Source organism: Protopterus annectens, chromosome 16.part0 (assembly GCF_019279795.1).
Source record: "Protopterus annectens isolate FY-2018-M chromosome 16.part0, PAN1.0, whole genome shotgun sequence".
Classification (NCBI taxonomy): Eukaryota; Metazoa; Chordata; order Ceratodontiformes; family Protopteridae; genus Protopterus; species Protopterus annectens.
This window is the reverse complement of record NC_056750.1, coordinates 141,317,595-141,389,683: the sequence shown is the minus strand read 5'-3', so window position 1 is coordinate 141,389,683 and position 72,089 is coordinate 141,317,595. Positions and strand designations below refer to the sequence as shown.

Genomic DNA, 72,089 nt, shown 5'->3' with positions numbered 1-72,089 from the left:
AACCAAGCTCCTCAGTGTTGCCTTTGCAGCACCTCATCTCTGTTATGGACAGCCCACTACCACCTTTCCTTCACTGGGCACTTGTCAATGTAGACTGCAAAAACTTCTGCAGTGACAGCGGCCCAGCTTCTTGAAATGTCCTCTTTGTTTCATGAACCCATTACAAATTTATATATAAAAAAAAAAATGAAGGATGGCAAAAGTATTGCAATGGCTGGTACTGTAGCTGCATTGGACTTGGTTCTGTGCTATGATTTGCTACAAATGGGGTCACTGCGAATAGGCAACTGCACGACTCCAAAACAAGTGAATCAAGAAAAAATGAGCCAGCAAACTGCGTGCTGTAAATATATAGCAAAGTACATTTAATAAATCTCACATAGTATCAAGAGAACAAGAAACAGACCGGTTTCGGCCAGAATAATTACATAGCCTTCATCAGTGTTAAAAAAACAAATTCCATTATTTGTTCCTTTTATACAGTACATCAAGTACAATACAAGTTGTGATTGGATACCTCATAAATATTCATTTAATCCTAGTGAAAAAAGACCACCTAACTTAATAATCCATTTTTTCTCCTTGGTGTTAAGAATAGAATGCCAACCTGCTTTGTTGAATTTATTCCCCATGATTTTATCAATAATCATAAATCTAAAAGAGGCTGTAGGGTGATTTAGCGAATGTTTATAAAGTGCAATACTAATAATCTTGTTTCATATCACTAAGATGCTCAAAAATCCGCAATCTAAGTGGTCTAGAAGTCTGGCCCACATAAAATGCAGAGCAGCTACACAAGGCCAAATAACCCAGTCACTACTGCAGTTTGCAAATAAGCCAATATCAAAAACTGCACCACATTTCCTGCTTGTGAATTGTTTAGACTTCATGATTCTATTGCAGTGGCTGCAGTGACCACAAGGCATACAACCAACCAATCTATCCCCCAAAAGTGTAGTTTGTGTTTGTCCAGTCAAAACTGTACCTGATCCCCATTTGTATTGATTTGAATAAGAACCCATATTTTTTTTCCTTTTTGGAAAGAAAACGACAAGTCTGTTTCTTGTTCTTTTGATACTATGTGAGATTTATTAAATATACTTTGCTATATATTTATAGCACACAGTTTGCTGGCTCATATTTTCTTGATGCACTTGTTTTGGAGCCATGCAGTTGCCTATGCGCAGGGACCCCATTTGTAGCAACACATGTTTTTTCCTTGCTGTGGGTCTGTGGCTTGCTGTATGCTCTGGTCATGTTTGCCTGAAGCATTGTGATTGGACTGGAAATATCATTCTGTGCGGTTTTGAACTTTGTTTTGCCTTTTTTTCTGGGTATGGAATGACCTGCAGTTTACTGGATTACCTTAAAGAGGATCTATGGGTGATTTATTTGCATTATTTACTCCACTACTGCATGTTAGAGGTATTTCATTCTACACTGCGGCTGTTGGCCTAGTCTACTATTGACTTTCATGTACTCATTGCTCCTGCTATATCATCCTTTCGGGTTTTCTCGTACGCTAAAAGTTATAGCAGGTGTTCCTGCTTATATCATCCTTTCGGGTTTTCTCGTACGCTAAAAGTTTTATAGCAGGGTGTGTTGTAAGCACTACAAGGTATTTCCACCATTTTACATGGATTATACGGTTTGGGAGTGGACTACTGCATTCAGGACTGGAGGCCTTTGATGGATTTACTACATGAACATGATTACCATGGAGGATGTTCTAATCAACTGGCTGACAGTTTCCTTGGGATTTATTCTCTTTCATTAACTGGGTCTTATAAATCGACAAGTTTATCAGGCATCTACAATTGTCAGTATTTAATGCAGAGTTTGTGGTTTGCCTTTTGGTTTTTCATGATTGGATGCCTTTGAAGGACTCATTAATGTGAAAGAGCTCATTATGGAGGGTGTTTTTTTGTTTATCTAAGTGACGAACCTCATCCAGGACATATCCATTTACAACAACTGGCTGATATTATTTTGATATGTTTTTTGGGTTGATTGGGACATGCTTCATTAATAACTTTTAAAACATTCTGGGCTGCTTATGTTGGTATTTTCTGGGCATGCTTTATATATTTTTGTATATGCAAGCTGGCTTTTGGTCATATTTATTTGCAACTTCATAACCAGTAATTGTATATGCTTAACCATTTTTGTTTGGTTTATATTTTTGTTTGCATTTTTGGAGACTCTTGTTTGGCAGCCCATCTACTTCTTTTTGAGGGCAACCTCTTATAGGAAGACCTAGGGCTCTGTGTATACAAAGGACTAGTACCTACCTATGAACCTATATGATTGGATGGGAGATAGGAAATTCACCCCGGGGATCACCTCTGTGGCTCTGCTCGACAGTGGCACAGGAAAATAATTTTCTTGGGTGGCGAAAGCCAGGGTACATTTGGCTAGGTTTATATAGGCCCTAGGGCCAATAGCCTAGTACCTACCTATGAACAACTTTATTATTTTCCAGTTGGGTTTGACTCATTGTTTGGGTTTCAAATTCCAATGTTGTATGCATATATGTCTATTACTGCATGGTACACATTTTTTATTGGGCTTAGAATTGTTTACCTTTAATGCCAGTCACTTCACAACCAGTTTGCTAGTCATATGTACTAAGGGTCTATGTATTTAAGGATACCCTTTTTGGGAATATTGAGTACGTAAGTTTTGGGAGATTTTTTTGGCATACTATCAGGTGTACTAGTGTTGATTTTTGGTACCCATTTTTGGTTTCTCTATTTATGGGTTCCATTTATTTTGTTTCCATCCATTTTGGATATAAAGTAACTGCCTTAAGGTGGTACTTGTGATCATCTGTTATAGCAAGGCGAATAAATACCTATCAGCTAGATAATCCTCCTATACTGATTGGGTTTTGTGACCGTGGCATTGCCCGATTTACAAGTACTATATTTGGTTAGGTACACCCTTTATTTTTATGGTTTTATAAGCCTTCACTATTATCATTTGCAGCGAGTATTCCAAACAGGTGAAATTTAATAACGGTTTGATATATGAGCAAGGGCTATTATTGTCCGACATATTTTTACATTCTCATATATAAACCCAGTTTGAGGGTCATTTAATATACAAATTACTTGGATTTTGATGGACATGGCATTGCTTGTTTTATTCCATTTTGCCAGTGGGCATTTTTGGCCTAATATGATCACTGCTTGGACATGGTCACGGCATGACTTTGGCCACCTATAGATGAATTGTATATAGGGGCAAGGGCCATTATTGTCCACCCCTTTTTTGATTCTATTTGTGCCTGCATTTTTGGTGAATAATTATAAGTATCAGTTTGTGGACGTAACATTGCCAAATCATTTGGACTATTATTGGGTTGATATTAAGGAGAACATATAGGACTTTTTTGGCAAGGGATAATATTGTCTGCATCGTATATTGAGCCCAATTGGGGCTGATATAAATACTACAATATATAGATTGGAATGTTTAAAACAATATACTGCATCAGCATTCTTTTTAATGGTATTCATTTGCTAATTTTTGGATTCAGGTGACTTGCAACAAGTACTCATTTTGAAGCTTTAATTTAACAAGTTTTCCATCTTGTGGTATACCATATCATTATGGATTTAACCACAATTCTAGTGGGGCTCTCTGCTGATAGGGAGGATTTGGGAATATTTGGATTAGGAAACAGCAATAATGTTCACAATGCTGCAATTACCACGAGTCATGAAAACAGCTGTGAGGCCCTTTTTCAGAAACTAAACAAGAGTATGAGATCTTTGAGATAGAATATGTGGTGCTGCAAGCTCTTTAAAGCTTATTTGGCGAAGGGTATATCCCCCAGAGGTCTCAGAGTCAGGACACAACCTTTGGTCAATGACATTGATGCTGAACTGGCCACACAATGGGCCAGTGTCCAACAGCAAGCATCTATGGGGTTTGTGGATGCACTGGCCAGTTATTATGAAAGAATAATAGATAAAGAGATCATAGACCTCACAAAGCTATGTGAGGAGACCAAAACCTATGAGGGTCAGCCATTTTACACTGCATGTTTTAATTGAGTACAGACCTTTTAAGTTTGGAACGGCAGCTACGGGACAGAAAGATCTGCAAATTTCAGCGTGACCAGACAGACTATGAGAGGGGCAACCCATTTAGTCATAGTAGACATGTCAGGTTTGAAGGGAACACTAGTAACGCAACTAAACATAAGCATCCTAGATCTATACTTAAAAAACGAGGGACCATTACAGATAACATCTGGGGCAGACTCATCTTCAGGTACAGACCTGGACATGCAGCAAGCCGCCGACTCATCCACCCCCAAAAGGAGTAATACTTCAGCCCCTTTAGGCCCTACGAAAGAGCAGGGCACAAGCACTCAAAAAATAAACAGCATGGAAGGGCTTTTGGAACTACTAACCAGGAAATGAATGCATGCAATAATACTAATGCGTTAAACATTTCCAGTGTTGTTCTGTCAAACACAAACAAATTTATTGAATAAAGGTCTCAATTTTATCCCTGTTTTTTTGTTTTGGAAGATATTTTAGCACAGGATGTTATGGCTTTTTGTAGATTACTGAATCTTAAAATGCATTTTCATGACACTACTGCCCATTCTGATTCTGACATAGCGTTAACATACCATAAATCTAAATTTGTGCCATCAATGCATCATAATGTTCAACTTCTCCAATCTAGTGTTCTCAAAGATTTACATTTCAACTTTAGGGGTTTTTACCAGCAAGCAAACTATCTCTCAAAGATCGACATGGATGCCTAATAGCAACTACTCACTAACAAGGAACTGGTGATCATTTCTGCTGATAAGGGTGGGGCTGTTGTAGTTATGAGCTGGCAGCAATACGATGCTGAAGCATCCAGACAACTTATGGATGGTACACACTATACTAAAATGCCTTTGGACCTCACATTCATGTTCAAGAAACAGATTGATGATTTCTTGGGGTTAGCTGGGGTTAGCTGTACAGGAGGGCATTATTACTGATAAAATGAAACACCATCTTACGGTGTTAGACCCTAACAGCAAATACATATACTTTTTACCCACGATCCACAAAGATCTTTACAATCCACCGGGGAGACCAATTGTTGCGGGTAATGGATCAATCACTGAACCCCTTTCCCAATTCCTAACCAAATATTTACAACCCTTGTTGAAATGGGTCAGATCTAGAATCCAAGATACAACAGAGTTTTTGGACATTATCTCTAACATGCAACTGGAACAGAATTTGCTACTATGCACACTTGATGTATGTGCACTCTACACTAACATCCCACACTGGGCTGGCCTGGATGCAATAGAATATTGGCTATACCAATCCAACCTGTATGAACCCAGCTTTAACACCTTTTCAATATGTCAAACAGAACACATGCTAACCACAGATGTCTTTTCCTACCAGGATCAATGTTACTGGCAAGTGCAGGGAACAGGTATGGGGCATCCTTTGCCCCCATTTATGCAGACCTCTCTATGGCATACGTGGAGGTACATATTATATATGATGTAACACACAACATCTACCTGGATGAAATAGACATATGGAGGAGGTACTTGGATGATTGCTGGATGGTGTGGAGGTCAGATGTGGAGTACTTAATGGAATTTGTGGGATATTTGAATGAAAATAAATGGGGTCTTTAGTTTACGGTGAATTGGCATTCGGAACACGTAACCTATCTTGATGTCTTCGTCACCAGGAATGATGACAACACACTACGTACTGAGGTGTTTCACAAATACCCACAATATAACTCCCTCCTACGTGCATCCAGCTTTCATCCACCTCATATTACTAAAAACATCCCCAAATCTCAGCTTATCAGAATGAGGTATATTTGTTCACATGACTCTACCTCTCGGGTTTTCCGAAAGGATCTCACTAACAGATTTCGAGAAAGACGTTACAAAATGGGGTATATTTTAGAGGCTAGCAACCAGATTGCAACACTCAATAGGGAAGATTTATTGAAATACAACATGAGACAGCAAGGACCAAGCCCTGTTACACGACTAACTACGACATATGGAAGAAACACCGATTTACTGATACAGTGTACAGAGGCATTGGAACATTTTGTTAGCAGATAATAATCTATCACAATTTCTCCAGGACAGATGTCATTTTTCTTTCCAAAAAGGAAGAAATCTGGGTTCTTATTTAAATAATTACAAATGGGGATCAGGTACAGTTTCGTTTGGACTAACACAAACTACACTTTTGGGGGATAGATTGATTGGTTGTATGCCTTGTGGTCACTGCAGCCACTGCAACAGAATCATTAAGTCTAAACAATTTACAAGCAGGAACTGTGGTGCAGTTTTTGATATTGCTTCTTTGCAAACTGCAGTAGTGACTGGGTTATTTATTTGGCCTCGTGTAGCTGCTCTGCATTTTATGTGGGCCAAACCTATAGACCACTTAGATTGCGGATTTCTGAGCATCTTAGTGACATGAAATACAAGAAGATTAGTAGTGCACTTTATAAACATTCATTAAATCACCCTATAGCCTCTTTTAGATTTATGATTATTAATAAAATCATGGGTAATAAATCCAACAAAGCAGGATGGCATTCTATCCTTAACACCAAGGAGAAAAAAATGGATCATTTAGTTAGGTGGTCTTTTTCCACCAGCATTAAATGAATATTTATGAGGTATCCAATCACAACTTGCATTGCACTTGATGTACTGCATAAAAGGAACAAATAATGGAATTTGTTTTTTTGACACTGATGAAGGCTATATAATTCTGGCCAAAACCGGTCTGTTTCTTGTTCTTTTGATACTATGTAAGATTTATTAAATGTACTTTGCTATATATTTACAGCACGCAGTTTGCTGGCTCATTTTTTCGGTGCTATGATTCCCAGCTACAGTGCCATATATGTGGAGTCTACATGGCATCTTTGTGTCTCCATAGCTTTCCTGTAGTGTCCTCCATACATATCCCAATGTCTTCCCTTTTCTATATGCAAACTTACAATTGTCTGGAACTATTCCAGAAAAACCATTTATATGATGTTAATTCATGCCGTACATCACATATAATATTCTTAATAAAGAGACATTAGTTCCATATGTCAAATGATATCTTAAATCCTGTGGTTTCTTGGTATTCCTCTGTCTATAATATAAGACCTTGCCTCTGTGGATAATTTTATTGTGTGTTCTAGCCAAAGTGGGCCTATCTTAGGTGACAGGTTGGTGTAATGGTTATGTTATTTATCTTTTAGACACAAAGTGCAGGGTTTGATTCTCACATGGGGTAATTGGCTAGGCTTAAAAAGGCCACAAGAGCAGTTAGCCTAGTACTAATCTATGAATCTTCACTATATGCACTGGTTTCCTGGTTAATAGTTGAACTGTTCTTTAAAATCATTTTCATCAATACAAATTCTATGCCGCCTAAGTTATTGGGAAGTAGGATAGCTTGTCATAAAACCGGGATGGCAGCTCATGGCAGACAAAAGTACATTTCTTGCAAAGGGCTTCTGACAAAAAGTAAATGTAAAAGTGTCATCAAGTAGTATTGCTGCATTAATAGCCAGAAAATCTATACTAAATAAATTAGTTTGCCATGAAAGAAATCTCCATATGATTTTTGTTCAAATGTTGTCTTTTCGGCTTATCCCGGTTAGGGGTTGCCACAGCGGAACTCCGGTCCGCTAATGTTTGGTAGTGGATTTTTACGTGCAGAGTTACCAGTCCTGACGCACAACCGTCAAGGAAGGTATGCCCATTCACGTATCTCCACACAGAAGACGCTCTAGCTGAGAAGCGAATAGGACACCGTCTTGCTGTGAGGCGACAACGCTACCGCAGGTTATATTTTAATAAATCTGAAAGTTCATTCAAATCCCCATTGCATAAAAGCCAGTCATCAAGAAAAGAAAGCCGCATTGCTATCCTTGGCAAAAATATATTTAAAGCATTGTCATAAATATAACAACATTCAAAAAACACTATAAAGAGGTTTACATAAATCAGTGTCGAACATCACACCCATAGTGATACCCCTTAATTCTAGGTAACGTAGTTTCAAAATAAATACATTTTTGTTCAAGACCAGTTTTAATGCTCAACAAGAATCCCTAAAATCATTTGACTAGAAGTCCCTCAAAGTTAGCCAAAAGTCTGTTGCCTACAGTCCAACGTCATGTAACGTTGTACATCTCGAGTACAAAGATAAGTGGTTTGTTCCACCCATAATAGTGTTCCATCAACACTAATACCTGAGATTAGAAGTTACATTACTCAAAGGTGGTTTCAGATAAAATTCAAGCATTTCTAAAAGGGGTTTCATTAGTGAGCCCCTTCCAGGTACTATTATCCTACCCTTGGCAGGTATAGCGTTCTTGTGTATTTTTGGGTACAGATGAAATCTTTGGTTGGTGGGTTCAGAAACCACTGGTTCTTATTGTAAAAGTGCATCAATTATTTTACTAGTGACACTTAATGTGAAACTAGCCAATTTCCATCTTAAACTCAGGTGTAGGGTCCAGTAACAGTTTATGATAAAATTTTTGCATCATTCAGTTGGCCCATCATTTCTATCATGTAATCCTTTTAATCCCACAGCACCGCTGTACTATTTATCTGCTATTGTAATAACCACTTAAGAATCCTCGCTCAAAGAGTTTAATGTTCTTTGTTGGGAATGAGGTAAATTAAAAACAGTTTTTCACCTCTCTGGTTTTGTAAATCCTTTAACATGAGTTGTTCAAAAATATTGACAGTGGGGTGATATGGTAGATGCTGCAAATGCCTCGATTATTGTGATACTGTGCATTTTAAACTCAGCAAATGGCTAAACCTTTTTAATTCCATAACTAACTGATAGTGGGAAAGAAAGCAAAGAATGTAAGAAATTGAAACCATGGTTAAGTAAACCTTAGAACTAACTACCTTTTCAATTAAATTAACCACCAAAGATTCATTAATGTCCACAAATTGAACTTGTTTGTTCCATCAGCTGTTTGAACTTGTCCCATACTTGAGAGACCACAATGAGATTTCCTTCAGGTGCTAGTCTCCTGACTCCTCCTGTTGATTCAATGATTATTGAAATATCTCTCTCTATATTTATGATATATATATATATATATATATATATATATATATATATATAAAAAACAAACAAAAGGGTAAAAAAGGTCACAAAACAAACTGTTTAGTAAAAATTATAGGACAGACACCGCAAAGCTAGCGTCTTTACTGTATAATACCTTAAACCTCCTGCAGTGGCGGTTCTTAGTATATATGCAAATAACCCCTTAAGGCCATATTACTGTTTCAGCTGCATGGCTACTGAATGCCCATCACTCTTTCCTTTAATTTTTTAAGTCTTTAATGGTGCACTCTGTCTGGTGAATAAAGAAAGATAGATAGAAACTGATATATTGATGACATATATAAATATATGATTACACATGCTTTGTCACATTGCAGACCATCAGCTTAGAGTGCATGCTAGTGAGTGCTAGTTAAACTCACTGCAGTGAACTTTAGGTTTTGGCTTTACCATGGGCCCTGCAAGGGGGGAACAAGTTCATCTCACTCATTACCAGCAGATTATGAAGCAGATTTGCATGTTGTGTGACTGACAACCTTGGACTTCAGCAAAAAAACACTTGACTATCTGAAGTGCTACTGTATGCATATAAACACACACACACATGCACTCACATACACACATAATATACACGCCTGCACATTTACAAATGTGCACACATGTGGACACAATCCCCCATGCATACACAGCCATGCATATCAACAGTGAGACAGTGATGCACACACACCCAACTACATATAGATTTGCATACCTATCAAGTTCAAAAGGTTTTTGACAGTCTGACTTATGGACACACATTCCTTGGTGTACACCACAAAAGGCAGATTATAGCAATGTTTAATCATATTTTCTCTCTTTCCTCTAATGGCTTCTCTCACTTTTCTTTGACCTTGTATTCCTGGTCAACTGCAGCATATATCTTGTTCTGTTAAATGGTAGTACACAGGGGAACTGGTTTGAAACCCTCCATGAGATGCTCTCAAGAAGATGTCTGCTGAACATGGGATGGAGGGAGAGTTATCCTTGACAACAGCGTGATTATTTCTCATCCCCCACACCCTCAACAATTAACCCTAAAATGGTTGAAGCTCAATAGATGCCATATGGGGACTTGCATATGTTTCAGTAATGATCCTAAACAGCAAATGCCTCATCCATGACTACAGAGTATGGGGGTGAGGGCCACCATACTGACCTTCATCTTTCTGCTAGTAACCAACTAAAACCAGTTGCTTTACCCACTGCTGTTCAGAAGAAGTCATCAGTCTGCACACATTTTCCTTGTGTGGCAACCCCGCCCACCAACTACAAGTTTGCTCCTGATCTCTGGGTATTGACATCAGAAATAACATAATTGCTCTGAAGGAAGACCAGGTAATGCAACCCCATCTGAACTTTTTTAATAGTTATAAACTGGGCACCATCTCAAATGGGCCAGAGAAATGTTTGTGATACTGCACCAGGTGATGAAAGTCTGGACAAAATAATGTACTTTCCAGTAAAGAGTGCTGTTTAGTTCTCATTGCTGAGAAAAGTGGGTTAAAATACAAGTGTATTAGAATCCTGGAGACATCAGTCTGCTACTGGTCCACTCTCACCATCCAGCATAACAAGGAGGTAAGTCATAAGTCACTGCTAATCAACGAACACTAAACATCCAGCATAACAAGGAGGTAAGTCACTGCTAATTGACTAACACTAAACATCCACCATAGCAGAGGTAGGTCACTGCTAATCAATGAGCACTAAACATCCAGCATAACAAGGAGCTAAACATCCAGCACAACAAGGAGCTAAGTCACTGCTAGTCAACGAACACTAAATATCCAGCATTACAAGGAGGTAAGTCACTGCTAATCAATGAACACTAAACATCCAGCATAACAAGCAGGTAAGTCACTGCTAAGCAACGAACAGCAAACATCCAGCATAACAAGGAGGTAAGTCACTGCTAATCAACTAACACTAAACATCCAGCATAACAGAGGTAGGTCACTGCTAATCAATGAACACTAAACATCCAGCATAACAAGGAGGTAGGTCACTGCTAATAAACGAACACTAAGCATCCACCATAACAAGGAGGTAAGTCACTATTAATCAACAAGCACTTAACATCCAGGATAACAAGGAGCTAAGTCACTGCTAGCCAACGAACACTAAAATATCCAGCATAACAAGGAGCCAAGTCACTGCTAGTCAACGAATACTAAACATCCAGCATAACAAGGAGGTAAGTCACTGCTAATCAATGAACACTAAACATCCAGCACAACAAGGAGCTAAGTCACTGCTAGTCAACGAACACTAAACATCCAGCGTAACTTAGGAGGTAAGTCACTGCTAGTCAACGAACACTAAACTTCCAGCATAACTAGGAGGTAAGAAACTGCTAGTCAATGAACACTAAACATCCAGCATAACTAGGAGGTAAGTCACTGTTAATAAACACTAAAATGAGTAACATTACAGAATGATTTCTTAACTGTGCATGAAAATGGAGCTGTGGCTATGAAACTGAATAAGGGCAGGTCTGAAAAACAAAACGATTGTAAGGAGAAAGTTGTGAGATCGTCACAAGTTTTTTTTTTTTTTTTATATACAGTTTATTCACTGAGGTCGGGATACTGCGGTGGTGGTGCTGCGGTAGCGTTGTCGCCTCACAGTTAGACGTTGCCCGTTCGATCTCAAGAGCGTCTTCTGTGTGGCGACATGCATGAATGGGCGTTCCTTCATTGAAGGTTGTGCATTAGGCCCGGCAAGCCAGCACATAAAACTCTACTGCCAGTCATTAGCGGACCGGAGTTCCGCTGTGGTGACCCCTAACCGGGAAAAGCCAAAAGACACAAATTCACTGAAGTCAGGAATCTTGAGCTGAAGGCAGAGTTTGTTGAGACAAGAATTAAGTAAATCCTGTTTCTAGTGCTACTCTAATGTGCTCCTCATCAGCTGATATTGTCATTCAGTCTTAAGAACAATTGAGGATGGTCATTAAGCCCAAGCACAGGTCTGCTAAATTAGCACAAAAGGTAAATTAGCTGGCCACACCTCCTCACCTGGCTTTCTGCCACTTACCTTTCCTTAGGTCTTCTGTGAATTGTCCTTATTGAAACCTGCCGGTATTTGTAATGAAAGGATTGCCATTCTCCCACTAAGGTTAGATTAGTGACCATCAACAACTACATGACATAGTCAGTCTTCTCATCTCCATGTGATGACCATCACCATCAAACAAGACCACCTAATGTTCTCCACATGAAAATGCCTGTGACCACAAACTTATTTTGATTTTTGCACTATTCTTGAAATAAATAGAGGCTATGGTGCAGACATACTTTGACAGTGTAAAGTTTGTTGTATAAAGACTGCACATGGGATATGGTGCCTAACTCTTCCCTGGATTAGATTTAATGCAAGTGTGAGAATTACATATGCATTCGAGAAGCATTAATTATCAGTTCATAATGTTTTACATATAAAAATAGGTCAAAGTTAGAAGAAAACAAATACAGGTGTATGCAATTCAGGTGTACAAGTCCATGACAAACTGAAAAAGCACAACAAATCAATATGCATGTTTTTACTATTTTGCACGTAATGCTGAGATTTTCTATGCACACAGCATGTATAGACCTTGGAAATATACACGTTAGACCACTTTTGGTCTATAATCTTTGGGGAGCATGATGCGTTCATTGTAAAATCTCTGTCCCACTTCTGTAGGGTTCAGTCCTGACCTACAGTCACTGTATATGTGGAGCTTTGTATGTTCTCCCTGAGTCTGTATGGGATTCCTCTAGGTATTCTGTTTTCTTTTTTACTTCGCAGAAACATGCTGCTTGATTGGCTATATTAAGTTGTCCATAAAAGTGTTGTAGTTACTGTTGCCAATGTGGCCTGAACCGCAGCTGAAAAAGAAAAGAGAAAAACAATTAATTACTTTACAGATTAACAAATAAATAGACAAAGAAACAAATAAACCTGAATCAAAGAAACAACTAAATAAAAACCTAAAACAAAGAAACGAGTAAATAAAAACCTAAGTAGCCTGGTGGTGCTAAGGGCTTAGTGGTTTGGAGAATGATTAATGGGCATGATAAAGGGGAAAAGGAAGGTCTTGTCTTGGGTTTACAATGATAAAGTAAATGGGATAATAAAGTGGCAAAATTGATTAAATGGAACAATATTAAATGGAACAATAGATGGATATCTGTTGCTTTAAATTGTGTGTGTGTGTGCACTCGTCTTTGAGTGTGAATGAATGTGTCTTTCTGCAGAGCCGGTGTTAGCATTTTGGGGACCCCCAGCAAATATCAAGCTGGGGCCCCCTAGGCACTTCCAGTCTATATATAACCCTGTCACTTCCACAGTTCCTAAGGAACCTTTTAGTTCATGCTGCAAACATTTAGGAGTAGTATGCACTGACTGACATTTAGCTACAATATTCTAACATTACAAGACATGTATACTACACTGTGTTAGCCCATCTCACAAAAAGGGACATTTACAGTTACTGACATTTAGTTGGAGCAATGATATATTGCAGCAACTCTATGTACACGTCTGGACTTAGGTGAAATGGTGCCCTAGGCCTACACATTACTTTTTTTCTTCCTTTTCTCACATTTTGCCTTACTTTTCAGCATTTTCAAAAAGCTATAACTTTCTACATGAAGTGCATTTTATTTTTTTTCTTTTTACACACCTTTACATCCAATAATGGCTTTAACAGAAATTATGATTAAGTAAAGAAACTGTGTTGCTGTTCAGCTTTAGTTTTCATTGCATCCTTTCAATATACATTTCCTGATGAAAGACAGTGCCGTAATAAATATTTAGGAAATAAAAAAAGAATTTCAGTTTTATGGGTTCTTTTCTTTCAAGGAAGACAAGTTGTACCCAAGGCTTAATGTTCAAAGTTGACAAAACAGTATCTCAGAATAAAATAACAACCCTTTGTTGTCTGGCTACACAGGTCCTATCTGGTAACTGCTTACCTCCCAATCCACCCCCAAAAGACTGCTTATGCATGCCTCTGGTGTTAGACTGGGATGAAGGCATAGGTTCAAATTGCCACAGTTGTGTATTCAAGGAACTGCTGATATACATATACATCGTAGATCTCCTCACTCCTCAAACCAAACTGTCAAAGGCAGCCACCTGTATATGCAGTGTGATTGCGAGAGTGAAAAAATAATGATGATAGTAATGTATTCTACTTTGTTGTTCCTACACAAGCTGCAGTAATATTCTTTGTACACCTCTGAGGTATGTGAGAAAAGTAAAAGAAACCGTTACCACACTGTCCTCATCCCAAACACAAGTTTTAATGACCTCATGTGCACACCTCTGAGATTTGACTGTGAGGAATAACACCACAATCCTGCCCCCACCTCATATAACCTACAACAGCTTTCTGTACACCCACATCTGAACGGGGCTGGGTTTAGAATGGGTGAACTTGAGAGCAGAGGCCATTATTAGCTTTGTCCTAACAGGGTCATATCACAGCCCTGCTCAGGTTAAAAAGCATAATCAAAAAAATATATATATTTTTTTTCACCTCCTCCTTCCTCAAAAACCGTGTTTGTGGGGCCCCAACACAGTCAAGGATGATTAAGAGAGCCCTCTGTATCCATTTATATAGTCTGGGGAGGAGGTGGACACTCCATTGAGCTATCAAACCATCGCCCTATTGCCCTACTCTCTCCTTTAGCTAAGATTATGGAGAAATGTATCCACAGGCAATTACTCCACCACTTAATTGAAAACAATTTACTTTCCAACTGTTAACATGGTTTTAGACCCCCACACAGCACTACCACTGCCCTCCTTTCCTTTACTGATTACATTAACAAACAATGAAACCCAAATAATCTTTCATCTGCTCTATTTATCAACTTGTCTAAAACATTTGACATGGTAAACCACCAGATTCTCATAAGCATACTAAAATCTCTGTCATTAGACCCACTTTCCATAAAATGGTTCTAATCCCACCTTGACAAATGACAGCAAGCAGTACTATGGCATAACACTCTATCCACCCATCTACCCATTACCTTAGGTGTCCCTCAGGGGTCCATACTAGGACCTCTCCTCTTCTCCATATTTATAAATGACCTTCATCTAGCTATTCCCCAAGCCACTTGCATACAATATGCTGATGACTCCACACTACTATGCTCAGCTACATCCTCCCAAGACCTTCACTCTCACCCAAAAGGTGAACAATGGTTCACTCAGCATTGCCTTCTTTTGAACCCAAAGAAAACCAAACTCCTCCTCTTCACTCCTACTCAAAAGTCCTCTCCTCTTCATTTCTCTGTGACATCCACCAATGGTAGTATAATATCTCCAGACTCTACCACCAAACTTCTAGGTGTCACCATCGACAACAATCTGAACTTCGACATCCATATCAACAATACTATAAAGACTGTCAACAACAAAAAAATGGCACTTTGTCTAAGATTAAAGCCTTCCTTTCTCCTACTGCCAAAACTACTATAGCTCACACTCATTTGATCTCTACACTCCTTTATGCTTCTCCAATTTTTACTAATCTATCCAAGACTATCTTAAGCAAATTGGACTTGTCCTATAATAACACTGCAAGATTTGCAACAGGAAACCCATTTAGAACCCACCATTGTATAAATCTAAATCAGCTAGGATGGTTAGAACTACAACACCTGATTAAATTTCACCAACTAACCATTGCCCACAACATTCTTTACAAGCCTTCTAATACTCCTAGTTTATCTAGCCTTATCACCCCCTATAATAATCTGAAGTCTTTACACTCATCACACAAACTTCTTGTGCACATCTCTAAATCTAATAACAGGGCTGGGGATTCTCTCTTCTCTCATACTGTAGGTAAATCCTGGAATCTTCTCCCTAATGACCTCTCCTCACTTACTTCCTTATCACTCTTCAAAAACAGACTTAAACTTTACCTCAAATCATGCTGGCTATGCCCCTGTACCAAACCAGACTAGTCCTCTCTCTGTTTAAACTTGACCTTGCCTATCCTGTGCTTACTATCCACTGTTACATCCTGTGCTTACTATCCACTGTTACATCTTCCTTCTTATTATATTTTTTTCATGTCTCTCTATTTTACACCATTTCACTCCTCTTTGCATACCTTTTTTTTTTTCAAGTTAATTCTTAGTAACATCACTACACAACTAACTTCCTTTCTCTATTATTGACTTTACCTGTACGATGTCCCTGTACCTTTCAATTTGCACTGTTTGACTCTTGTCCTCTTTACACACCCTGTGCTAACCTTTATGCTTTACAACACATGCTACCATTGCTTGATTATTTTTATTATATTTGCTATTTTTTATTACAAATTTTGCTTTTTGTTGTTTGTAATTGTATTTGTATTTTATCGTGTCTTGGAGCTTAACTCCCTGGGCCTCTACTGAAAATGGACATGTATCCAGTTAGACTAGCCCAGTCAACAAATGTAAAATAAATAAAAATCCCCCAGACTCTTAGAAGATCTAAATGTCTGAATGTTCTGGGATACATTTTATGACTTACTTTTGAAATATAATTTCTTGTTAGCTACAGTTTTTACTGACACTCAGAAAAATAATGTATGTGTCCTGGCATTATTGCGTGTGTGCACAGATAAAACTCACCAACATTTTCACAAACACAGTCACATATATTTTAGCAATACGTTGTGTAACACTGGTACCAGCACACCAGATCAGTGACTGCTGTTAAGCAGTCGTAAAACAGCAGCAAGGATGGGTTACTTTTATTTACCTCAGTGAGGAGAAACGCAAACCTGTCACTGTCCCTGATTTCACAGACCTTCCCTGATTTTGCACATAATTTTGTTGTAACAAGTTTGATTTGCTTGTAAAAATAAATCCAGACATTAGAATTTTTCACAATGTCCAGAAAAAACATGTTGCTACAAAAGGTGTTATTCTATTACCTTGTTCATTGAATCAGAGTAATATTTAAAATGTGTTCCTGATTTTGAGCCTTTATTCTGCTATTATTGGTATTGCACTGAATTCTTCAGTGAAGAAGTTGAGAGTTACAGTATCTGATATTCTGCAAGTATTTATAAAACTCCCTAAAAGAGAAAACCATCCCTGATAAGTATTAGCTCTTCTTAAAATCCAAGGTAAGCATGGACACTGGTCACAATGGGCTGCTGATCTCTCTAGTGCTTACCTTGCTTATGTTCATTATTAGCTTTATCCTAACAGGGTCATAGCACAGCCTGTTCAGGTTAAACAGAATAATCATGAAATGAATACAGTTTCTCCTCATTTTCCCTAACCAGCAGCAGCTTTTGTGGGGCCATCACACAGTGAAGAATGATTGGGGGGCCCCCTTGCAGTCACATGTATTGCAGGTACCTAAAGCGGGCTATGCTAGTTTTAGTGTAGAGAATATCCACCAGCAGGGATTAACTAAGCCATGGACACTATGTTAGTGGTAAAATATTTAATGGAATTGTGAAGGCTCTTGCTTGATAAAACACTGTTACTATAAGCAAAGATATTTTTGAATTTTAAAGGCAATATAAATAAGCATTATTACCCACCTGGTTTATTCAGTATACAAGATTGATGTACTAGCTTTTGTGGTTTGCCATACGTTACAAACTATCAAGGTAAGATAACTTGCTGTGGTTGGGTGCCCCCCACCAGGAACAGGGGGCCCCCAGCGACTGCAGGGTTTGCTGGTGCCTAAAGCTGTCTGTCTATCTGTATGCACATGTACATAAGCATGGGTACATGCACAGTATGTGTTTGTGTTTTTGTGTGCATGCTTGTGTGCATGAGCAGAATGCATTTTGTGTGTGTGTGTGTGTGTGTGTGTGTGTGTGTGTGTGCACAGATTGTCTTGCTATTCAAGACTGATTGCTATATTTTGCTTGCTGCTACAAGGGATAGCTGTTCTAGATCTCCATGACCCAGAACTAGATATAGGAGGTATTAAAACTGACAGAAGGAAGGATAAGTGTTGTTAATGGATAGGTGATTAAAAATAACTCATAAAATCAGATGGAGGGAGTTAATCTTTATCAGATTATGCCACTAACCATGTCATAGAACTTGGGCTTTTAAAGATTAGATTTTTGCTTTTTGTAAGAATGCAGGCCAACTATTTTGGAAAAAAAAATCTGGCTTACCTGATGGGAAATGTTTCATCAACTCACTGCTCAAAGAAATGGCTTATAAAATTTGCATACTCGTGAAGGTCTGAAGTCTAAACTTTGACATTGGATTCATAAACTTCCAGGATTTATGAGTGCAAAAGCTATATTACATCTGTCACAATTAGATTACTGAGATTAATTGCCTTGTAATTAAAATGCAATAGAGTAGCATTTCCACAAAATATTTGTATTAAGGAGAGTAGGGTTAAAATAAGCAAAATGTTATTAGTGCACAAAATCCTGATGTGATATCTTTTATTGGACCAGCGTGAGGTTTATGACTCCATTTCTGAAGGCATTTGAAGGCTAATGAATAAGGGGTTTCACCAAATAATCTTTAAATGTCAATGGGATTTGTAAAGTTGAGTCACTAGAGGTTTGTGCCTAGACTGCAATAATGATGTTTAAACTTGAAGCTTAAAAAAAAAAAAAAAAAAAAAAAAAAAAATGAAAGATAATTTTTGTTTTATTTTTACATTTGTTAACTGGGCTAGTCTAGCTGGATATGTGTCCATTTTCAGTGGAGGCCCGGGGAGAAAAGCTCCAAGCAAAAAACAATGACAAAGTTAATAAAGCATAAAAAAAACATATAGAAGAATCACAATACATGGTTACATTGGTCTAAAATCAGTTAGCATAATAAATGTATAATCTATTAAAGTTTTTAGTACAACATTATTTTAAACAGTTATACATAAAATGCACTAATAGGTATGAGGAAGTCTCAGATAAGGGAAAAGAATATTTATGTTAATCTCATATTACAAAGAAAGAGTAGTTTCTAGATTTGGAGGCATAGGTTACAGGAGTAAGAATAGGGGTAAGAGCAAGGAGTAGAAAGATGTCAGTCTGGGTTAGCACACGGACAGAGCCAATGAGTTTTCAGATGTTCTTTAAGATGTTTTTTAAAGAGAGAAATAGAAGCAAGGGTACATAGTTCAGAAGGAAGCTAATTCCAGATTTTTCCTGCAGTGTTTGAGAAAAGTGAATCGCCGGCTTTATTAGCTTTATTTGAGGAAACTAGAAGCTTAGTAGCAGAGCGTAGTGTATGTAGATTAGTATATGGTGTAATTAGGTTAGTGAAGATAGGGGTGGTGTTAGGATAATATAGGATCTTTTGAGTCATAAGTAATTGTTGACATATGATATGGTTTTGCAATTCTAGCCAATTCTAAACAATTCTATTTGTTTGAGGTTAAGGCAGTGGTGAGTTTTAAAGGGGGAGCTGGTGGTGAATCTAGCTATACTATTGTAGCATGTGGAGAGTTTAGAGAGGTTGTTCTTGGATAGGTTAGTATATATAATAGAGGCATAGGAAAGGGTGGAAATACGGTGGGTTTGGGCAATAGTTTTCCTAGCAGAAGGGGTAAGGAAGGGTTTGATTCTATAGAGGGTGCCCAGTTTTTTGTTAACAGATTTTATGGTGGAGTTTGTGTTCATCATAGCTGAGACGATTATCAATTGTTACACCTAGTAGGCGGGTTGAAGTATCAGGGGTAATGATGGTGCCATTGTTAGAGGTTATAGAGAAGAAAGGATTGTCTGATTTATGAGTTGGGGTAAATAGCAGCAGTTTTGTTTTTTTTTTTGGGATTAAGGAGGAGGCAGTGTTACAGAAACCAGTTTTCAACATTTTGAAAACCAGTTTGGGTAATGGAATGGAGGGAGGCTATATTCTAGGCTGTACTGATTAAGGTGGAGTCATCAGCATATTGAATGCAGGTGGCTTGAGCTATGTTTGTGTGTAAATTGTTAATAAATAAGGAAAAGAGTAGGGGACCTAAGATGGAGCCTTGGGGTACACCAGTATTAACTGGTAGTAGTGAAGACAGATTATTATGCCAGAGTACTGCTTGCTGTCTATTTTCTAGATAGGATTTAAACCATTTTAAAGCTTGAGGATCAGGAGAAAGGGCCTTTAGTTTATTGAGAAGTAAGTTATGGTTAACCATATCAAAGGCTTTTGACAGGTCAATAAATATTGCAGAGGAAAAAGAGTTATTGTTACGATTTTTATATAAAGAGTCAATGAAGGATAAGAGGGCAGTCGAGGTGCTATGGAATGGCCTAAAGCCATGTTGGCAGTTTGTTAGAAGGTTATTTTGTAGTAGGTGGTTAAGTAGTTTGTGAATACATTTTTCCATTATCTTAGCTAATGGGGAGAGTAAAGCAATAGGGTGGAAGTTAGAAAGTTCTGTAGAAGGTCCACCTTTGTGTAAAGGGATGATGTGGGATATCTTCCATAAAGCAGGGATTTTGTCTTCTGAGATAGTTCTGTTAATAAGGATAGAGATGGGAAAGTCTATGGCTTTTGCGGCTATTTGTAGGTATTCAGATGGGAGAAGGTCAGCAGAAGGGGTGCAAGGTTTCAATTTTTGAAGTAGTTTACAGATGAGGGATGTAGATACAGGTTGTATTCTAAAGGTAGGTAATGAAGTATTGCAGGTATTTGGTTGGAATGTATTGATGGATGGTAAAGAATTAGCCAGAGTTTGAATGGCTTCTGTGAAGAAGATAGTAAAGGAATCAGCGATTTGGTTGGAGTTGTTATGGTTGACACCAGTTGGGTCTGGAGTGGTAGTGTGGCCTGGTCGAAGAAGTTTGTTTATGCCAGACCAGAATTTTTGTGGGTTTGGTTGGTTGGTTTGTTGAAGGTGAAGGTACAAGTCTTTTTTATCTCTAAGAATATCCTTCTTGGTGGCATTTAAGTGGAGGTGGATTGTTGGACATTTGGTAGCTCTCCATTTAGCCCAGATTTTATTTCTAAGGAGTATTGTTTGCCTAGTTTGTTTTGTGAGCCATGGGGCAGGTTTGGTTCTTAATCTAACAGAGTGATAAGGTGCATGGCAGTCAAGGATTTGAAGAAAGTTAGTGTTAAAGTAGGCAACTGCTTCGTCAAGTTCTAGATGGGTTAGAGGAGACCAGTCACATGCTTGCAGTTCGGTTAGGAAGCTGTCTGGATTAAAGAAATTTTTTGAGCGAGAGGTTTTGAGATTGAGTAGTTGAAATGCGGACTTTATGTCTAATGTAGGTAAGCATATGGTCGCTGATATCGTCGGGAAGGGTTCCTGGAGTATAGGCTTCAGGTTGGCTATTAATAAGGATAGAGTCCAGAGTAGCTTCTTTGTTGTTAGGTTTGTGGATTCTTGTAGGAGTTGTAATTAATTGTGAGAATCCAAAGAGGTTTACGTGGTTGGTAGGGTTCAGAGAAATACAAGTGGACCAGTCTATGTTAAAGTGACCTAGTACAATGGTCTCTTGGGGTAGTTGGGTAGAGAGGAGACTGAGAAGGTTCTCAAGAGTATTGGTATTATTACCTGAGGGTAGATACATGCAAATTTGATACAAAGATTTGGAGTTATTGATTTGGATTTTGGTAGTTAGGATTTCAGATGTGGTAGTTAGGATTTCAGATGTGGTATCTGATGAAGGAAGCACTTTAATGGTGGAAACGTGGAGGTTAGATTTATAAAGGATTGCTATTCCTCCACCTTTTTTGCTTTTACGGTCATTTCTAAGGATGTTATAGCCAGGAGGAGTAATTTCCTGGTCTAGGGTAGATGGTTTTAGCCAAGTTTTAGTAAGACATAGAATTTCAAATGAGTGTACATCAAGGAGTGCATGCAGGTGGGGAATTTTATTGTTAATACTTCTAATGTTAAGGTGAGCTATGAAGAGGGAGTTAGATGGTATAGTTAATGTAGAAGTTATAGGTACTGTTAAATTGGAATGGTTAATCGTATGGTTAGCATTGGTGCCAGGGTTAGGATGAATAGCACCACCTAGGAGGAGGTGTTGCTGGGGATATTGTAGAGTTTTAAGTAGTTTGTAGAGGTTGTTATGGTTTTTGGTAGGTAAGTAAGTGATGTGGGTAGTTCTATGAAATTTTGGTAGTGTAAAGTTTGAATTATAGGTTATGTTACTGGGTTAAGGGAGAAGATAAATGAAAATGGTAGCGTTTGTTTGAACTAATGGTTAATTTCAGATAGAGGATGATCTTCAAAGGAAGTGAGTAAGTAAGGTATGGTCAGACAAGATATTGTGGTAGTGAAGAGTAGTATGCTTGTGAATATATTTTCCTTTGTTTGGGCCATGGTAAAAGGTAAATTTATGTAGGGAGTATTTAAAGTTAGTAGGTGCTGTAGAAAAAAAGAAGAAAGTGTTAGAGAAGAATAAGCAGGGTATAACAAAAGCAGGTAGGAAATTAGAGGAGGGTTAGATTAGAGGTTGACTTGGGAAGTGTGTTAATGATGTGGATGGTAAGGTAGGAGAGGGATGGTTAGAAAGAGTTAAGTAGTACTAATTAGGAGAGAGGTAAGGGAGTGGCCTGGTGATGTTAAGGTATGTGATAGGATGAGATAGTAGGGGGGAGTGGTCAGTGAAGTATAAGTGTAAGATTAGTAGGGGTGGGTGGGAATTGGGGGTATGGTAGGGGAGCTGAGTGAGCCCACAGGGCAAATGGAGCAGGTAGAAACAGACACTGGAGCAGCTAGAAGAGAAACAATCAGTCAGCAGAGCTGATTACAGAAGGTAAGTTGAGTAAGTCTAAAGTGGGTAGGAGTAGAGATAAGTAAGGGGTCTATTAGAAAGCAGGAGAGTGTAGCAATTTAGAATGAAGGGTACAGTGTGAAGTTTAAGAGTAGTTCAAGGTCATAGAAGTAAAGAGTATTAAAATCAGAAAGCCAAATAGATAAGCAGGAGAAATATTGGAGAGGGTAGAGATACCACTTACTGGACAAAGCTAGTATTATAAGCAAGTACAGTAAGGAGGGTAGGTAATTTCCAGATAGGGAAGGGGGATAAGTTAGTAAGAGAGATACTGAGAGGTGGAGTAAAGTATTGTTAACAAGGTGGCTAGTTGGGGGGGGTAAGAGGCTGCTGGCTGACTGGGCTCAGAGCGTGCTTTAGAACCCCTGAATCAATAGTGGACGGTAGTATGTTTTACAGGCAGGACATAGATAACATACTTTTCTTGTTTCCTTGAGAGGGGGTGCAGGGAGTAGAGGCTGAGGGAAGAAGCCATAGTTTTTGTCAGATGGGTCCTTTGTCACCCGGTAGGTAGGTTCACATAAAGTTATAGACTGGAACAGCACAGTGAAGTGCAGGGTACTTGTGGGATAGAGAGAGAGAGAGAGAAACAATAGTGGTAGTGAGTAGCAAGAAGCAAGCATTAACACAGTTAGATAGAACAATAGTTTTAAAAATACAGTTAGAAAATATACATTCACTTCTATGTTAAAAGCTACCAATATCATAAGAGAGCTTGTAATCAGTTTAAAAATACAGTTAGAAAATGCACATTCACTTCTATGTTAAAAGCTACCAATATAAGAGAGCTTGTAATCAGTTATGTCAAATATTTAGCAGGTTATGTTGTGTAGGCTCAGTAGAACACATAACTCTATTAGAATAAAGACATATTCAGACATAAATGCATGAGGAGTCAAGCCAGAATTAGGAACTATGCATAGAAATTAACAGGATTTAATATATTATTACTTAATGTGAGTATGAACTGGTAGCAGGCCTATAATGTATCACTGAGGATGCTGGAATGGGGTGGAAGGAAAATATGATGGGGAAAATGGATGGTATGAAATTCAAGACTGAGATAAGATGGACTTACTTTGCTAATAGAGTGGTGGAACCTTAGAATGTGCTCCCACAGCAGGTGATGGCTTGCTGTATGACTGATGTGTTAAACAATTACTTGGACAAGACAAATGCAACCTTGTCACCCATTGTCTGCCTCCAGCTAGACAACAGAGCTTTAAAGAAAGCTAAGTGTGGATGCATATGAGGGGACATATTGTGTTTACTTTGTGTAAACTGTAGTTGTTACTTTTTCCTTCTTGGTAATGCAGGGTTTCTGTGACAATTTTTAAACCATGAGTCCTTTTAAAGGCTGTGTTTCTTTATTTTATTTTAAATTAGAAAAGCAGTTCTTGTAAGTGTGTGTGTGTGGGCATGTTATTATTGGCCAGTAATGTTCCCTTTCTGAATTTAAGGAAAGGAGTAGAAGCAGGAGTGGCCTTAGGTCAACTGGTGCCCTAGGCAAAAGGGCTCAATGGCACCCCCCACAAAACCTCCTGGTGCACCCATCATGGTCTAGCTACAACAAATAAATACTGGAAAAATGCCCCTGCTACAGCGGCGCCCTAGGCGGCTGCCTAGTTGGTCTATGCCTAAGGCTGGCTATGAGTACAAGTGGATGTGAGTGAACAGACATACTATGTGTACATTGTGTAAACTAGAGTAGTTACGTTTTCCTTAGTGCAGGGTTTCTGTGACAATATTTAAACCTTGAGTCCTTTTAAGGGCTAGGTTTCCTGATTTTTATTTTATTTTAAATCAGGAAAGCAGTTTTTGTAAAGGGTGGTTGGAGGAAGTGATTGTCTTCATCTTCCATACACAAGGTACAAGGTTCTATCCTGACCTCCGGCCAATGCCTCTTGGAAGTTTGTGTGTTCTTCCTCTGTCTTTGTGGGGTTCTCCCCACATCCAAAAAAACATGCTGAGTGTTTCCTTCTCGAATTTATCCAAGAATGGAGTTGTGAGCTGCAGAATAGATTCTACATGCTGCCCTATGTGATGCACAATATCCTCAAGGCAGGATAACTCAGATCACAGACTGCATGCCATGGCAGGGCTAGCCGCCACTCAATGGTGTAAAATATAGCTCCAGGTGATTCAGTCGTGTTGACTGCTGTTGTTAAATGGGCATGGATATTTGTCAGTATAAGTGGGTTGAGGACCTGGCCTACATTGACCTAAGGCCGACTTACCCCATGGTAATGGAGGGAGAATCCCTGGCTCAATAAGTTACTGGCCAGATGGGATCCAATTGCCCAGCTAGCTCTGTTGAGTGAAAGCTGGATGTAAAATTAATCAACTTGCCAAACATGAACACTCAATGTAGGTGCAATGACAGGATGGAGCTTGGATGTGGATGACAAGGAGGAGGCTGGACATCTTATGTATCCAGAAGACAAGATGTAAGGCACCGCAGCAAAGCCACTTGGCTTAAGATCCAGAGTCTACTACTCAGGATAAGGACAGGCTAAAAATGATATGGGGATTGTGGTGAAGGAGAGGCTTCAGAAAGCAGTGAGGGAGACGCATAGCAATCAGACCTAAGTCTTATGACAGGGCAATAGTTATAATCTCAGCCTATGCTCCATAGCAGGATTGCACTTGTGAGGAAAAGAGTGCATTCAGACAGCAGTTTCAGGACCTACTAGATAAAGCAGGACAACATGAATTATTGTTGATAATAGGTGACTTGAATGCACATATCGGGATAGAAAGAATAGGATATGCAGAGTGCCTTGGTCCACATTGGTGGGGCAACATGAATAAACAAGGACAAGCCATTCTAGACATATGTCTGGAAAATGGCTTGATAGTAGCCAACACATGGTTCAGAAAGGGACACAGCCACAAAACTACATAAGAGTGGCCAACATGCAACTCAGGTCGACATCATCCTAGTAAGAAAAGGGCAGTGAAGTCAAATCAGCAATTGCAAAGTCATCCCCAATGAAACTGTTGGCCAACAGCGTAAACTACTGATTGCCACAATCAGCTGCAATCAGTTGTCAGAGAAGGCACTAAGGTCAACATAGACCAGGGTGAAGACCTGGAAGTTGACTGGAGAGAAAGCACAACAGTTCAAGGAATTACTCAGGTTTCTAGCACCTCAAGAAGAAGAGGAAATAGGTGGAGTTGAAGAAAAATGGCAGCACTTCAAAACAGCATGTGTGAGGACTACAGAACAGATGTGCAGAAGAATCAGATATGAAAGTAGGGTACATAGGGAAAGTTAGTTATGGAATGTGTAAGTCCAGGAAGTCATCAAAAGAAAGGAGTGCAGAAAAAAGTGGAAGATAATAAAGACTGACCAGGTTAGGAAGGAATGCCGGTTGGCTAACAAAGAGGCTAAGAAAAGAGTTTCAATAGTAAAGAACAAGGCATCAGAGGCACTATAGGAGCTTCTGGAAAATGACTCAGTAGACGGCACTAAGAAACTATATCAGGTTGCAAGACAAAGACAGAAAGATAAAAAAGATAGACACCATTCATAATGGTTGCCAGAACAACCTGCTCATGAGTCCACAGGAAAAGGCAGATGGAAGGAGTGCTTCCAGAAACTTCTGAATGAAGTCAACCCCACAGAAGCTGTACTGCCCCAGACACAGCCTACAATGAGAGAGAAGGCAGAGCTTCCCACAGAAGAAGTAAGAACCATATTAAGGAAAATGAAGTCAGGAAAAGCAGCAGGCTCAAATGAGGTCATAGCAGATATAAGGATGCTGGAGAGAAATGGCTCCCGAGGGTACTTATAACAGCATGGAGACAAAGGTGTATTCCAGATGACTGGAGAAAAGCATACTAGTCATACCACTCAACCTGGAAACATCAGAAATCTGGACAAAGGCACATGAAAAATAGATACAAAATCGGTGTGCTGATTAACATAAAATTTGCATGCATAATTATGTAACACCACCCACTCTAGAGGAATTGTGGGATACCAACTTTCAAATGCAAACTGAAGAACAGACAACCAAAATATGTCCCCAAGTGGTGGTAGAATAGGTAGAGACTTTAGGCTCTTGCTCCTTGTATGCAAGGTACAGGGTTTGAGTTTGTGTAATTCTAACTAGCAGTTATACCTAAATGAGGCATTTACACAAACACAAATGCAGAGCAGTACACACAAATCCAGCTTGCTTGTAAAATAAAATGCTGAGCAATACACACATCCACCTTGCTTGTAAAATGAAAATGCAGAGCAATACACACAAATTCAGCTTGCTTATAAAATAAAATGCAGAGCAATACATACAAATGCAGGTTAATTGCTTGAATAAATGCAGAAAATTGGCTAAGTGGGCTCTGACTTACAGCGAGAGCAGAGAAGTAAAATACACTGGCACAGCAGATACTTCATAGTTCTTGAACTTGCTGCTTACTTTTCACAGCAGAAATAAATATGTTCTCTCGACCGTACTTTTAAATATGTTCTCTCTTGCTTATAGCGACAGCAATACACTGGCTGGCACACACACATTACACATACCTTGCTTAAACTGTAAAATAAAATACAAACACACACATTGGCGATTGGCCCCAGCAGCATACTTTCACAGCACGGCACAGCAAATAAAATTAGCTAAGCAATTAAGTTCTCGGAGACTTGGAAGGACAGTGACAGCAGATAAAATACAATGGCACAGTAGACTTTCACACAGTTCTCTCGCTCAGACTTGCAGCACAGCAGAAAAAAGTTCCACATGCCACTAAGCAGCATACAAGCCCGGTAGTTCATTTTTCTTACCAGCCTAGGACATGAGTGGAGTGACTCAATGGACTCTGCAAAACTTACACACATGGCAGCTCAGCTGTTAAAAGTAAAATGAGTCCCTCTCTTACAAAGCAGCTCAGCCGTAAAAAGTAAAATGTAATGCCTGTCAGCAAGTTATTTTTCCTGCCATTGAGTACATAGCAGTTGTCATCCCCCCAAAAGTAAATACATTCCATTAAACAGCTCACCTACACAGACGTTAAAATTAAAAGAAAGAAGTTCAGCTGCTAAAAGAAAAACAAAGCAGTTAAAAGTAAAATGCAATGCCTCCCTCTCATATAAAGCAGCTCAGCCCAACTGTTAAAAGTAAAAATGTACCTGCTGTTAAGACTGCATAGCAGCCTTTCCTAAATACGTTCCATAACCATTACACAGCTCAAATGCCTGTAAGTTCTGCATAGCTCAAAGTTAGTGTTAAGTCTTCTAAAAGCAACTCTGCCATTAATCAGTAAATGTATATTCTGCCATTAAGCAAATATAAGCTTTACATTTAACATTTTTTACCTGGAGGAGAAGAAAGATGTGCTGGAAGGCAGACTGGTCTACATTGTCTGGGCAGTCTTGTAAGCCTGACGTCATTGTGCATGCTCTGCACGTGATGATGTCAGGAGTAAAAAAAACTTGAAAAAAAAAAGAAACTTGAAATTCAAAAATTAAAGGGGCCACTCAGGAATTCATGGCACCCCAATATTTTGGCCTCAAAACTGGTATTTACGGAGGAATTCGGTATGGTTGAGAGGTATAATACTATTGTCAGTGCTAAACAGCAAAAGGGACATTCACAACTGTGAACAACTCAGAGATATCAAACTCTTGTCACATTACATGAAAGTACTGGAGAAGGTGATTTATTAACAAGTATGTCTAGTAATAGAAAACAAGATGGAAGATGAACAGTTCAGATTCAGATCAGGATGCAGCACAACTGACAAGATGTTTGCAGTGAGTGAGATAGACGGTTGAGAAGAAGCTAGAAATGAGGAAAGTGGGCATTCCTACACACTTGGAGAAAGCATTTGACAAGGTCCCAAGAAAGCTGATACTGGCAGTCTTGTGGTGGTTTAAAGTCCCAGAAACATTGGTAGAATTAGTGCAAGCTGTGCACAAGGATCCAATGACACAAGTATGAACAGAGTTTGGTCTCACAGAAAGGTTCCCATTGGGAGTGGGTGTGCATCAGGGTTCAATTCTGAGCCCATGGCTGCTCATACTGGTGATGGACTACATTAGCAAATAGGCTGGAGGGGACATATCAGCAAAGTTGCTGTATGCAGACAATGTGGCACTACAGGCAGACTCTGAGCAAGAACTTCAGCAAAGGATAAGTGAATGGAATGCAAACCTGAAGGCACACACATATATATATATATATTAGTCAGCATGGCTTTACTCTCAGGTAAGATCATGCATTACTAATCTTCTCTCTTTTTATCAACCATTATGGGAAGCCGTGGATAATGGTTTACCTGTGGATGTTGCCTACCTAGATATGGCCTGGGTATTTGATACGATCTCTCATAGCATTACTATTACAATGATGGTAGGATATGATCTTAATCATTACGTAAAAAGATGGGTTAAAAACTGGTTGTGTTATAGAACTAATAAGGTAAGAATAGGAAATACATGTTCTGCATCTAATGTTAAATTATTCTGGTGTACCTCAGGGTTCTGTTTAGGGACCAGTATTATATGGCCTTTTTATGTCTTCTTTTCCAACTGTGAAAGCATTGTGGGTGAATAAATATGCAGATGACATTGACATAGCTGCAGTAATAACTTCTGTAATGGAACAGGGTACAGTTCAAAGTTGTCGAGATGAATTTAAATGGACAACATCCAGGAACTGAATTTAAAGAAGTCTAGTTTCATTTATTATGGCAGGAATAATTTTGGTAATCCATATTCAATGATGATGTATTGAGGGCTATGCTTAATATTAAGGATTTGGGAATAAAAGTAGATAGTAACTTAAATTTCAAATTCACTTGATGGATATTATTAGAAGGTGTTAGTATGAAATAAGTAATGTACTGAGTAGTATTGTTAGTAGGGATAGGGAGGTTTTTGTTCCTGTATATAAAGATGTGATAAGATCAATGATGGATTACAGGAGTAATGTATGTATAAGATCAATGATGGATTACAGGAGTAACGTACATATAAGATCAATGATGGATTATGGGAGTAACATATGTATAAGATCAATGGTGGATTACAGGAGTAACATACATATAAGATCAATGATGGATTATGGGACTAACGTATGTATAAGATCAATGATGGATTACAGGAGTAACGTACGTATAAGATCAATGATGGATTACAGGAGTAACATATGTATAAGATCAATGATGGATTACGGGAGAAATGTATGTATGTATGAATAGCATGAAACAGACTAATAAACTGGACAGGATGCAGAGGTACTTTGGATGTCAGATTAAAGGATGACAGTGAGATGTGATTGAAGACATGCATAACTTTTTGATACATTTTGTAAATAAGATTCCATTTTTTTTTTAATCTTCCATAGACCATAACCATTACTTCCCATCAAGGTCTTTTAATGAAAAACTGCAAATTCATTTTGTATACATTTTAGTAAAAAAAAAAAAAAACATGCCTGTAGTGCTTTGAAATTGCAGACTCTTCTTAGGTGCAGGTAATGCAAAAGCAGAAATGTGACAGTGCTCTGTCCACTTTACTGCTGTCAGTGATGCTCCAACAAACAAACACATTTCATTCTCTGATTATCTGTTAAAGCCGAAGCCTATCCCAGATTTCAGCAGGTGATAGAAAATTAAATTCCTCTGAGGCAGAAGTGCTAGAAGTAACAGGTAACTTTGGATCCATTGATGTAGTTGGAGTCACAGTCATGGTTATATCACAAAATGGTAGCGAGGCTGTGAGAGTCAATCAACTCCATATGATCCATCTAGAAATGTGAACGCTGTGGATGCTTTTAGGGTATTGTGGTTAATGCATCTTTTCAATGATGAATGGGAGGCAGGGACAGTAGCTTTGGATTACAGGATCATAGAGTCACAGGTTTATAGTGCACTCTCAGCCCAGTAGCCCTGTAAGAATCTAGCCACTACCTTTTCCACTACTAGATTCTTCTGTCTGTAAGGCCCTATGCAGACAGCCCTTGGATGAATTTATGGATCCTCAACCACTCATCAGGGTTGGTTTTAAAGAGAACTACAGAGCTACTTTGTTTGACATGGAGTAGAAGCTTATTCCAAAGGTAGGGTATCCTTTGTTAGAGATATATAAACTGTCAACAGGTTCTCTTAACATCTTGATAACAGGTTTAAGTCTCCAGAGCAAGCACTGATGGTACTGCCAGAGTTTGAAATATGTTGGCGGTCTAACTGGATTGGATCCTTGTTGCCTTATAGGGCAAAAAAGAGGGAGAGCACAGTTTTTAGATGATTTGTGTAACTTAAGGAGCTCATACCTAAGGTTTTTTGGTCACAAATCACTGAGGTTTCTCAAGATATGTAATGTACTTGGACAGGTACATGCCAAATAGAAACATTATATTCTATTATGGGTCTGATTATGGAGGAGTAGAGGGAAACAATAACTTAATGAATCTGCATGATATACCTTTAATGATTAGTTAGGTTGAAGAATTTCCTAATGATAGCTGCTACATGGTGTTCATTGTCCATGGGGTCTGTCAAGGTCTGTTGTGATCATGTCAACTTTTAGGGGTTGTCCTCTTTGTGGTGGTACAGATCTGCTCCTGCTTCCCAAAGGGAACTATACTGGATTTCTTTTGTATTTACATTTAGTCCATGGTTTTGATATCAGGAATTAGTTTATGCAGAGCCAGATTTAATGACCACACTGAGTTTACAAGTCTGCTTGGACATAAGTAAAGCAAATGCCACAAGCAAATGGCAAACTGCAATGGTGGGCCCCGTTTTTTTAAAAGGAGGAGGCAGTAGTGTGTGCTTCAGCTATACAGGAATCACACTGCTCAGTCTCCCTGAAAAAGCTTACTCCAAAGTGCTAGAAGAGTGGCTACTGGGGAAAGCTGAGGCCCTAATTCAAGAGAAACAATTTGTTTTTCATCTTAGGTGTGTAACAGTAGATCAGCTCTTTGCCCTCGCACAGATATTTGGAGGTCATGAGAATATGCTAATCCTGTCTACATATTTTTGGGGCCTGGAGAAGGTATATGACTGCGTACCTCTGTACGTCCTGTAGGGGGGGGGGCTACTAGAAGAGTAGAGGCTTCTGGAGCAACTGCTTTGTCCCTCTATTTACAGAGTTGCATCTACATGTTTAGTGTTGTCAGATATGTTCAGTTTGGGCTTAGGACTCCACCAGGAGTGTGCCTTCTTTTAGTAATTTCCTTGAATGGGATATTAAGGTAGAGATGAGATTTGTATAGCTCCCAGTATGGAAATGTGAGGGCTACATCTCTTTTGTTTGCAAATGATGCCATCCTATTGGCCTTAAGTGACTGTGATCTCCAATGTGCACTCGAGCAGTTCACTGCTAAGTGTAAAGTGGCAGGAATGAGAATTAGCAAGTCGACTTCAGAGGCCTTGAGTCACTCCTGGAAAGGAGTAGATTGTTCTCTGCATATAATGATGCAATAGTTACCTCATGTGAATGAGTTATAGTATCGTGTGGTCCTGTTCATCAGTGAGGGAGAGCGGATCAGATATTTATGGGCAGGTGGTTGCAGTTGCAGCGGTACTGTAGAAGATGTTCTAGGCTGTGGTGGTAAAGTGGGAGCTAAGTCTTGGGAGGAAATGCACCAATTATAGGTCAGTTTATGTCCCCTTTCTCACCTATGTTTATGAACTTTTGGGTAGTGATTTAAAGGATAATATCACATATACAAGTGGAAATAAAGTTCCTTCACAGGGTTGCTTGCATCAATTGCTATTTGAGTGAGGAGCTCAGCATTCACTTTACATGGTTTGGGCAGCTCGTGAGGATGCCCATGGGCACTTCTGACTGGAGTTGTCCCAGCTATGGCTAATGGGAAGAGGCCTCAGTACAAAGCCATGACATGTTGAAGAGGTTATACCTCTCAGCTGGACTAGGAATGCCTACCCATCTCCCAGGATGAGCTGGAAAATGGGGAATAGTGGGGCTGGTTTGCCTTGCTCAGCTTGCTACCACAGTGACCTCACCAGGGTAAATAGTTTAGGAAGTGGATGGATGAACAGATAATACACCATTGGATGGCAACCGATGAGCCACATCCCTTAGTGTTATTCTTCATCAACACCTACAGTTTGGGGAGCATATAAAATCATCTACCTTGAAAACATACCAAAATTCTGTCTACGTATAGAACATAAAGATCATGACTGATTAGTCTAGAATCATTACTGCAAGAGTACTTCTATTTCCTGGTCATTTTCATGTTCTAGTCCTACTTAATTACATGCATTTTTCTGTTAATAGAAATGTAATGGAATTCACTTAATATGTATGCATGCTACAAATGAGGCTTGCACAGTCTGTATAACAGTTCTAAGGCAGATATCATGCCATTATATGCTCCAGTGAGATTGAAGAATAAAGCCCTGAATAAGTCTTATCTGTCCCGGGTTCTGTTAGCAGATGGGGACACCCCCATTGCACACCCTCCATTCAGATGCAACCACAGAGTCTGCAATGGATGGGGGGAGTAACAGGGTAGGCCAGAGTGTAAAACCCCTGGCTGATGATGATTGCCTAGACTGCCAGGATGCCCTTAGGTTCTGTGACTGACCACAGCTGCATCAGACTAAGTCTGGGGGAAATTGAGAAGTTGGTATACCAGGCATAGAAGTGAGGTACTAGGTAGGAAGGCTAGAGTATGAAGCAGGGAAGCAAAAAAAAAAAAGCTCAAAAAAAAAGATAAATATTCTGTCCTTAAATCATGTATGAGAAGTATACTCCTTTCTGCAAGCTGTAATCTGTAGGCTTGCTACACACACACACACACACACACACACACACACACACACACACACACACACGTCCAAGACTTTGGACATTCAGTGTTTTATATGGTTGTCTCAGAAGTAAACTTCCTTTATAAATTCATCAAATTTCTTTTATATCTACTTTTTGAAAATCCCTCCTCAGTTGCACCCTCTCAACATGGAGTAATAACTGCACTTCTATTGTAGTCTTATAATTTATTCCTTTTTTCATGCCATATAGATTGATGCATTTTTATCATAACTTCCTATTAGCATTTGATTTTGATATAATTTTTGCTATACAATGCTGTCTGTTTGTAATTTTCTATATAGTATGTACTGTGTATATGCAAGTCATTGCCTGGTTTCTATTGTCCAAAGGTATTTCCTTCATAATTCTGTGGTTATACTATAACGGATTTCTTTCAGTTTTTGTCATTTTTGTCTTACTGTATTACCGACGGTATGTTATGATCTTGTTAGTATTTCATAATTACTAGTGAAGATTTTCTCTCTCGGTATCCACTGAAAGTGCTTCATGCCCACTAGGAACTTCCTGATTAACAAATACTTCTTAACAAATAAATACAAATTATTAAGACTTCTCTTCTTTCCCCTAAAATGCATCCAGTACACCAGGACAGGTTATCCTAAAGCTCTTTACAACAGGAGGATAATTTCCAGATTATATCTTGCAGTATGTTCTTCCTCATTTTAATAGATATCACTACTACTCTAACTTTTCTCTGAATGGTTTAAGTTTGAGACACCCAGATCTGTTTGTTCCTTAGTAGTTTATGCCCCCCATTTCATATTTTTATATTTTTGCCTGCCCAAGGTGTATTTCCTTGCATTGAATTTCAGGTGTTATCTTCTTGTCTATCACAAAATCCAGATCCATTCTCACTTCGTTCTCTTGAAGTATTAGACTACTCCCAATTTAGTATCATCAGCTAACAGTTTTTATTTTGTTCAGAGTTAAATATTCAGGTCTACTTCATATGACCGAAATCTCAAAATACTGAATTTCATTTGACTGCGGCCACAATACCTAATTTTCAAAATACTAAAAACTCATTTGACTGAGGCTCTTTATACTGAAAACTTACAATGCTGCATTTCAAAATATTGAATTTTAAGGTACTTAAACTTATCAATGCATTATAGTGTGACGATCTAGGTGATTCCATCAGCAAATCATACTATCATAATGTAGATTATTCCATGTAGAATGTTCTGTCAGCATCTCATAGTGTCATATGGTAGGAAAGTCTGTCAACACATCACAATGCATCATAAAATGGAACATTCTGTTAGCAGATCACAGTGTGGCATAAAATGGAAAATTCTGTCAGCAGATCAGTGTGTCATAAAATGGAACATTCTGTCAGCATATCAGTGCTATAATAAAGGTTCTTCTGTCAATGTGTTATAGTATCCAAATGTAGGATATTCTTTTAGCTCCTCATAATGTAAGAGAATCTGCCAGCCATCATTATATAATAATGTAAAATATTATTTTAGTACATCATAGTATCATAATTTAGGAGATTCCACAAGCACAGTAGTATCTCAATGTAAAAGATAGTTTTAGCATATCATTATATCTTAATGTTACAGGATGATGCTGTGAACACATCATGGTATTTTAATGGACTATATTCTGTTGGCACATCATAGGAGATTTCATCATCACATTATAGTACCATATGCACAGTTTCTGTCAGAACATTACAGTATCATAAAGTAGGAGAATTTGTCAGCACAGTGTAGAATGACAATTTATAGAGTCTACTGACACAATACGGTTTGAACAACAACTATAGAACACTGAAGTGGATTAGCTGGTTGAGGAAAAAACGCTGCTCGTACAAGTGGTTTACTTTATTACAGCAAAAGACATAAAACATGAACTGGGTTAAGCGCTTTTAACTGAACAACATCAGTCTTCTTCAGAACAATGTATCCAGTCAAATCGAACCAATTTATAGTGACTGTTACATTGTGATTTCAAAAATTGCGCCAAAAATACTTAAAGCCACAGCACAAATTTCTTAAATAATAGCATATAATGCATTTGAATATCGCTTAGTTCTGTATACATAATGAATAATGTATTTAATATGTTCAAATCAAAAACATAAAATTGCTAAAATATATTAAAAATGTAAAAATAATTCTAAGTCTTTGCCTACATAAACTATATACTATATCCATAATTAATGGATATCAACTTGATCTACAAAACCTATGCTACATGCAATAACTGATATATAAATATTTACTAAAAATGTAAATGCGTTTCTAGACTATCTAAATATTTAATAATGGTATTGTATACACAATAAATACATACAATAAATACAATAAACCCAATATCAGCTTAACTGTAGAAAAGGTTTAATGCTAATGAAGTCGTTGAGACCAGGATATCTGGTGGCATCTGTTCTGATTTGCCATACACTTTCTTTTAATGCCAATTGCACTTTCCAGTTCCCTGTGTATGTTGTTTGACTAACCTGGTCTATTATACTAATGCTGAACCCCTTTGTCTATAATGTGTCTATATAGGGCATTGGTTTTATCCTCCTTACATATTTTATAAAGATGTTCTTAAATGCATTTTTTAAACATCCTTTCTGTCTTCCCTATATAGAATGCGGTACAGAAAGTGCATTTAGCTATATAAACGATCTGTTTGCTATTACAGTTCCCACCTAAACATCTGATCTTAGTGTGGTTGATATCGTGTAAAACAACTTTATCTGCTACATTAATATATCGACATTGGTGACAAGAACCACACTTACTACTGCCTTTATTAGATTTTTCAAAATTAACCTGTTTTTTACCAGAATGTTCCAACATCCTCTTTAAATTGGGTGCCACCTTAAATACTATAACAGGTTGGTTACCTAGTGTCAATCCCAAATTATTAGATGTAATGACATCCCAATGTTTAAATAATATTTCTTTAATGTAGTGTACGTATGGAGAGTATGTTAGTACGCATACTCTATTAAAAGTATTTCGATTTTTTGACTAAAAGTACACTTGAGAGCTTGTCTACCTAACAACGGTTTATATCGATGTCCCCACTGTGAGGAAACATAATGGGTAATATCATCTAGCATGTTATCTGGATAGCCTCTCTTCTTAAACATGGTATATAATATCTTGATTTCTTCATCCATAACTTCCTTGATAGAAGACATCCTGGCTATCCTGATACATTGTCCTTTGACCACATTCTTGAACATAAAAGGAGGATGATTACTATTATATTCAATGTAGTCATTGGAGTAAGTAGGTTTCCTGTAAATTCTAGATGCAAACCCTGTATCTGTGTTGCTAATATAGGTGTCAAGATATGCAATTTCTTTTTTGTTGTAACTATAAGTAAATTTTAAGAAATCTGTTGTGCTATTGAGAAAGTTGATAAATTCGCTTATCAAGGCCTCGGATCCTTTCCATAGGACAAATAAATCATCAAGGTATCTGGCATAGAATACTACATTGGCATAATAGTCACTTTTGAATAAGTACTCTGATTCCCATTCTAACATTACCATATTTGCAAATATAGGTGCGCAGGACGCCCCCATAGCGACGCCTACTTTTTGTCTAAAAAATTCACCTTGAAATGTGATAAAGTTATATTCCAAAACAAGAGACATTAGTTCCGTTACTACACAGATTTTATCCCAATTATGCCCTGAATGTTTGCTAAGGCTATTGGTAAAAAAATCTAATACTGTGTCTTTAGGTATACATGTATAAAGATCCACCACATCTATTGTTATAAAAATATAATCTTTACTCCATTTGTCTGCGGTAAGGTTATTCAAAAAATTCCACGAATCCTTCATAATATGCGGTACAGCTTTATATATGTGTTTAGTCCATGTATCTATAAGTACACCTATATTATATGTTTTTGATTTGGATCCTGATACTATAGGTCTATATGGTGGATCCTCCATGGATGTATGTATTTTCGGTATACCCACTATTTTTGCTAATATGGGCTATTCAGTTTTTAAAAGCATATATATTTCATTACTTATTCTGTTGTCTATCAAGTATTCTTCTAATATAAGATCTATCCTTTTATAACCTATATTAATTTCATTCATAGAGATGACCTCATAGTTTCCTGAATCATACAACAAATTATGTATTTTACTATTATAATCCAAAGTATAACTAACCGCAATTTCTCCTCCTTTATCAGGTTTCATAATACGAATCTCTTTATTCTGTATAATATTTTTCAAACAGTTCCTTTCTTTCTGTGTTAAATTGTCACTATATATTTGATTTCTTCCTTTAATTCTATTAATGTCATGATTAAGCCAATATACATCCTTATTCACCATTTTTTCATAATTATTTATTTGCTGGTGACTGACTGGTACATATGTGCTTTTCTTTTTCAACTTTGTATACCGATTGATTTGTCATCATATTTAGAACCAAATTGTATTGCCAGGTTGAGTCTCCTACAGTGCAATTTAATTTCTTTGATAGTATCCACTAAATTAATCACTACAGTAGGTATGAATTTCATACCTTTACTCATTAAATGAATGAATTCCTCTTCTATAGTCAGATCAGTATAATTATATACATTGAACCCATTATAGGTGGTCAATATCTGTTGTACAATATCTTTCTGTTCATTCTGAATGGGATTAACTATGTGATTAACTTGTGTACGATTAACTTCCTGTATACATTTGGTTACAGAAATATTGTCTACGTCAGTGACTGGATGATCACTAACACTAAAATTCTTGACACTATCATGAGGGGACTTGTATACAGGAAATGTCATGGAGACAATGTCTGTAACAACTGTATTCATTAATTCCATCTGCTGTGCAGATTATTGTGCTTTGGAGCTGGAAAAAACCTGCCTCCACGAAAATTTTCCTCTTTATTTGTACTCCTAGGTCTCTCTTTATAATATGATTTTACTTCTCGGATACCTTCTTTCCTATCAACAGGCCATATGTAAGCTTTATTGTTCTCATAAGCTTCTACATCTCTTGTTAATTTTCTATTTTTTCTCTCGAAAATATTATTAGCTTTATCATGTGCAATATCAAATTGTTTATTGTATAACTCTTTCCATTTGTAAAAATCACGATGTATAATAATAATATTATTCATACATTCTACCTCATTAGCCAAGATAATCATTTTTGCATCATAAATTTGATCAAAGTCCTAATATATAAAAAACCAAAGTTATCAAATAATTCATTAAATTCCTTTTTCATTTCATTATTATAATTGATACCTAAAGGTAATTTGAAAAATCTAATACCCTTAGGTACCACTTTGGTATTAAGACATTTAGATAGGTAGGCAATATCTATCTTAGTATTCTTGTATTGTAAAAGTTTCTTACCAAAACTAAATATCATATCTCTCAAGCAATTTTGTTTAAAATAAGTAACATTAAAATCGGAACTCTGTTCCTTATTCAACCCATACTCAAATTCATAATCATCACCCAAAAATTGATTAATTAAACATACTGAAGTATTATCACAAATACTATTGTCTAAATTTACTTCTTTATGTCCATTGCTTTTATACATCCATTTTTTATTTGTCGGGCTAGACATTTGAATAACAGTACCTTTGTTTTCTAAAATATCCTTGCATTTGGTATTGCCGTATTGTCTAACGGCTGGTCGTTCTTTAGGTCTAGCTCCCAACCTTTGGTTTTCTTTTACTTTTTTATTGTGTTGAAAACTAAAGTCAAATGTAAAATCATCGCATGGAGAAAGTAAACACAGTCCCTTGCTCATGGCATGCTCACCCTGACTCGTCGGTGAATGCAAGCTGCTATTGAAGTCCTCACCACAAAAGTTAGGCATATCTATGCAAACGTTATTATTGGATACGAAAGTGTCCTGCAATATTATCGGAAAGTCAGTGTCTGGTGTATTTGCGAACACATTATCCTTGATTGTTTTTGTTGCAGGACAACAGTCCTGTTTGCATCGTACCTTACAGTTAGTCTCATCATTCGTTTTACTATTACGTGTCTGCTTTGGACCAGGCTTGTGTGCCATACCCTCACTGTGGTTACTGTCCGAAAAGCTAGCTGGTTTCTTACGATCCAGAAACAGTTCTGTAACCATAGAAAGTAACTTCTGCACCTCAGATTGTAATGCTGTTACTTCTGCTCTGAGGTTGCGGACATCTCCACCCAACAATGAAGCTGGCGTTCCTTCCATGCTACCGGCCATATCCAACAAAGAACCAATTGACACAATACGGTTTGAATAACAACTATAGAACACTAAACTGGATTATATAATTATATAATTTATAGAGTCTGTCATCACATCATACTATGGTAATGTCAGAGGTGCATTCAACACACCTACATAATGCAGAGTTGTTCACCACATCATACTATCATAATGTAGAAGATTCTATGAGCAGATCATGGTTTCATGATGTGGGTGATACTCTCAACATATCATGGCATAATGTAGGAGAGCCTGTCAGAGCACCCTTATATAATAATGCAGGAGGTTTTACCAGAATATCAATGTATCACAATAAAGTAGATTCTGTCATCACCTCATTATATCATAATGTAGGTCGTTATATCTGCATATCACAGAATCATAAAGTAAAACTGAGATCCTGTCAACACATCATTATAACATAATTGGCATGTTGGTAGGACATCTTAGTATCACAGTGTAAGAAATTATATCATTGCATCAAAGGATCACAGTCTGACAGATTCTGTCAGAACGTATTCATAGTACAGGTGAATCTGTCAAGCACTTCAAAATATCGTAAAGTAGGAGATTTGGGTAGCACATCATAGTGTCATTATGTAATCGATTTTGTCATCACAACATATCATAATATAGGAGATTCTGTCATCATATCATAATATATATGAGATTTTGTCAGCACACTATAGTGTCATAATGCATGGTAAATTTGTTAGCACAGCATAGTACAATAATGCAGGAGAGTGTGTTAGTAGAATGCAATATCATAATGCAGGATCATAATGTCTGTCAGTATATCATAGTACCATAATGTAGGAGAGTCTGTTTGTAGATCATAATATAACGTAGGATAGTCTCAGTACATTATAGTACCATAATGCAGAAGAGTCTGTCAGATCATATCATCACAATGCAGGAAAGTCTGTTAGCATATCATTGTACCATAATGTAGGAGAGTCTGTTAGTGCATAATAGTCAGATAATATAGGAGAGTTTGTCAGTACATCATATCACCATAATGCAGGAGAGTCTGTCAGCATATCATACTAAAATAATAAAGGAGAGTTTGTCAGTACATCATGGTATCAGAATGTATGAGAGTCTGTCAGTATATCATAGTCCCATCCCATAATGTAGGAGAGTCTTTTAGTACATCATAGTACCATAATGTAGAAGAGTCTGTCAATGCATACTAGTCCCATAATGTAGGAGAGTTTGTCGGTACATCATAGTATCAGAATGTAGGAGAGTCTGTCAGTATATCATAGTGCCGTAATGTAAGAGAGCCTTTCAGTAGATTGCAGTATCATAATGTAGGAGAATCTGTCAGCAAATTATTTTACCATAATGTAAGAGACTCTGTCAGTGCAATGTAGTAATATAATATACAAGTCTGGCAGCAGAACTTAGTATCTTAATGTTGGACATTCTGTCATCACATCATACTCTTATAATGTAGAGGTCTTGTCACAGTGTCATGATGTAGGATATTATTTCATCACATCATAGTATATGTAAGATATTCTGTCAACACAAATAGTATTATAATGTAAGAGTTTCTATCAGCATATAATAGCATCATAATAAAGGAAATTTTATGTTTTTATTACAGTATTCTAATGTAGGAGATTCCATCAGCACATCATAGTGTCATAATATAAGGAAGTCTAGCAGAAAGCATTGAGTTGTGATGCAGTTGATTCTGTCAACACATCATAGCATCATGATATAGGAGATTCTATCAGTACAAAATAGTGCCATAATGTAGGCAATTCCGTCAACACACGATAATGCCATGATGTAAGAGATTGCACATCATAGTGTTGCAATGTAGTTGAATCGGTTAGGACATTATAGTGCCATAATATAGGTGATTCTGTCACCATGTGATAGTATCATAACATAGGTGATTATGTCAGCATATCACATTGTCCAAATGTAAATAATCCTGTCAGTACAACCTAACATCAATGCATAAAGCACACCAAGTATGCTGGTAATGATCCCAAAAAGGAATGGAAACGGGATAAGGTCGTATATAAAAAGCTTTTAATAAACAAGAATTAAAATCCACGTTTAACACCCAACTGCTCAAACAGCATTTTCATCTTTAAAACCAAAAGACTTCATCAGAACTAAAACTTACTCAGTGACATCACATTTATAACCAGTCATGCATGATTAGTTAGTAATAGTAATTCAACCTCAATGCTTATACTAGCACAGCCCCTAGTGTATAAAGTATTTAAAGGGGGCCACCACCTTTTCCAATTATGTTATTGTGCATAAGTGAAGTTGGGGAAAAAAAAAAATATATATATATATATATATATATATATATATATATATATATATATATATGTACATATATGTACATATATATACATATATATGTATATATATATATATATGTACATATATGTACATATATGTATATATATATATATATATATATATATATATATATGGGTATTAGATTATCGAAATGGCAGAATTTTGAATGATTTAATATCGAACCCAATATCACGAATGTTGAAAACAGTGAAGCTGCATAAAACTAAATTCTTTCCAAGGGAAAGAATTCAGTTGACTGTTGTTGTGGCTTCGCTGTTTTCAGCGATGTGGTGGAAAGTTATGGGTTGGGTTAAGGTAAGTGTGTGATTGTGCAGATGTTCCGGTTAGGGCGCGGGTTGGGTGAGTTAGGGTTAGGGTGCGGGTCAGGTAAGTGTGCGATTGTGACAGAATTTGGGGTTGGGGCGGATTAAGTGAGTTCGACGTTACAGTATTCAATAATGAGCCATTTCGATCTGATATAGACCCTATATATATATATATATATATATATATATAAAATTTATGGGAGTGTCTAAAGTACATACACGTATGTAAAATAAATGTTGTTAAAAGAATAAAACTGATATAAAAAACATTATTTTATTTAATTTTATTTTATTTTAAGACTCCACAGGTGATTGTACCTATATTCCATGACTGGAAATTCAAAAAGTTTTGAAAGGGCTTTGGTTATTAAATATTTCAGTAGGATGGATGATATAAAAAGAGTATTTAACAATAACTGGAATATATTTAATGTGAATGGATCTTTACTACCCATTTTAGGTACAGAACCACACTTCATTTACAAAACAGCCAACAAAATAGTAGGACTTTTATTGAAGAATAAAGTTATTTCAGATAGTTTGCTTAACATAAGTAAAAGAATGACAAATGTGTAGCTACAGCTATTGCAATGATATTTTATTGGGTGACAGGATATATTTAGATCAATATAATAAAGTTATGATGAAATTGAAAAATTAAACGTGTGTTTCTAAAAGGGTCTTCTTTATTGTTAAGCGTTCATTATACTAAGCATTGTATATAGGGAAAACTGAAATAAAATTAACTCAAAGACTATGAATTTATAAATATAAGTTTTTAATATAAAAAAAAAAAAAATATTAACAGGTATGTACCTCTCAAGACATCTGCAACAACTGGAAATGCCTCACTAAAAGAATCACAGGCCTAAAGCAGATGCCCTATGCTGACCACCTTAAAAAACTCCAGCTATACTCTGTCGCATATGTTTACTCAGAGGTGATCTCTGCTTAACATACAAGTCCATGTCAAACTCAAAGCTATTGGACATGTTACACTTAAAGAAATCCCAATCCCTTAGAGCCACACACTCCAGGGATCTAAACCTTGTCATCACAATAAACAAAACATGCTGGAGGGATAGGTTCCTGACCCAGAGATTCCCCAGACTCTGGAATAGACTAGCCAACCATGTCAAGCAGAGTGCCTCTTTGGCCCTCTTCAAAAGGAACCTTGAAGATTGGATGGGAGAAAGGAAATTCACCCCGGGGATCACGTCAGTCGCCCTGCTAGACAAGGGTCCAGGATAGTAAATAGTGTGGGAAGAAATAGCCAGGGAATTGCTATGGTTAGGCTTGTATAGGCCCTTGGGCCGATAGCCTAGTACCAACCTATGAACAGTGCGTTATTTAGACATTCTACAATTTGCTTGAATTTTATAGCTTTTACATTTGCTATCTTAGACAGAGATGTTTCTGACTCTAGGGGTGGCTTTTGAGAAACTAAACTTGAATATAGAGAGTTATACTGGCAGTTGAAGTTGAATGCAACCACCACACGCAGTATAAAATTAAAATGTTTCTATTGCACTAATTTTAAAATTGAGAGCTGCAAAGTTGTAATTTGTTCAAGGTTTATACATACATGTATTCACAATAACATAATTGGAAAAGGAGGTTGTCCCCTTTAAACATTTTATATATTAAGGGCTGTGCTAGTTTAAGCTTTTTATTTGATTTAATTTGAGGTTTAATTACTATTACTAACTAATTAATCATGACTGGTTATAAATGTGATGTCACTGAGTAACCTTTAGTTCTGTTGAAGTCTTTTAGTTTTAAAGATGAAAACGCTGTTTGAGCAGTTGGGCATTAAATGTGAATTTTAATTATTGCTTATTAAAAGCTTTTTATATATGACCTTATCCATTTCTATTCCTTTTTGGGATGATTTCCAGCACACTTAGTTCAATTTAAAGATTGGGAGATGTGCATTGCTGCTTTTTTTATTTTGGTTTGGAGTACTGCTGCTTTCAATAGACTTTCAACCCAGGAATGAAACAATGTATGGATAGCCAAGCAATCCAAGTTACTTCTGGTAAAATTACATTAGGTGAGAAACCACTATTAGCTACTGTTAACAAGGTGTTTCCTTTACAATACAAATGAAGAGAGACAGACCTAATATTTCGGTATGGTTGACTGAGACGTATACTTTCTCTAACATCACGGGCTGCGTCCTACATGAACTCCAAGAAGAGCTAAACCCAAACATAAAACTACTGTTCAATTTCAGCCTTACCACAGGATATGTACCCAAAGAGAGGTGTACAGCAACAGTGGTCCCTCTCCACAAAGGAGGTGCCTCAATGGATCCTGGAAACTATCGCCCCATAAGCCTGACTAGCTTGGTCTGCAAAGCTATGGAAAGGATCATCATTGATCTCATAAAAAAAGATATTGGGGACCTACATACACTGAATCCTACCCAGTTCGGCTTTAAGGGCAGATCCTGCCTCTTAAACCTGGTCAATTTCTTTGAAACAGTTACCAAGGCCATTGACGAGGGGGAAGGTGGTCCACACAGCCTACCTGGACCTCGCAAAAGCCTTCGATAGAATACCCCACTCAGGCATTATAGATAAGCTCACCAGCTTAAATATAAACCCCTATGTCACTAGATGGGTTGCAAACTGGCTCAAGGACAGAACCCACATGGTTAGAATTGCTAGAGCCATGTCAGACTCCAAACCAGTTACAAGTGGCATCCCACAAGGCTCAGTCCTGGGACCTCTCCTGTTCGGTATACATTTCTCGGAGGTACAGGCCAACACAGAAGGACTGTGGCGACCAAGTTCGCAGATGACTGCAAACTGGGCGCTATAATCGACTCTCCAGCCGACACAAGCATCCTCCAAAAGGGCCTCATAGAAACAGACAACTGGTGCCAGAGCCATGGCCTCAAGCTAAACTCCAAGAAGTGTATAGTCATCCCCTTTGGCAAAAGCAAAGTGCCCACAAATTACCACATAGGTGGTAATCCATTAAGTACAGAAGAAGTAATTAGGGACCTGGGGACCCAAGTTGATAGCAATCTCTCATTTGACAACCACGTGGCCAAAGTGGTTAGAAAAACATTTTATATAGCCCACCTAATCATGAAGGGATTCACATCTAGATCAGGGGAGGTCATCGTGCCTCTTTACTCATCCCTCATTAGGCCCATAATTGAGTACAATGCCCCTTTTGGGATGTACCTTACCAGACACCTGCAGCAACTGGAAAGAACCCAAAAGTACCTCACCAAGAGGATCAAAGGGCTCAGACAGATGCCATATGCTTCCTGGTTAAAGAAACTCCAGCTCTACTCAGTGGCATACCGCCTGCTCAGAGGCAATCTGTGCCTGATGTATAAAGCCATGTCCAACCCGGAATTAATGGACATGCTGCACCTCAGAAAATCCAAATCCCATCGAGCTACGTGCTCGAGAGACTTGAACCTCAGCACTGAAATAAATAGGACATGCTGGAGGGACAGATTCATAACCCAGAGGCTCCCTTCACTCTGGAATAAAATCCCAGTCCAGGTTAGGCAGAGTCCCTCATTGACTCTCTTCAAGAGGAATCTTGATGAGTGGATGGGAGATCGTAGGTTTACCCTGGGTATCACTTCTGTGTCACTGTTAGACAGAGGCACAGTATACTAACCTCGGAAAAGGGCATAGCAAAATTAATTTAAAATGGGTGGCGAAAGCCAAACACACACTGGCTAGGCTTATAAATGCCCTAGGGCAGATAGCCTAGTATGAACCTATGAACCTATGAACAATTTGCCACCTAAAAATTTGTTTACTGCTGCCCATGATTTTGTCAATTTAGAGAGTATGATAAAAGGGTATAAGAAAAATAAGCCTTTAACTCCTTAATAGTTATTTAAGATAATGCTTAAGGTTGAGGTTCATGCCTCAGGAATTGAGGATGTATAAATTCCCTAGTGGGATGCACGTTAATAACCTTTACAATTAGTTTATTAAGATGTTTGATCAACATGGATTTGATTTGATTTGTTGGGGTTAATAGTTAAAAGAAAGCATTTTGATATAACTGGTTTGTTAGAAAATATTAATTTTTGAATAAACATATTACTAATGATTTATTAATGAATTTTGAAAACACATATGGTACAGTTTTTAAACATGTAGACAAACGGGTACAATCTATTTACAGAAAAAAAGAAGATTGAGAGGGGCACTTTCCAATACAAACAAAACAAATATGTCCTTTGGGACAACCACTTTAGAAATGATAACCACACTGTTTATGTTAGTAACACGACTCCACAGCCACCAGGAACAAAAAACCAAGAGCTGATGTAGAATGCAAAAATCCTGTAATCAAGTAGGTCCAAGAGAAAATAAACACAAGCGCTTTCGCTCAGGGTAATCCTGAGCTTTTTCAAGTGAGTACAAAAGCATTTGCTGAAGCCAAACCTTTTCATATAACCATGGATAACACATTAATTGAAAACAAGTGTTGTCAATCAGTTGTTCGATTCCTTAAAGGGGCTTTGCATTAATTAGAACATGAGATAAAAACTTATATTATTAAAAAATATATATATATATTTAACAGCTGGGTTATGCATATATAATTACAAAACATTAAAAACGCTGTTTCAAATATAATAGAATCAAAATTAAAATAGTTTAAAAAACTGCTGTTGGACACATTGGAAATCCATAAGTTCTGATGAACCTGGGAGATAAAATTCTGTTAGAAGTGTTAGGGAGCATTTTGTTTAATGTTAATTTGTAATAGGAGTCTTGGTTCTTTTTCTTAATTCACGTCAAAAAAGCACACTAGGACCAAGTGTCAGGTTATCAAACCAAAGAAAAAGAGCGTGGGAGCTAGAGAAAAGGAAACTAGTGAATCTTGGGTCCCTAAGTCATGTATTCTGATAAAATGCGCAAATGCCAAGCGGTAAAGAAAAAAGGGGCATAGTGTTTGTAAACATGGGACAACAAAACTGATTAGTTAGGATGGAATAACTATAATCATGCCCTTCTAAGCTTTTTTTAAGCATTCCATTCTTTGCCCAGGTTCTATCATCAAATTCTTTGTTTTAGAACAAGTGGAACCAGATCTCAGGGGTGGTGACTGGGAATCCACCCTCGAGTACCGTGACCTAGTATGGCAATTAAGGTCAGACGCAGGGAGACCACCTGGATTGAACGGGACCATCAGCTTTAAACCCGTATTAAAGCTTAGAAGGGCACGATTATAGTTATTCCATCCTAACTAATCAGTTTTGTTGTCCCATGTTTACAAACACTATGCCCCTTTTTTCTTTACCGCTTGGCATTTGCGCATTTTATCAGAATACATGACTTAGGGACCCAAGATTCACTAGTTTCCTTTTCTCTAGCTCCCACGCTCTTTTTCTTTGGTTTGATAACCTGACACTTGGTCCTAGTGTGCTTTTTTGACGTGAATTAAGAAAAAGAACCAAGACTCCTATTACAAATTAACATTAAACAAAATGCTCCCTAACACTTCTAACAGAATTTTATCTCCCAGGTTCATCAGAACTTATGGATTTCCAATGTGTCCAACAGCAGTTTTTTAAACTATTTTAATTTTGATTCTGTTATATTTGAAACAGCGTTTTTAATGTTTTGTAATTATATATGCATAACCCAGCTGTTAAATATATATATATATTTTTTAATAATATAAGTTTTTATCTCATGTTCTAATTAATGCAAAGCCCCTTTAAGGAATCGAACAACTGATTGACAACACTTGTTTTCAATTAATGTGTTATCCATGGTTATATAAAAAGGTTTGGCTTCAGCAAATGCTTTTGTACTCACTTGAAAAAGCTCAGGATTACCCTGAGCGAAAGCGCTTGTGTTTATTTTCTCTTGGACCTACTTGATTACAGGATTTTTGCATTCTACATCAGCTCTTGGTTTTTTGTTCCTGGTGGCTGTGGAGTCGTGTTACTTGGATTTCTGGCATTTTTTGGATTTTCACACTGTTTATGTTATCAATAACACAAACAAAATCCTTGATCATTATGAGGTAATTGATGTGCACTAGAATTAACAAGAAAATATCAGGGTTACAACATCAACAACCATTTGGATTGCCCCTTCTGAGGTGCTCCCAGAGAATTGCAGAGCAGAGGGGGCAATAGGACAGTTGGAAGCAGTCCCACACAAGGGGGCAATATACAAGAGAGAAACAGTCATGAAAAGGAAGAGAAAAACTGAAAAGAATGGAAGCAAACACCATATTAAGTAAGGATGGTATTATTTATTCACATAATGATTTTAATATTTTTAATTACAGTAATGCTGTTATTACTTAATAGCATTTTTCCTTACTAAGGGAATTCATTTTGTCTCTGCGCATTCCTTTGACACAGATGATGCTTTGTGTGAATTAAAATGCTTCATGAGGAAATTAAATTTTCAATATTGTTCTAACACTACAAATGCTGACATTAATAAATTGAAAAAAAGAAGAAATTACACCTCTGTACCCCACCCTATTCAAATATTTGAAAAAGCATGTGAACAAGATATTTTTCAGATTATCAAAGGTAAAACTAAGGGGTATATTATATCTAATTTAACAACGCAAGAGAGATTGTTGTGAGGTGACTTAACTAAAGATAGGAACATAAAGGTGATGAAACCTGACAAGGGTGGTATGGTCATATACAACACTATTGATTATACTGGTAAAATGTTTGATGTATTGCAGGATGATTCTACCTATGAAATTAGTTCCATCAATCAAGTGAATATAACATGTAAAAAGATTTATTTTTGGATGACGCTGGGCTGCAAGGTACTATAACAAAGAATTTGTGGGATTTTTTGAGATTGGCATCCCCTAGAATCTCCAGTATTTTTAGGATACCTAAAGTCCATAAAAATATTCATGATCTGCCTTTTAGGCCAATTGTAGTAGTCCAAAGTTCTAAAATATACTCTGGCTACATACATCAACAGGTGATTAAAACCATTTTGTTTCTATGTGTACACATTTTAAAGGTTTCTTGGGAATTTTTAGGGTGATTGAGATGTGAATTATGAACAGATAATCGTATTCTTCTCACTATTGATATAGTTGATTTATTTAGTAGTATACCCAAAATTGAGGGGTTGGGATTTTTTTGTGAAAGTTTGTGGGATTGTAATTTTCCTCATTAATTCAGAAGTTAATTTTATCAAATATGATGAAATTAGAGATAGACAACAACTTCATCCATTTTAAAGGCATGATTTACAGACAAATTAAAGGTGTAGCAATGGGGGCAGCATGTGGCCCCACTTATAGTAATTGAGTTTTGAAGAGCAGGGAATCGAAATATGTTTTAGCAATGGATTTTTTTTTACGTATTATAAATTGTATCTAAACTTTTTAGATGATATATTTATATTATAGGATGGTCCACATGACAAAATGAATAATTTTATTGATTCTTTAGAGGTTTCTACAACTTTTTTTAAAATTTACATGTCAGTTTAGTAAAGAAGCTATAAGTATTTGAATGCAACTGTTAGTTTGGAGAAAAGGAATCTGTGTCAGAGTCCATGTTTAGCACTGCATCTTTATACTTTAGCATTTTCACCCTCATACCTCTCAACCTCTTAGTGCAATAAATCTGAATAAACCCTGACAAAATGGGGGTACAATGGCCCAAAAATAAGGAAAGATTTTAAATATTACTCTTTGAAACTTAGAAAGTTACTGAAGCAACAGGTTCTATGTTAACATACATTTTCTGAAGGATTAGAAGTGTGAAATTCAAATGTGTGCCATTATTTAGTGACTTCAATCCTCAGATCATCCCAGTGATTTGTCAGGAAACCACAATTTTTTTGAGGAATAGACCAAAAATATGAGGCAAAAATCTGGGCATTCTGTGAAAATCTGAACAGTTGAGAGGTATGGTCACCAATTTCCATATAAAAATAGTATTATTAAAGAGCAATGTATTAGAGTTGCAAGAATGACTTCATAAAAGAAATGTTGAAAGATGAGATGGAAAAGCTCTGCAATATGTTTATTGTTAGGGGTTAACCCAAAACATTGGTGAAACATACCTCTAAGGAGACAAAGAATGGTGTACAAAGTATAAACCATTACTATTTGAATGATTTGTTTGTGGAGGGGATACCTTAACAACGAAGACTGGTTCATAGGTGTTTACTAGGCTAATGACTGCAAGGGCCTTTTTAAGCCTAGCTATGGATCTCAAATCTCTGACAAGTTCTGAAAGCCTTGATAAGTGTAAGCATGGGCCTAGGAGATGAACCATTTACAGGTTACCTGTTTGCATTAGAGATACAGGTGCTAAACCAGGGATGAATTTCCTTTTTTTTCTATCAAATTGTCCAACTTGCACTTGAATTCAGTTGGGGAGGAACTCTGCTTCACATGGATGGGGAGCCTGTTCCACAAACAGGGTAGTTTCTGGGATACATAACTGTCTTTCCAGCAGGTCCTATTTATATCACAGGCAAGGTTGAAGTCTTTAGAACAGGTAATTCTGGCACTGTTTGTTTTGTGGATATGCAGGAGTGGGGTCTGACAATGCCCTGTATGCCAGGTATATATCTCCCCTCAAAAGGTTGTAGGCGACAGAATACAGGGATAGGGCCTTGAGGCGGTCTGCATAGGACAGATTACTTACACCCTGTATTCTTTTAGTGAGGAACCTCTGTGGACGTTTCAGTTGTTGAATATGCCTGGTTAGGTACATACCAAAGGGAGCATTGTACTCGATAGGTCTCATGAATGCCAAATACAGTGGAACAATGACTTCCTTGGACTTAGATGTCATACCTTTGTTTATAAGTTGTGTAACATAGAATGATTTCCTCACCACTGCAGACACATGATGATCAAAGACTAGATTACAATCTGTGTGTGTCCCTAAGTCTCTGACTACTGGGTCAACTCTAAGGGGTGTGACTAGAAGTTCAAAAAGTTTTGAAAGGGCTTTGGTTATTGAATATTCTAGTAGGTGTTTCAATTTTACTTTCACAATATTACCTTCATATTGTTCCTTGGCTTCCTTGTCTTCTGTTCTGGGATAGGTGTGAGTCAATGCTGTCCTACTTTACTTACTAATTGCTACTTATTAAAATTCTGCTGTGATATTTTATTAATTTTTCTCTGTTTATATGAGCAACTGTTTTCTGCATAGAGAATGAAGCATTGCAATTTTGGTCATCTACACTGCTGTGTAGTTCTGAATGACAAAGTTTTCTTTGACTTGACTTGTGCATGGATGCTATAAAAAGAATAGTTAACAATAGCTGGAATATACTTAATGTAAATGCATTTGCACTACCCGTTGTATGTAGAGAACCATACTTCATTTACAAAATAGTCAACAAAATAGAAATACTTTTGGAGAAAAATAAAGTTATTACAAATAGTTTCCTTAACATAAGTAAAATAATGACAAAATATTTTAGATGCAGCTATTGTAATAATATCTTGTTAGACAATAGGATATATTTAGATCAAAATAATGAAGTCATGATGAAATTGAAAAATGAAACTTGGGTTTCTAAAAGGGTAGTAGACATTGCTAAGTGTTCATCATACTAAGCATCCTATATAGGGGAAATTGAGAGAAGATTAACTAAAAGACTGAATTTATGAATATAGATATGATATAAAAAACAAATATTAATAGTGCTTTATTTAAACATTCTACAATCTGAATTTTTTGGGAGTTTGAATTCACTGTCTTAGATACAGTAGAATATGACCATAGGGTGGCTGTTGGGAAATTAGACTCTAATATAAACATTTATACTGGCAGTTAAAGTTGAATGCAACCACCCCACCCCAGTATAAATGAAAATTATTTTTGAGCTATAATACAGAATCAGAATTGCTTAGACATGGTAAGGCCTTATTGTGTCTAATTATGGTGGCTGCCAAAGAAAGCAATTACTAGAAAATGGAAATCAAAATCTAAACCAACTATATTAGAAGTAGTGAATATAATTACAGAGATAAAACAACTGGAACTCAGATCTTTAGAAAAGGGTAGGAGCAAACTACATCGGGAAAAAAATGTAAATTGTGGGAACAATAAATGCAGGGGAGGAATAAGGTTTAAAATAAGGTAGGACTTGAATTATCTATGTAATGTTTGACTAAAAATGATTGGGTAGATTATAAGAGATGTATAATGTTTGCAACTGGGAGTGTGACAGTATGGTTTGTAATGTAAATGCTTGCAACTGGGATTCTGTTGGTGTGGTGTTCAAAAAAGGAGCAGGATTTAAATAATTTAATGTTGCTTCGGTTATATGATATACTGTATAGCAATATATGTGAAGTATAATGTTTATTAATATTCATTTGTTAATACAGTTTGATTATTTTTGTATAAATGTAATATTGCCTATGTCACAAGTGATAATTCAATAAAGGAGTGTTTAAAAAACTGAATGTTTCTATTGCATCAGTTTTAAAATTGTGCTGCAAAGTTGTAATGATTTGTACAAGGTTTTTGGTATATATCACAGTTTTTAATGTAAGACTAGATATAAACCTATGTATTTTAATGCACTTTTTTCAAACAGTACTATTTTATGTACATATATTTGTGTTTTACAAATATACACACACATTTGATTTTTTTCTCTCATGGAATGTAAGCATAATGACTTGTGGAGCCTTAAAATAAAATACTATAAAATATTGTTTTTGTTATCAATGTTATTCTTTTAACAACACAATCAAGTTTACATATAGGTGCTTTCATAATTTTGTGTGTGTGTATGTATATATATATATATATATATATATATATATATATATATATATATATATATAAAACATTAATTTAATTTGAGGTTTAACTACTATTACTTAATTATGACTGGTTAGAAATGTGATGTCATTGACTAAGTTTTAGTTCTGATGAAGTCTTTTGGTTTTAAAGATAAAAATGCTACTTGAGCAGTTGGGTGTTAAATGTGGATTTTAATTCTTGTTTATTAAAATCTTTTTATATACGACCTTATCCAGTTTCCATTCCTTTTTGGGATCATTTCCAGCATACTTGGTCCAGTTTATAGTTTGGGAGGTGTGCGTTGTCACTTATTTATTTTATCAGTACATAAATATATACATAATATCATTGGAGGCAAGGCTGTCATATGCTAGCACTTATAATAGCAATCAGGTTATGGTGACACACAAAGTCCATCCACCTTACATAGTGTGGACCAGACCCATCAACCTACATGTGCTGAGGGTTGTAATCTCCCTAAATCACAAAGACAAACAAAAAGTATTCTCAGCAACGTCAAGAGAATTCCACAAAATCAAACACATACAGCCACATCCTATGGTCTCTCAGCTTCTAAACCCATAAGGCACACCACTACACAACCAAGTATTTTGAACATAGAAGACTTTGTTGTAAAACATACAGGTGCCCCACTCTCCAGGCTAAATATGGTGAGAGTAATGGTCAGCTGTCTGCCAAGGTCCAAAATGTGTTATATTATGCATGTACCTAGTTAATTTAACCACAAGTACCAGTATGACTCAGTCATAGTCCATGTGGGAGTTAATGACCTGAGATGTACCTCCCTAGACCACATGGAAAGAGACATAACAGAGCTCTCAGACTGTGTCCCAAGCTGGTATGAGCCATGAATTGAATAGCATTCTGTCTTCTCCAAGGATGATGCCACAATATTAACAGAAAAAAATACTGACTTTAACAATTGGCTTAGAGTATGATGTCATTTAAAAAGGGTGCAATATTTGTCAGTCTAGGATGATATGATTAACAGACCATGCTGCTTTGCCAAGGATGGTCTGCACCCATCCCCTCTGTGATTTCAAATATTGGTTAAAACCTTGTCTACCCCCATATTGCTTTTTTAGACACTGCCAACCTGACACACTTACTGACATAGCTAAACCAGTGCAAGAAAATCTGAAGGTGTTACATGTTAACAAGGTGTTCAATGCCAGGACTCTGAACGAGAAACTCCACCCCTGCAAGCGGTTCTTACTCTGGCAAATGTAGATGGCTATGCAGTAACTGAGACATATTTAAAGCCATGGAGAGCACCCCAGCAGTGCAGACCTACAATGCCTTCCACAGCTTTCGACCAACTACTGCACAGGAAGGGACAAAAGATGTAGGTGTCTCTTGTTTACATTAAAAACAAATACACCTCAAGACTGGTCTGTCAGTATGATGCACTTGACCTTCTCCACATCATAATTACCTTAGACAAAGTCCCATGTCATATCCATGCAAGGTATACGTCCTCCTCTATGACCCAAGAAAACCATAATACACACTTACATGTACCAGAGATGCTCACCATTCAATCTAACCCATATTCATGGGTGACTTTAACTACCTCAGTATAAACTAGAAATCATACATGACCCCCAGCATGAACATCCAAAGATTCCTGGACTTTGCAAATGCAAACACCTTGGACCAGTTAATCTGTACACCCACTAAGGGCACAAATATCCTTGACCTGGTCCTTAGAGACATGGTGGAACATTGCACCCTCCCTAGTGTAATATCTTCACTAGTCAAGTCAGACCATTAAGCTATTTCCTTTGAAGTAAAGGTAAAACCAGGGATACCAGCAAACTCTGGAACTTTTAAGAATTCTTTGAGGGCAAACTTCCTACTGCTAAGTGACTCCCTTGTCTGGCAGGTGGCACAGATGGTTAAGGCTGTGAGCTGTAGCTCCTGTGGTACAGAATGTGATTTGCTGGGGAGGCGAAGGCATAATGGTTAAGGACTTTACCTCACAAATATAAGGTTCAGGGTTTAATTCTGAGCTCTGGTTATTGGCAAGGCATATAATAGTCTGCAGATTAATGGTGTAGCATTTACCTATGAACCTATAAAATCATTATACCCATGGCAGCCCCCTTTCACACTATTTTGGGGTACAGCAAGTTAAAAAATAACCACTTTAATACAGAGACATTAGTAATGCCGAAAAGTTCAAGATATGCTGAAAAAACATGTTTGGGAGGAGGGGTTGGCATAATGGTTAATGTGTTTACCTCACAGACAGTAGGTACAAGGTTGATTCTCAACTTTGAGAGAAATCATCTAGGCTTAAAATGGCCCACATGGGCTGCTAGCCTAGTGTAAACCTGTGAACCTTTGCAAACGTTCAACCCTCCCCCCACAAACCCTGAGAACACCACTGTCTACGCAGTATCTGAATCACTGTGTAATCTTATTAACAGCTGCATAGAGACAGCTGTACTTAATTGGATTAAGTGAAGGATCAACTAAAAAAAAAAAAGCTGTCGTGGTGGAATCCCAATATCAACAGGGAATATAAAAAAGGAGGAAATTCATGTCAAACATCAGAAGGTGCAATGCCCAGCAAGGTAAAAAGTTCCTCATAATCCTAAAGAAGCAACTCAATGGGATAATACACAGCAATATACAAAATTAATTGTAAATGGTGCTACCTATATGGAGCTGAAGATATAGTAAACTTCCTGGTTTAAAAAATTAGCCCCAGTTTTAACTCCTTCTCCCCTTCAGATGCCTCTCAGCAAATACCCACATCGATAACACTCCAACTATCACTAGAGAGCAGTTTCTCAAAGCACTCTCCAAGACCAAGACCACTGCATCAATGGGTCCCCAAAATATCCTAGGATGCCTTCTTAATAGCATGAAACATGAACTATCATGAGCACTACAAACACTATTTAATTGCAGCTGCCAAACAGGCTTCATTCTAAATGAATTGAGAACTGCACAAGGGCTGTCCATCCACAGACCCAGGGAATTATCAACCCATAAACTTGTCTAGCCTGATATGCAAAGCTATGGAGAGAGATAATAATCCTGGATATCCTAATGATAACATAGGTAACCTACAAACACAGAACCCAAATCAGTTCAGGTTTGTCAAGGGCAAGTCTTTCCTGCTCATCCTGGTGGGCTTCTTCATGAAGGTCATCAAAGCAATGGACAATGGCAAAATGGTGCATCCTGCCTACCTCATCCTGATCAAGGCATTTGACACAATATCTCACTCAGACCTTGTAGAAAAGCACACTAAACTAGGTATATACCACTATGTCATCCACTGGATATCCAGGTGGCTTGCAGACAGCACCCAAGAAGTTAGAGTAGAGACATTGTCCTCCACAAAGTGGTTACTGGTGAGCTGCTTCAGAGCTCGGTGCTGGAGCCACTCCTGTTTAACATCTACTTCTCTGAGGTCAAGGCTAATGTCAAGGGCCTTAGCTTACCAAGTTTGCAGATTGCAAATCGGGTGCAATCACTGAATTCCCCCAATACACAAATATCCTCCAAGAAGGCCTGACACATTCTAATAACAAATGCCAGAGTCATGCTCTAAAGCTCAATGCCAAAATCTGTATCACAGTATCTTTTGCACAGATGGCCAACCCAGGAAACTACTACATTGACAATACAACACTAAGACTAGACTCTGCATTTAGGGATTTGGAAATGCATGTAGACAGTGATATGGCAGTTGACCATCATGTGTCTACTATAGTGAGGAAATCATATGTTGCACAATGTATAAGCAGGGGTACGGCATCTAGAGCCAAGCATGACATCATTTCATTGTACTCTGCTCTCTTAAGACCACTCATTGAGTACAATGTCCCCTTTTGGTATATACCTGATAAGGCATATGCAACAATTGGAGCATCCTTGGAGATTCCTGACCAAAGGAATACATGGTATGGAAAGCAAGTCTTATGCAGACCACCTCAAGCCTCATCTTTATATTAGGTCTCTTACAGGCTGTTGACAGGCAACCTATGCATGGCCTAGAAAGCATCCTCTGATCCAGCTCTAATGGACCTGTTGCACATCAGTAAAACAAATAACATCAGGACCACCCAATCCAGGGGACGCCAGCCTTGCCTGCAACATAAATAGGACATGCTGGAGGTGCAGGTATGTGTCTCACAGGCTTCCCCTTCTCTGGAGCAGGCTTCCCATCCATGTGAAACAGAGCTCATCCCTTCTGTTATTCAACTGAAACTTGGATCAGTAGATGGGAAACTGTAAATACACCCCTGGCCTGGCACCTATGTCTCTATTAGAATAAAGGAAGCTTGTAAATACTCAGTCACCCATGCTGAAGTATATATCCCCACAAAATGCTTGGAAAGCAAGCCTATCAAATTTTACTGGGAAGAATGACTATAGTTTAGATGGCCCCTTGGGTTGATAGCCTGATATTCTAAAATGATACTATGGAAGATTCCATCAGCACATCCTAGAGTCTTAATGCAGATATTGTCATGACATCACTGTATGAAAATGTCAGAGATTCTGTTATGTTGTCATACTATCATAAAGTAGGATATTATGACAGCACATCATTATATCATAATGTTAGAGATTCTGTCTGCACATCATTGTATGATGTAATAAATGCTATCACATCATAGTATCATTATGTAGGGTATCCTGTCAGCATACATAGTACCATATTGTAGAACTTTCTATCAGCATGGCATTGCATTATAATGCAGGAGAGTCTATCAACATATCATAGTATGATAAATGTATGTGAGTAATAATGTACACAGTTCTGTCAGTGCTGAAGTATGAGGTGCTGACAAGCATAACATAGTATCATAATGTGTTGGTGAGTCTATCGACACAAATTGACTCCAGTATATAGGTGATTCTGTTAACATGTGACAGTACTATAATGAAATAAAGTCTATAACACTTCATAATGTCATTATATAGACAAGTCTGTCAACATCCCAGGGTAAAATTGTCTCCGACTGATAGTCAAAGTAAGACACAGACACACAAGATAACTGCTGTGAGATTAGAACCCCTACCTATTTACTTACACTAGCTAGAGAACACAGTATTTAATGCCAGTTCACTTTATAGAGGATGACATCATCAGTGTATGCTGACATTAGGATGTTGACAGGAGTGTCTGGCACAGCTGTGGACTCGCATCCCAGTGTAAAATTATCTCCGACTTATAGTTGATGGAAAACATACAAACACAATTTGACTGTTGTGAGATTAAACCCCCTAACTAGTTACACAAGCTAGGAAAGTCATTACTTTATGGAAGTGCTGCCACAGAAATCTGACTTTGACAGTGTCAGAGTGCACTTTATAGAGAATGACATCATCAGTGTATGCTGAGGTGAAGATGGGAGGAGTGTCTGACAAAGGTGTGGACTCGCATACCAGTTTAAAGTTGCCTCTAAACTGACAGTTGACAGAAGACAGCAATAGGTAGGTTTATGCTGACATGAGTTTGCGCACACAAACCAGTTGAATACTGTGAGATCCGAACCCTTCCTATCTAGTCATATAAGCTAGAGAACACAGTACTTAATGTTACCACCACCACAGAAGTCTGACTGTGGCAGGGTCAGAGTGCACTTTATAGAGGATGAGATCAGCAGTGTACAATGAGAAGAGGATGTTGGTAGGGCTGATTGAAATTGGAGTCGTAGCATTATACAAGTATCCCCTGAATGCTACTTGAATGAGGACAACAGGACCTGGACTCATGCTCATCTGGCTACAGACATACCAACTCAGAGATAGACACACAGACACACACAAAACACAAAGGTTGCCTGCTACGAGATTAGAATCCATACGTATAGCTCAAGCACAAAGTACTTAGCGCTTGTGCCACCACAAAGAGCTGATTTTACTACTGTCACAGTGTACTTTATAGAGGATGACATCATCATAGTGCTGCAGTTAACATATACTGTTATGAGACTCTGGTGCAAAGCCAGGATTTGTCATATGACTGTGTGAGTGCAGTTTGCTAAAGTGCTTAGAAATACATTGTAACAACCTATGTCAGATAAGCTGTCATGAATGCATCTTGCAGAAGTGAGACAAACATGCAACTATTTTTCAGGATGTTGTGTAGATGAGATACACACACACACACACACACACACACACACACACACACACACACACACACACAGTTGGGAAACAGCAGTAGTGCAACAATGGCGTTATATGTCTTCACATTCAGATAAAGGTATGTCCACATTAATACATGTTACTGACAATATCAATGGCATATAATCATGGATGTCCAGTGTCACAATAAACCCATACCAAATGTAGCAATGCAGTCAGGCTATGTAACTGTGGAGTTTGTTTGACAATGGTTTAAGGACTGATATATCATTTACAAGTGCATTGTTGCAGGGCACACATGAATATCATAAAATATGTGTTCAGTCAAGCAGACATGTCACTACCATGCTCTTGTATTTATGAATACATTTCCATGTGTTGGAGTATTACATCCCAGTAGAGTTAGACATGCTATACATCTTCCCACAAAGTGCATCACTGAGAAGCTGATTTGCACAGATAATGACAAAGTGTTAGTGCACGCGTGATTCAAATTTCAGGAATTCATCTTTGACTGGTGTAGTAGCAGTGTCCACTGGTGCTCATTATCAGACTATGAACAAATAGGAAATACAGTAATTGACCTGATTTGTGTTAAATGGAAAATACATCTGTTTGTTGTAAATGTTTCATGTATCAAGCTTGCTGCTAGTATAATCTGCCTGCTGTAGTTTATCTTTGACATGTTGAGGCCAAAGTTTTATAATATAAATAACTATTGGCGTTGCCTTCCCCATTTGTGCAATGTTAAGCTCTGAGCAAATGTGGTTCTATGCTTAAGGAAATGATGAAAAATGTAATGTAGTGCACTTTGTGCAAACAGACACTGCAGCAAATAAGCAGCTATCAGCACTCTGGACAGTACTGAGAGTGGGAAATACACCTGCTGCATAGCTTTCTCTGTGGCACAGGGTATAAGAGCAGTGAACTCCTGGTCAGAGTACAGGTGAGCTAGGGTTCAAATTAAGATGATTTTCTTTCTTTTTTTACAAATGGTGTCAGGATATCATTACCTAAGTAAACGTGATCAGAACTCCAAATGTAACTATAGATGACTACAGTGAAGCATGTGTCTTCCCCAAATTGTATCAGTAATACCTACCTCAATACACTTGTACAAATAGTAGCTGTTTTTAGGCCTCACTGCAAAGCACACATTAATTGTGTGTACAGCTTGCTGCAAATGATGAGGTGTGACAAGCAGAACAAGGTTATAAATATCTCATACTTGTGGGCGTTGATGTCACTTCAGATACTATTTTTTGGCCAGTATTCAATACATCTCCATGAGAACTCATGACTTGCAAATGTAAAGATGTGGGTGATTAAACATATCATGCACATATAACATCATACTAAGAAATGATGTGAGATGCATCTGAATTTGAACCCTTGATGTTATAGGCGAAACTAATCTTCATTCAAGTGATTTATGTCAACACAGATAGAAAGTTGCATTTTATTGCATCCAACAATCTAAAAACTGAGATGGTGACCGTTTCAACGTAGTGCCCTTACTCTTTAACTCTGCGGTCCTCTAACGCAGCGACGTTAAGCCATACTGCATGGAGATGACCGGACTAGTTAGGCCAATGGCAGAAACTCACCAGGTTTTGTTACAGGGTGTGACCAGACATTTAGCTCCGCATGGCATTGGTGTGCAATGTTGAACTGCATGCAAATGCAGAGGACAAAAAGTTAAGGCATTTTTATTGGTCATTTCTGTCATGTGTGTGGTCTGTGAGTCTACATTTTTGAAAAGATTAAATGTGTAAAAATGGGGTTGATAGGAAAGTGGTGAAATCGAGAGGCAAGCAGAGGAAAGAACAAAGGAGAAGCTATACAGCCATTTCTAGGAGGGGATTAGGACAAAACAATAGATATCCACTTGTTCACAATAGTAATGTGCACAGGTAGAAAAAAATGTGATAAATTTGGACTGTCACCACAACACGGACAGGTTACAACAAAGCAATGACATTGTATAGCCAATTGGACCAAATCAAGTGTGTCGAGAAGTACATACATGAAGTGGAGAACTATGTACAATTCAACTTTTTTTGTGTACAGCAGCTGCCATTTTTTTTCAGAGGCATGGTGAGGATGGGACATAAGAATGTGAGGGTCAGGTAGGTAGGGTAGGTGAAGAAGCAGGTACAGACAAACAGAACATGCAGGACAGACACAGTAATAGTGATGAACACAAAAAGATTGGGGACAACAGGATTGCGGATAGGTAAGGGACATTGGAGGCACATGCCTGTCAAGTGTGAGAACAGTGAGAATCTAGTCCTCACTCTCAGAACTGTTATCACTGTTGGCTTCCTCAGTTGCCTGTGAGACTGATTGATGTGGGAGTCTGTTTTCAATATTTAGTAACAACTTCTCCACTCAGCTGATGTGGGCACCAAGGCCAGTCTCTATTAGATCTTGCACCATTCATGGCAGCTCCTAGTGGGTGACATAAGCACCACCTTCACCATACTCCTAGAGGGTACCACTGCACCACCAGCCAGATTACTGCTACTTGATGAGAATGGCACAGGTAGGGCAGGGGCTGTTGAGGCAGTCCTGCCAGGTTGCATCCTAGAAGTACTGGGAGTTAGTGCGGCAGACGGTGGAGGATTGGCAGGCCATGCCACCTGCCTCCCTAAGTTAAAATGCATTTGTTTCATTGGCAGAAAGGTATGACATCAGAATAGTGTGATTCCAGGAAACTCCGCCCCTCATAAAAAAAAAATTAAAAAAAGATAGATAAGGGATGGAGTGTGACAAAAAAGCAAATATATGATTAGAGCCATGATATGTCACATTCCTTCTTTATTACAGTAAATAGCCATTTATTATTATCCTAGCTATAGAGCTTTCACCCTCCCAAAAATGATTGTGAACTGTTAGAAGTAATCCTTGGAATATGCACATATTCCATAGATGCTTTCAAAGATACTAGCTAGTAATTTAACAGCATGGCATTAAAGCCAATATTGCTGCATTCCTACTCTCAAAATAATACTTGTTGAATGTGACTCTACAGGTTAGTTGTGGGTATTGAACCCACATAACCTGAACATACTACTACACTTGCCTAATACAATCACCAACAGCTACAGGTGAAAGCATGCATGCTTGCTGTTGCATTTAACATATGTATGCTGAAGTTACTATTGATCTATGAAATCACAAGTTAATATAATTAGAATAAGTTGTGCTACAGACATATCCCTTGCCTCTGAATCTCATCAGTCTCTCAGCAGGTGCTTACGTATTTGCCACAATTTCTTCTGCAGCTGTAAAATAGAGACTTACACAACTGGGGTGTGCTAGCAGTTTTAAATTCATACAGCCACTGGTCGAGTTGTGACTAGTTGCCCCTCTTAAGGTTACTCTAATGGTGCTTACACTGCTTCCCAGTACACAATATACCAGTCACACTAGAGACACCCTTGGCTAGGCTATTCCAAGCCATAGCCTTGTAATGAGACCCAGTATATTCCCTTGGCAGCAACAAAGATTTTGGACTCCTGTACATCCCACCTTTGTGCGCTGAATTTGGCACCATCATTCCCATCACCTGCCATGTCTGCAGAAGTCCTCCAACAACAGTAGTAATGGCTTCCTGCCAAAATTGTAACCTCATGTTTTACAGCCAGTGCACAAGCACACACAGCCATGCCAACCACATCTGTGTGATGTTAAGGAAATGTGAAGGGAGTTTATGAAACAGCAATGATGATGTCTAACTTGGCAGTGATCTTGGTTATGTGTGATGCTATACCTGGTCACACATTGTCCTGCAATCGACAATGAAATGCTCAATGGCTTGGCTTTTTTTTTGAAGGATCAGTGGTATTACTTGGCACATATTTATTTGGGACTTACACACTGTTAACAATAATTTGTACAAGGTGGGATTCAAACCTATGTAGAAGAGAATGCATACATTTCTACAGACATAATTATTTTGCATTGCCAGAGTAGAAATGTTTATCAACCATGGTCATTGCATATATACAGTTTAAAGAGTGACTGGTGCTGTACTTTAATTAGGCCAGGATGTGTGTGACATTAAATAGGTCCTGGCTCATGCATTCTCAGCTGTGATGCAGGACTAATGTCTGACAATAAACTGGAAATGGACAGACTTGCATGACTTTAATAACAGAGTTTGGAGTTATGATACATACCTCACAATACATTCTGTTGTACATTTATAACTGGGCTATGGGAGGAGTGTCAATGATTGTCAGTAAACTATTGTTTCCATCTGAGATATTCAACTGCATTCTCTTTACATAATCATCGGCATGCTAAACCAGTTACACACATAATCAACTGGTATTCATATGTCAGTCATTAATGAGCTAGGATACCTACAAAGAATGTGTTTGCAAAGAGTATTGATACCTTTCTGTCAATCAACCAACTATACATAGCTATTGGTATGTAGTATCATCTTTATAATCAAAGCTATGGAAGCAGTGATAGTGTGACACCCATACAGAACTGCAGATTTTGCTGGATTGTAACCCTAGCTCGCTTGTGTTCTGAAAATGAAGTCACTTCACTTACACCTGGTATCACAGGAAAGTTAGGTAGCAGGTGCATTTTCTCCACTCAGTACTGTCCAGAGAGTTGATGGCTATGCATCACTGCTGAGCCTGTCTGCATGGAGGAAGGGGAACCAAATTAATTTTTTCACTTTTTTTCTTAAGCAGTCAACCATTTTGTGCTCAAGTCGGCAACACACAAATGGGAGAGGCAATAGCAAACACATTACTCGTGTAAATACTCATTATGACCCCTCAGTAAAAATAATCTGCTGTGGAACTCAAACCCGGCTTTACCTTTGTTCCTACTTTTTTAACTCACCATATTTACATATCATGCCACAGAGGCAGTCACCTACCATGTGGAATTTCTGCAGTAATTCTGTCCATAGGGCTGACCACCATGCAATGCTACTAAACGGGTCTATATTACAAGATCGAATGCTTAGGTGATCAAACACCTAAACATCAAACTTGTAAAACTGAAAGCAAAAAACAATCGGCCGATTTAACACAGGGAAGATTTCCCTTGGCCGTTCGCCAGATTTTGTCATTTTGTCTACTATAAAGTGATCTCGGAATTGATATATTTAGTTGTGGAGGTGTGTGGGGGGCACAGCCCCCACATCAGGGGATTTGGGGGCTGAACCCCCCCACTTAGTTTGGGTGTAAAGTTTTTTTTTTTCCCGTGCCCAACCAACATGTTTTCCTGCGCCGTTCAACGTTTTGGGGTTTGATATTACAAGTTCGATGTTTGATCACCTAAGCATTCAGTCTTGTAATATAGATGCTACTAAACATGTTTGTTCATTGTAAGGCATCTGTAAATAATTTTTTCACTTTTTCTTTAGCAGTGGACCATTTTTATACTGTGCCATGCACATGGTAAAAGCAAAAATAAATAAATAAATAAAAAGAAACAAAGGTTAAACAACTCTGGATTTGAACCATCAGACATTTGCACTTGCACAACAGAGCTGCAGTGGGTTATCTCCGATTGCCACAGACACAGCTTTGCAATACTAATGAAATAATGTGCATACAAGCAATTTACATTTCATATCCAGGATTAAACAGTTCGTACAGTTGAACATTCTCAGCTGATTGTACATGTGTAGATAACATATTTAGTGGAATGAGTGATCACACGATATTTATGAATATGTTTGCAAAACTGCAGCTCTGCCTTCTCTTTGTATTCTGGAAGTCCTTCCTTTATCTTTGCTTTACTATCAGACATGAAATATTGCATGCATATCCTCTCATTTTTTTCAAGGTATGATACAAATACAGGACAAAAACAACAGTTTTCATCAAAGTTGGGAAACTGTGATATTATGCTAAAGAAATATACATGTTGGCTGTTTGGTTTTCTTTAAATTTTCCAAACACAATCCACTAAATCCAAATAACAAATAGCAAATGTAAAACATCCAGTCTGCCAACAACTCCACACACTGCCCGTTAATATCAGAAAACTTTTATTAAAACTTGTTTTAAAACTGACATAAGTGCATTCATCTCAATATTCTTTTTATATAAGAAACTTCATCAGATAACTCAGTTCAGTCCATTTACATTTTATATATTGCAAACAATATACTTCAGAGTCCCATTTAAATACACAAAACCCCAATGCAGCAAACTGAATGAACCAGTTGAATGAATCAATTGACATAATATTCAATTGCAATTACACTTACTATCTGGAAATATGTAACAAGTTATAACCTTAAAAAATACAAATATCCAAAAAGCGAAGTATGTTAGAATTAACCTTAATATGCATATTACTAGTGTTTCAATGCCTTTAATTTTAAAACACTCTTGATAGAGAGAGTTTCATTCAAATCTGGCCAAAATCATGCATTTAACCAGATTTGCCAGGTTAGTTCACATTTTTCTAACAACAAAGGCTATGCTCCTTCCCTTTTATTAAAATTTAGACATTCTAATACAACAAATTTAAAGTTATGTTCATAATTTTCATGGCAATGTTTCGCAAGGGCACTTATGTCCTTATTCAGTCTAATGTCCCTTAAATGTTCTCTGATTCTATTTTTTAATTTCTGCTCTGCTTTTCCAACATTAAAACATGGGCACAGGGAGCAAAGGGCACAATAGACCACCTTCTCTGAATTGTAAGAAAACCACCCATTTATTCTGATTTTAAGGCCATTAATACATATTTCACTAGCTTCTAGGATATCAGAACAATATGAGCATGTTCCACATCTAAACATATACCCTGTCCTTTTACTACTACAAGTTCTAATATTCTCAAATATGTTTTTTTTTAAGTTTTGGCCTGTTTTATACACTGTTGAGGGTTTTTGTCCCATGTAATGCCTTATTTCTTTATTGCTACTTAGGATTCCCCAATTTTTAAATAAAATATCTCTCACATCCCCACTACTCTTTCCGAAACTAGTCAAAAAAGCACAATCAAACCAGTCCTTTTTGAATTTTCCTTCAACATTTATATCCTTCTCTAAGGTACTATTTAATAAATGGGGGGTCATTTGTTCAACTCCTCTATATCCTGAAGGATTATCATTATCCAAACTACCACCCAAACTTGGGTAAAAATGTCCATTCCTTCTTTTCTCTATTACCTCCTCCATCACCTCATCCACTAATCCCTATGGGTGTCCTTGTTTTATAAACATTACCCTTAAATTAGAACATTCTTTCAAAAAGGATTCCAAGAGAGTGACCATATGGGTCGCTCTCAAATTGTCCTTTAATCGCAGCCTTTTTCTGTTTGAATGTATGGCCACTATCAAAATGGAGCAAGCTGTTAGAATAAGTTTCCTTACGATGAATCTTTGCCACAAATCTATTATTAGGAATATCCTTACTTATTAAAATGTCTATGAGATCTGCTTATCCTTGATTGTATAAGTAAATTTTAAAAAAGTAGTAGTCCCATTCATATATTCAAAAAACATTTTAATTTGATCTTTGGGCCACTTCCACAGGATGAATACGTCATCCAAAAAATGTGTATATGTAAGACAATGGGTAAAAAATGGTGAATCAAGCAAAAACCTCTTTTCCCATTCAAGCACTATAATATTTGCACACAATCCCCCGCATGCTAACCCCATCTCCACTGCTTCAATTTGTAAATAGTACTCATTTTCAAAAAATATATAGTTGTTTCTTAGGACCATGTCTAATATTGTTCATGCATATTAATTTGTGGCTGAATGATGCCCTTATTGTATACATTGTTACAAAACCAGTCAACCCCCACATTGTGAGGAATAACAGTATAGAGATCGTTTACATCAACTATTATGAAAACATCATTCTCATTATATCGGATTGTGTTAATTTTCTTAAGAAAATGCCAATGGGTTTGGCAAATATTAGGTTCACTTAAAACAAATTCTTTCAATTTCATATCTGAAACCATAGCTATTGGATATGTTATAGAACCCCTAGTGTCTACTGTTGGGCGCATCAGAGGTTGATTTACATTCTTATGTAATTTTGGTACTCCAAAAATTACTGTAGTTACTGGGTAAGGCATATCTAAATAGTTCAACTCCTCAATAGTAATACTTTCCTCAATAAAGAGGTCTTGTAACAAACCTTCACTTTTTCATTAAGCAGTGGACCATGTTTACACTGTGCCATGTGCCACACACATGGTAAAAGCAAAAATAAATAAATAAAAAAGAAACAAAGCTTAAACAACTCTGGATTTGAACCATCAGACTTTTGCACTTGCACAACAGAGTTGTAATGGGTTATCTCTGATTGCCACAGACACAGCTTTGCAATACTAATGAAATAATGTGCATACAAGCAATTTGCATTTCATATCCAGGATTAAACAATTCATACAGTTGAACATTCTCAGCTGATTGTACATGTGTAGATAACATATTTAGTGGAATGAGTGATCACACAATATTTATGAATATGTTTGCAAAACTGCAGCTCTGCCTTCTCTTTGTATTCTGAAAATCCTTCCTTTATTTTTCCTTTATTTCTGCTTTACTATCAGGCGTGAAATTGTGAATTCATATCCTCTCATTTTTCTTTCAAGGTGTGATACAAATACAGGACAGGAGACAACAGTTTTCATCAAACTTAAGAAACTGTGATATGCTAAAGAAATATATATATGTGTAATGTCTGGTTTTGTTTAAAATATAGGTGTATCCCACTGACACACCCACTAGAAGGAAGGGTGTCTGTGAATTACTGTGTTTTGCTTCAGTAAGAGTAATTATTCACAGCTACAAGTAAGGTTGCCACCATCTGTTGTGGCTAAAACCAGAGTAAGGCCATACCCTTTGCATTACACATAACCCTGCCCATTCCCACCCCCTCACCCACGTTCCACCCATTTTGTGACATCACTATGACATCAGCAGATGGGAATGCCCTCTTTCTCTGCTCCTGATATCTGCTTTCAGTTGATTTGTTATGCTTTTCTGTAAAAAGGCATAGTAAATCATCCAATTTAACAAACTCTGATAGTCTGTTTCCCTTTTTGAAATAGAATACCAGAGTTTGTACAGTGTTTTCCGGACTACCAGAGAATCAATTTGATTTCCGGATAGTCCAGAAAAAAAACGGATAGGTGGCAATCCTAGCTACATGCCATTAGCATCTAACAATGATGTAGAGGGTACACTATGTTTACATGTGCTACACAAAGTCAAAGGTTTATTATTCAGCAATTCTAATGAGTTCACACCTTATTTGGATCTTCAGAATGCTGAATCTACACTAAAAGATAACAGTGTAGCTAGATAACTTGAAGGAGAGGACATTGTTTTCAGTCATATTTATTGTTCTACTTGTGAGAGTGTTATGATAGGTAGACTTTGGATTTCTTTTTCTATAGCAGGTATTTTATTTGAAATGGGACAGGTTATTTGGTAAACTGCGTAAGAATATATCGCAGATGTCAGATACTGATGGCATTTCTGGGCAACTCGCACACATTCTATGTAGGTACATTTACAACTACCAGTTTTGCAGGTATCTGCCATTCATTCATGTTCTTACACATTTATTTTTCTATTAAAGGTTCCACACTTGCATTGACAGTATTGCAGTTACAACTGTTACATTCAGGGCTGAATCTGTCTGATGTTAGCAGTACACAGCCATTACATGGGGAAGTAAAGTTGTGAGAATCAGTTGTACTCTATGTATGTGTATAGGATGAAAGGTGTATCCCTTAAGTGATCAGCATGTCTGCTATCTGTAGTCTCTTGGCCAGGGCAGGGGCATACTGTGCACACCTATGTCTGCCTACACCCACAGCAGCTGGAGGTTCCCCCTCCAACTCCTGACCTGCATGTGGATGTGGTGACTCTGCCAGTGGTGGTGAAATGTGTGCTTCTACCCCAGGTGTTCCTGCTGCAGCTGTCTTCACAAGATAATATTGTGTAGGATAGCACAGAGTTCTTACTGCAGTGCCCTCCTGATGTATTTAGGCACTGAAACTGACTTCAGCAGCCCTAACACGCACTCTATGATGTTTCTTGTTTGAGCGTGTGACTCATTATAGTGCTCCTTAGTGAGTGCAAATACATTTCTGATGGGCAGCACCAGCCATGGTTCCATTGCATACCCTGCATTCACTAGTAAATGGCCCTGTGGGACATTACTCCAGAAAAGAGCTGGTAGAGCTTTGAGGTATACCAGATATGTGAGTAGTGGTAACTGCCATGGATGCAAAAAAAAACACAGTCAGGATGATTCCCCTAGCATTGCACATGATCTGGCAGTTAAAGGAGTAGAACCTCTTTTTGTTGATGTAGACCCTTCCCTGCTCCCTGGGTGAAGATTTGATCACAATATGGGTGCAGTCTATCACACCCAAGACTTAGGGAAGTGTTCTACAGGGTATAACTCTTTCTTAATTTCTCCAAGTCTTTTAGGTTTCTAATACCATGGGAATGGACCTCATTCCTAAGTCAAATAGACCCTATTTCTAAGTCCATGTATGATTACATTTCATGAAATTAGTATTGTTTCAGTCTTTGATGTTAACCAGAAGTGCTCTTCACAGCACCCACAATGTGCCCAGTATTGACTCTTTCTGCAATTCATATGTAGTTACATGTATTGGTAACATATCTAAGTAGGATTCTAAATTCTTTTTTTATAAAACCCATTGCTCCTACTACTATTGGACGTATCTGAGTATCCTTCTTCCACATTGCCCTCATTTCTGCCTGCAAATCCTGGTACTTTATGACGTTGTGTCTCTCTATAAATAAGACACAGTAGTCACTGGGTGTGGGGATTTCAATGATTAATGCTACTTTTGTCTTCTTTTCATGGACTACTATATCTGTTTTTCTCGCATCTATTTTTTGAATTGTTAACGATGGGTGATCCCATGTGATATAAATTTCATCATTTTCTATAGTGTTTTGTGGTTCATGTTTCTAGTGCTTTTCAGCTACTTCGATATAAATTTGCAAAATCCCCAATGCAACAGACTTGCCACTTTATTATGATTTTCAGTATTCAGTACTTTTGCTATTAGTATATCACAACCAGCAACAAGATGTGCAACTGTTTCAAATTCTGTTTTATAAAACCTACATTTGTTTGCTTCACCCAAATGTTCAATGGACTTGGTAAACCAATGTGTACATAGTCCACTATCTTGAGCCACCGATATTAGCCTTTTGTCTTTTAGTTTAAATTTACCTCTCCTTAACGATTCCTGCAGTTGATACTGATCAAAATGAGGTTGTTCCAAGAGTTTTCTGTACTTGCAACTATATTTATGCATCTTCTACATTTCTTGACTTCTCATCTGATCATTCACCTTTTATTCTTTATTTTATTTTTTTGACACATTCAGTTGCTACCTGATTTTTATCTACTTCTAGTTTCATTCCATTCCTGCCTGACAAGCTAAGCAAGAAGGTCATTTTAGACTTATTCTCCTCATGTTTTAAAACTTTCAGTGTGTTTGGGTCTTGTGAGGTCAGCAGATATATATGCAGTCCTACTATTGCAGATCTATGCATGTAATTTGAGGAGGCCCGTACCTCCTTCAAAATGGGGATATACTGATTTTTTCTAAATTATTTGATAAGCATGAAGCATCCTTCTTGTTTTCTTGTCCAACTGATCCAACCCCTTTTGGGGCCAGTCAATCACTCCAAAACAGTAAGTTAGGACAGTAAGAGCAAATTGTTTATAGCTTGGGCTTTGTTCCTAGATGTCAGTGCTGTTTTCAATATTAATTAAAGCCTTCTAAAATATTCCTTACTGAGTTTTATTCACATTTTTTCATGTTTTATTGTTCATCCTTCATCAATTCCCAAATATTTATGCACTCCCTCTTGCTCAAGTTCTTTTATATTACATTCCTGTCACAGACTGATGTTTTCTTGGTGATGCAGCTTTCTTGCTTTAAAGGTTGCTTTTCCACATTTATCAAGACTGAATGACATTCCTACATCACCTGAAAAAGGTTTGACTACTTGAAGTTGTGCTATTAGTTCCTCATCTGATGAACCATACAGTTTTAAATCATCCACAAAAAGAAGATGAGAAGTCTTTACACTTTGTTGTTTTCTGGGAGCCAAATTGTAGCCATGCCCTAACCTGTTAATCAGACAGCTTAATGGGTTATGAGCAAGACAAAAGAGCAGCAATGATAGAGAGTCAATCTGGAATATCCCCTTGAATTTTTATCCCTGGAATAATAATTTGTCCTTTATCGTGGTTTAACTGCAAAGTGGTTTGCCATTGTTTCCTGATGTTGTAATGCAATCGATCAGTATAGGGAGCATCTTATACATTTTTATGCACTCTTTTATCCATGAATATGGGATTCTGTCAAATGTTTTTTTGTAGTCTATCCATGCCATACTTAGACTCTTCCCCTTTTTGAAGTTTTCTTTTATGGCTTTATTTAACAACAAATGATCCTTTGTTCCACATGACTTCCTTTTGTTACAATTATGTTCTATTGCCATGACTGAGTTTTCCTCTAAATGATTCTAAACTCTGTTGGCATCAATTCCAGTGTATATTTATTTGTTGTCAGAAGGCAAGTTATTGGTCTATAATT

General features: G+C 37.5%; 1 long non-coding RNA gene across 1 annotated transcript; it reads right to left on the bottom strand.

The window, feature by feature from the left end:
• Positions 1–12,484: 12,484 nt before the first annotated feature.
• On the bottom strand, positions 12,485–28,249 carry LOC122790394. Its single transcript, XR_006363012.1, has 2 exons — positions 28,184–28,249; positions 12,485–13,015 (listed from the first exon to the last, which is right to left on the bottom strand). It is a non-coding gene; the product is annotated as an uncharacterized LOC122790394 (long non-coding RNA).
• Positions 28,250–72,089: the final 43,840 nt, after the last annotated feature.